Raw genomic sequence first — 72089 nt, forward strand, 5'->3', positions numbered from 1 at the left:
TATGTCAAATTTTAAGTGGTTTATTTCTTTGCCAAAAATCCTGCACTTGCAACCCTACAGGGAAGATCTGAATATTTGGCTCTGGCCAGATCTCTGATTCGGCACATCACTCCCGATCCCTCTCCCTCTCTTTGCTTTGTATCTCTCTTCGGCCAGCATGAAGAGCACCAGCACAATCTCAGCATGGGCCGACCCTAGAGTCGCACGTCGCCTGCTCGCGTGAAAGGCCGAACCACCCGACCCTGTCGCCTGTTCGCGTGAACGGTCGAACTCCACACCGGCTTGAGTCTATTTGCTTACAGGTTTATTCTTCCTCTTTATCATCTTCTTCTTCTCCTCATTCTTCTTCCTCTATTTCTTCCCATTCTTCTTCTTCTTTTCTTTCTTCCTTCCACTTTTACTTCACCTTCTTCTTCCTCCACTTCCCCTTCTTCTTTTCTTTGTTCCTCTAAGCCACTGTCTCAAGGCTCACCCCCTATATAAACCTTAGAGAACTTCATGATTATCTTGGCCTGTAGTGTAGGTCACTTACTTATGCCATGTACATTGATGTTTTTTCGTATGAAGTGGGTCTCGTTAAGATGATTTTCTTTGGAGATTTAAAATTTTTAAAAATCTCTAAAAATCATCTCTTAATAATTAAATGTGATTTCTCATAAATATGTCAATAACGTAAAAAATTTAATAAAAATTGAGTTCTAGTATGTTAAATAGATTTGCATGTTAGCACTGTGTTGTATGTCTCCTTGTAGGTAGCGTGCTTAGTTCTATTACGTGAACCTAGTGTAGAACCCATATTTTGAAGTTCAATTTCTATATAACATTAATTAATTGGTGAAACATAAGTAATCAAATCATGATCAATCTTAAAATTGGCAGTCGGGTATTTAAAAATAGTAATTATAAATTAAAATCTATTAAATAATAAAAAAGGTAATTAAATAACAAAATAATTATTAGGTACCCTGGCCTATGAGACTATTAAGTTAACCCAAAAAAGAATGAAATAAATTTTATGGCCTTGATTTAACGAATGCAATTATCATTCATCATAAATAATGAGTAACAGATCATTAGTAAGGTAAGTTTTTATAAGATTCATTATATTCAATTTGGAGAGTAAATTTATATCAACCCATATGATTTTAAAGGTTAAAAGATTAATGAATATAATAAATATGTATATCTTTTACATAACATATCCTATCAAAAAGGTTTATAGGCTGGACCACCTCAAGTTATGGGGCTACTTGTCCATATATATATGAAGCAAATTTGTATGAACTCCTAACATGATCATGAACCAAAATATCTATATTATTTAAGATAAAACCAAAATAAGCAATAAAATCTTCTCTTATAAACTCTCCAACAATTAAGTAAAATACTAAAACACTAAAATCTAAACTCAAATTAAATATCCCTCAACTTTAAATAGATAAATAAAGATGTTGGACGAGTAAACAAACTTTGAGTCAAGCCTTAGTGTTGTGACCAATGTTAGATTTTGTTAATCTTTGCATATTCTCCCTTAATACATGTAAGATATATAAACTGGACTACCTTGAGCTATAGAGTTGTGTATCTTAAGGAGGCATTGATCCTCATGCCCGTTGTGAAAATGCCATGTACCTCATGAATTAAGGGAGATGGGTCTAAAAATCTACATAAATTGTCCATTTCAAAAAAAAAATCTAAAGCCTCCCATAGGAACCCAATCCAACTTCTTAACTATTCAAACGTTAAGCTTTAAGTCATGTAGAACCCTCATGTATATGTAAATAACGAGTTTTTCATTCTTATGTCAACCTTTAAAATTATTCAACCTTAGATATAGGAAGCCTTGGATTTTTACGGTGAATGACAGGACCTCTTAGTGTGTCACCCATTAGCCTTACCTCGAGTTTTAGAAAATCAAGGGAGAAATAACCAACCCTACCACCTTATTCAGGTATAATTAGATGTAGGATTAAGGATTGACCATTTGTCCCTCAATTCTTCACAACTCTAGCATAGGTTAGGACCCATATATTTGGGCTCTTTACTACCTAATAATCTAAACTATAACTCTAAAGTTAAGTCATAATTAATTAATGCTAAATAACTAATCACTTAAAGAAAAATCATTGGGCTAATAAATTAAATATTACGAACTTGACCTTATAACTTGAACCTTTCACCTAAATTGGAGTAGTTAGGTAACACTAATTTTGCATACAGTTAGGTGCTGGATATGACATTTTTCTATAGGCATCCTAGGGCTGGGTCTAGTTATGATAACATTTTTAAATTTTTTTTTTCACTTTACATTTATGATGATATGGTGTTGTGTTTATGATTTGGATTATTTATGATTCTTTTCTTTTCTATTTTATATATTGATGAGTGAGCACTTGCCCTTAAGTGGTTAAATTTTTATAAAGATATTTTTTTTGTAGGTGGCCACATTCCTAAGAGGCTAATAAAAATGCTCAAATAATAATTGTAAATGCACTTTTTAATAGGTACTATGAGGGTTGCTAAGCATCTTCATTTTTTTTTTTAAGTTGAGGGATATTTAATTTGAGCTTAGATTTTAATGTTTTAACATTTTGGTTAAGTGTTGAAGAGTTTGTAAAAGAGGATTTTATTCTTTGTTTTGGTTTTATCGTAATTAATGTAAATATTTTGGTTCATGATCATGTTAAGAGTTCATAGAAACCCATTTCATATTTTTCTTATTTTATTTGATTTTTTATAATTTTTTTAAGTTCTTGTTTGATTAACGGGTTTTAATTAATTTGAAGTTAGAATTAAGTTATTAATCAAATATTCATTTTTAGTTTATGGTTCATGAAAGTTTTATGGGTTAATAAAAATTTATTTAGAATTTTTCTTGGATTATTAATGGATTTTACTATCAATCAGTTCATGGCGTTGTCACAATGGGCATGAGGGTCAGGATCTCTTTAGGACATGTAGTCCCACTGCTCGAGATAGTCTAGTTTATAAACGTCATTGACGTGATAGATTATGTAGAAGATATACATATAAATTACATTTTGTTAGCCATCTCAATCTTTAAAGTTTTATAATCTTGATATGCATTTATTCTCCAAGTTGAACATGATAGAGGTTATGAAAGCTTTCATTTGGTAATAGCTTATTATTGATTATTTATGTTGGGCAATGATTGTCTTTGTTAAAGCAGAACCATGAGGTTTATTTCACCATATTTGACATTAACTTAATAGCCTCATAGGTTTGAATAATCCAAAAATAATCTTCTTTAATTTATTTTATTTATTATTTAATTGATACTTTATTTCATGATTATTATTTTTTAGTTGATTTATTATAAATTTTAGGATTAGTTATGAGTTCATTAATTATATTTCATTAGTTGATTACTTTAATTTGGCTTTTAATAGTTCTCTTTATTATTGTTTGCAGTAAATGAATTTCACTCACGAATTCAATATTAGGTTCAAATAATAGAACTAAACATATTACCTATAAGGAGATATACAACACAATGCTAACATACAAATCCATCTAACATACAAAAGCTCATCTTAAATCCAAGATATACAACATTGAAAGGCTTAAAAATCATTAAGTGGTAATTTTTAGAGTTATCTAAATATTTTAAAACTCCAAAGAAAGTCGTCCTAACGAGGCATGCTTCAGGTGAGAAAATAATGATGCACATGACACAAGTAGGTGGCGTACACTATAGGACTAGGTGACCATGAATGTTTTGGGTGATAAGCCTTAGCCAATAAAGCCAAGAATTCATGGGTGCACTATCCTATGGTCAATGACTAATACATCCTACCATGAATCATTGGGTGGAAATTAAAATAGCAGCCATGTGTGTGCAAGGGTTACCATTCATCATATAAAGGGGAGGTCTTTACAAGGTTACAAAAATATATACTTGAATGTGGCATATGGATGTGTATTAATACACCCCGACAAAATATAGGAGCCTTTCTATAAGGCCTAGGGAGACCTGACCCACCAAACAACGACAAATGTAAGACATGAGTACCTGGAAAGTAATAGAGAAAGAATAGGCCTCAGAGTTATGATACAACCAAAGTGTCAAAAAACTAAGACATTGGTATGTTCTCAATGCACCTATACTATTCAACATTCAATGTTATACAAAAGATGTATAAAACACATTGCATATGCTACATGCATATTTTTTATTATCAAAACAAAATATAGAAAACTCACATGTATACATTCCTAGCCAACATGAACAAAGCATCTTTGCATTGAATCTATATACATTAATGATTGAAGCATAAAGAAAACTATATTATATAACATGGTCATCAAACTTTACATAACATTAAGATACTATTTGATGTTGAGATTTATAAGTGTACATAAACAGCTTGTTGTAACATAATTGCTTTCGTTTAGGATTAAGCATGCTTCTAATTAATCATGAACTATATGAGCATATGAATGAACTAACTAAGCATGCTTCATGACAATAGTTGTAGCCACATGTAAAGATAAAGTATATGTATATATAACTATTATTCTAGTTCAATTGTACCTTGTGAAACATGACATCATTTTTTAATGATAAATAACAATGCTACTTTATAACTTAGTTTAACAAGGGTTATAACAAGTTGTTGCCAAATGCGTTAATTATGCTCATGAACCATATGTTGCAACTAGGATGTAACATACAACCTTAACACAACCACGATAATTGAATTAAATACATTGGCATTGCTAAAGCTTAAACATGAATACACATCTTACATCATAATTATGTTGTTTATAACAAATTAAATCTAAACATAATTTGAAGCTTGAATGCATGAATTCAATTTACAAATTGGTATGAAGTAGTCTGAAGCATAAATAATGATATGAATTTCACCAAAATCGATAGATGAAGTAAACTTTAAATACATGCTTATATTTGATGTTGATCGTCAATCATACAAGAGTATCTTTGGATTGCATTCTATATGGGCTAGGTCACGAACCAAATTCAATTTTCATAAAATTTGTACATATGTATACAATCTCAAACAATACATAGCAGGTTATAACATTTATTAATGATTCAAGAAGCTCTCAAATTATGATTTTATGCTATACATAGGTAAGAAATGATTCAAGATTTCAACAATAATAAAAGCAAATCGACCTTATTTCTTTTCTAAACAAACAATATCATCATTCAACCTTCTCTTAGTTATTAAAATTCATTGGCATATCTTTAATTAGTAGGCAAGAGATCTTTCAAACTTGCTTTCCATTGAATATGATTGTATATTTTTTTAAGCAAGTCTATAGATAAATTCTTAACACCAAAATCTATTTGAAGTATTGAGGCATAAGAATACAGGTATAGAATGAATCATGAAATTCTATGCTTACTCTTTCATGCTTTACATTAGGCTTGACTTACAATGACAAAACATAGAACATGTGAAACTCATTCATGATAGCAAGATAAATTTCAAGTTCGAAGATTGGGCTGAAATTTGGCCCGAATCAAACTTGATTTAGCTCCATTCAAGTCAATATGGGTTCAATTCGATTTGGTTGAACTAATTTAATGAAATTAAACCGAAAGAAACGCTGATTTGAGTCTTATTGGGTTGGACGAGGCTCAATTAAATTGCTCGAGCACGCTCGAGAAGAAATGCTTGAAACACAAGTTTAACAACACCTTCAAGATTAAGATTTATATGAAAAAAAAAATACTGAATAAATATTAAAGATAATAGTGGATAATTCAACGGAGAAGAAATCTTTATAGCTCATCAGATTATTGAATTGTGATTTAAGCTTCATTTGAGACAGCTTTATCATTATTTTTCAAAGCAGATTTCTAGTAAAAAAAAATTAGGAAAAAAAAGTATATTAAAAAGCTATTTTAAAAAGCACTAAAAAAGTTGTTCCATTCAAAATTTTAATGTTGCATTTTTCATTCCATCCTATGCTGAAAAAATCATAGAAAGCTGATGCAAAAGGGTTTCAAAAGTAGAGAATAATTTCCTTAGAAAGTATAGATAGTTCCATTAAAGAAGACGTATCTTTCTTTGCTAGATCTCAAATGAAGGGTGATGAAGAGGACAGGTTACCCATCCACAAATCAATTGCATGTTTTTATTGAGTATTTATATATAATAATTGAGCTTGTAAGAGGGTTATTATTATTAATACTAGAAAACTGTTTTAAAAATAGTAAGAAAGTCGTCCCAAATGAAACCTATCGAAAAATATAGATATGTAGAAAAAATATAAAATGATTTTGAGGAGAGCCAATCTACCTACCTCTTGAATAGAAGTTACAAGGGCCAACTTATTTTTCACCTTTTCAATTATATAACACCAAACAATTTATTATTATTTTTTAAATGGAAAGAAAATCAATATGTTCGAAAGAGACATTCTCAATGTTGCATTCAAGTACAAAGTTAAAAGCAAAACAAAGACAAAAAGGACCCATATTAAGATCGAATTGAGCTTGTGATAGATAACCTCGAGTCCTAAAGCACCTTCAAGTACAAGGATACTTTTGAGATACTGGGGTATCATCAACAAACACGATGCTGCTTTTCGAGGGGGAGGAAGAACTAAATTGAAAACCATCAATCCAGATGTTGATGGAAGCATATTGAAGTATTTTGTGTTAATTAGATGTCCTTGATTAATTTGAAGATATAAGGATAGGAAGAGCAACTTGTATAAGCCTACAAGAAAATTTCTTGTTGGGGTGATAATCCCAAAGATGGATTTGACATATATGTTAGCCTATTTAACCCTAAAGACAAATTCAAGAAGAAAAAATCTATAGATGAGAAGGTCAAAGTTGAAGTTTCAATTGTAATAATCAATAGTCTTTTCAATATTGATGATTAAGAAGTATTTACGCGTGTTTTGTATGATGAAGATAAGAAGAGCTTCATAAAATAGAATATATGGGCTCATAATAATATTTGACGAAAGCACATTGAGCTATAGAGAGGAAATATACAAATTGGTTGCTAATAGTTTTAGTGAAATTTTAAAACAATGATTAACAAGGTTAATGAAATAAAAATAGCAAAGTGTGGGTGATTTTACATGAGGCAAATAACAACTTATGCCCTTGGAGCCATTGTCTTCATGATATGAAATATATAGTGAATCTACTAACTAAATAAATATATTTAAATTTTATTCTTAGGCTCACCATAAATCATGCATGATAAATCAACATTGATATCTTTTAGGGCTTATCAATTTGTGCTGGTGAGTTGGGTTCGAGTTTATTCAGATCTAAATAAGCTTGACCTAAATTTAACCATTTTATCATATTGATCAAAATGTTTAATCCAAATTTGACTCGACCTGAACAAAACTAACCTAAACCCAACCCATTTGACCTACTTCATATATATCTTGTATTTTTTTGTAGTGATAAGAGCCGTTTAATCTTAATATGACTCCTATAACTTAAAATAACCTATTTAATATGAACTCAACTCGTTTAATCCAAACCTAAATAATAATCAGATCAAATCGATTTCATGCTTCAGGTTAACCCGAGCATAACCCAAATTTGCTTTTTTAATCGTATTCATATCAGATTGTTGGATTGAGACATTATTGAGGCCTTTAATAGCTCTATAGAAGTATGCCTTGAAATTTAAAATTTGCCAACTCAGAATATATATATATATATCAAGCACAAATCTTGAGGCAAAATCAAGATAGAAATTTCAAAAATTAAATCGAAGACCATCTGAATTCCGATTTTAGCAAACTTACAGTCAAACTGAACATTTTAAAAATACGAACCCAATAACACCAAATTTGACTCAATCTGAGCATAAATGAGCCCAAATCAAAGACCCAAAATGTATTTGGAAGGTTCAAACCATAATTGGAATTACCAAACGTGACATGATTATAATCAAATCGAGTGTCTTCATGAGACGAATCCAACGAGCCCAAGATCACTAAAATTTGATATCATTAAGGCATTCAAATTACCATTAGCCGGTCCACGATCAAGGGGATCAATATCAGCCATCCATTCAATGCACTCCCATTTTGACCTTGATCCTCCCCATATTTATAATTAATGTCACTATCAAAAAACTATAAATAGTCTCCACTCTTCTCATGAGAGGGGGGAGAAGAAGGAAAGGAAGGGAGGAGTTTGAGAGCTCTCTTTCCACCGGCCACCGCGAGAGTTCTTGCTGACCACCATCGAAGTTCCTCCCGACCATCGTCGAAGTTCCTCCCGACCGCAGCCGGAGTTCTTGACGACCATCGTCAGAGTTCCTCCCAATCTCCGTCAGAGTTCTAGCCTTTTCTAACCACCGTCGGAGTTTCTCCCAATCTTAGTCAGAGTTTCTTCCTGATTGTCACAGGAGTTTTCTTCCCGACTATCACCGGAGTTTCTTCCCGACCATTGTCGAAGTTTCTTCCCAACCGTAGCCAGAGTTTCCCCCGATGGTCGCTAGAGTTTCTTCTCAACCATTGCTAAAGTTCTTCTCGACTCGACAAAATTTCTTCCCGACCATCGCCAAAGTTTCCTCCCAACCATAGCTGGAGTTCTCTTCCCGATCACTGCTAGGGTTTTCTTCTGGACTGTCGTTGAGGCTCTTCCCAACCACTGCATTATTTCTATTGGTTCATCAATTATTTCCAAATTTTTGTTTGGTTATTAAGCTGTAATTTAGCATCTCAAAATAAAGGAGTGAATCAATTTTTGTAACCAACCCAGATATAGTGGAATTCTCTCCTCTAGGTCAGGCCCTGTTGTTTTTTCCTTTTTGGGTTTTCCATGCAAAAAAGTTTCATCTATTGGTGTGTTGAATATATGTACATTTCCAAGATGTTATATTTTTTACTCTACCGCCACATATATTCTAGCTTGCAACAGTTTGGCGCCGTCTGTCGGAAAAGATTCCTAACTGGGGAGTAAACTTATGCAATTTTTTATCGCCCCTCAGGTATCAACTAATGATGCATCAATGTCATTGGAATTATATATAGACTGGGCGGCAACCTTGGCTACAACCATGGCAAGAAAATTCCTCCAAATCTTCCGACATTCAAGATTGTATCTTTGGAAACAATTTTTCATAAAGCTTCTAACAAATACTAGGAAGCTTCCAATAAATTGCAAGCTATTTAAAGTCTCTTGCTAAATTTTTCCTCCTTTGGTAATGTCTTAATCTTGACCTAAAAAAGACAATAACGGTCTAAAGATAGACTATTCATCACATTTGATTTGGGATACACGTGGTATTACCTCATCCCAGTCAGGGCATAATTGATTACAGGTGGATTTGATTCGACTTCTTTCATAAAGGTTAATGTCATCGATCAACGCTTTGAAAAACAATCTTGAATAGGTCATAAAATCTTTGGTGGATTCTCTCGACCTCTTCCACACAAGTTAACTTCATCGAGCAACTCTTTGAAAAACAACCTCGGATAGTTCATACATCCTTGGTGGATTCTATCGACCATTTTCTCACAGGTTAACATAATCAAGCAACACTCTGATAAACAACCTCGGATAAGTCATACATCATTGATGGATTCTCTTGACTCTTTGACACAAGTTAACGTCATCAAGCAACGCTCTGACAAACAACCTCGAATAGATCATACATCATTGATGGGTTCTCTTGGTCTTTTTCACACTAGTTAATGTCATCAAATGAGCCCAAAAGAACAACCTAATATAGGTTAAATATCCTTAGATAAGTATTCTTGGCGAATCCCATCGATTTCTTGCATATAGCATTTTGAAGCATCTATCTCAACTTTTTTAAACAAGGAATTGAAACCACCGAGCCTCCACTCTATTGATATCGTTAGAGTGTCACTAGATAGCTACATTCGACAAATTATTTGACCCTCAAATTATTAGTTATCTTCCCCTGTTAGAATGCATTCCTTCTATCTTTAACAAAATATAGCCCGATTGTTGTCATTAGTTCAACGCCTGATCACCAAAGTCAATATATCACCTAATCACCTTCAATAGGCTTTCATCGAGCATACTACCTAACTCCATACATCAAAGGATTGACTTATAATCATCATATCTCTTCTTGACTACCCATCATCATCAAACCTCCATCCAACCGTCAACACCACTGTTCCTCAAGGTGCAAATTTAGAGGAAAGGTTGACTCATATGGTACAAAAGGGTTCGGGCCTTTAATGAAGATTGACGATCTTGTGACTCCTTTAGGACGGTCTTCAGATGAAGACCGTCCTAGAGGAGGACCGAGCCTTTACCGACTTTTGACGGTCTTGCGGCTCCTTCAGGACAGCCTTCAGATGAAGACTGGAACCCACACCGGAGGACCGAACCTTTACCGAATTTTGACGGTTTTGCAACTCCTTTAGGACGGTCTTCAGATGAAAATCGGTGTCCACACTAGAGAACCAAGCCTTTCCGACAACTAAAACATTTTTATTTCTTGTCGGTCTGTCTTATCAAATATTTGAGAAAAATTGTACCAACTTTTTCTTTGGATTTCCTAAGCCTCCAAGGGGAAGGGGAGTATTTATAGGATTGGGGAGGGGAGCAAAAAAAGGCAATTTAGAATATTCTAGAATTTTTTTTGAATTTTTTAATAAAGTTTTTTAGAATTTTAAAAGTCCTTAATTAATTATTTCCATATAAAATTATATAAAAAGGAAATATATTTATTATAAAAAACCGGAATTCTAGGCACAATGGTGGACTTCTTAAACTACCATTTAGTAGAATTACCACAATTAATATTAATATTAATTAGACAAAATGAAGGCGCTTTTAATATATTTTAATTTAATTTAAGAGCATTACTATATCAATATTACAATAACGTATAACCATTATAACCATTATACTATGGTATTATTAAATATAAATTAGAATAAGTCTAATTTATATGTTATAAATTCGTATATAAACATATATTTATTATTATATAACATGTTATATAATAGATTATACCTTATAACATGAATTACGTCCATACATTAACTCTTAATACTAATATTAATATATTCCTGGTATATAATTATATTGATAAATTCCTTCTTAAACTTAGCGGACCTTCCTTGTATATCAATATAATTATGCTTAAAAGTTCATATGCACAGGAGCTTAATTCTTAAACTTCTAATATTAAGCTTAACCAGACATACATTCCATGTTGATTTTAACCAACCTTTCTCTTTTCAGATTCTTTGGACGATCAATTATGGTCAACCATAATTAGTGATTGGCTAATAGGATTAAATTTTGTGACTATTTATGTAACTAAATTTTTAATTAATATAAAACTATAATTTAAACTTTTGCATTGCACATAAAATTCATAAATTTTATATAATTAATATTGGTGTGAGACAGCGTAACTGCCACCTCTAATCAGAAGATGTGTGCATGAAGCACGCGTATGTGGGCATGTCTGTCGATGGTGGGCGGAGCCAGCTGGTTGGTTTGGCCGTCAAACTTCGTCCAGGCATAATTTTGGCCCGGACGAGCCAATTTGGAAATTTTGGGTTCTGGGAACCATTTTTCAACATTCTGAACTCAATTTTGATATTTTTGAAGATATTCGGGACCTCTGTGCCCAAGATCAGAATATTCTTTTTTTTTTTTTTTTTTTTTTTTTTTTTTTTTTTTTTTTTTTTTTTTTTGAGAAGATGCCAAAGCAATTTATTAGAAACACATTACAAACAACTAATATACTCCTTTAACAAAGTAAAAACGGAAGGAGGAATATTATTACAAATGAGGGAATCCAAAAAAAAAAATCACCAGAAATTGCTATCTTAGCACACAAATCAGCAACTCTATTACCTTCTCTATGCACATGCTGAAAAATAACATGGCTGAAATCTTTAAGATAGAGGAAATCCTTCGGATTCAAGCTCCCCACCTTAACATCTACCTTATTCACTGAATTCTGAAACAATTTGATAACATTTAAGTTATCACCCTCAATTAAAATGCCTTTCCAATCATACATCCAATTATGTATGAACTTGCCCAGATACGAAACAACAAGAATATCCAAATGAGAGCAGTCCCAATGAACCAAATTGATCCCGAAAGCACTTATAAACCTTCCTTTGTTGTCACGCAGAACACCACCAACTCTTGCCATATCAGAATTAGCTAAAGAGGCATCCAAGTTTACTTTGAGCCATCCTGGAGGAGGGGGATACCAAGATTTATGAGACAACTTTAGAAGCTGATTAGTATCCCATCTCTCCTTGATGTGATCAAAACAAAAAGATGCATAAGCAAAATTAACTGCAGATGCAGCTATATAAGCATCACAATCCTCGACGCTGCCATGAATTGCCTTATTCCTGCTCTGCCAACATAAAAAAACAACAGAGCAATACAAATTGCCCAAGAATGGATTCTAATGAGAACACTGTTGTATGAACAACAAACATTTCTCAAAAGAATTAATCTTAGGGAATAAATAACCCCACTTATCCAGTACAGCAAAAACCTTAATCAATTTCTCACATTTAACAGCCACATGATAACCATCTTCAACAGCTGGACATCCTCTCGGACTGTTCTCAGAAATTGCCAATGTTCTGTAAAATAAAAAAGTCTTGGAAGGAATGGCATCAATTTTCAGCCTCCGCCAAAAAAATTCAACTCTAGGCCTTAGTTTTACCTTTTACAACCAACTTAGAAAGTCGTCATCTACCGCCTACACATATAATTTTTCTATAGCCAGAGCAGTTATAGTTTTGCCGGGAAAACTATACAACAGTTCTACACTGTCTCCATTCAATTCGTCATTAATAGGAATTTGAAGGATGAGCTCAACCAGCATATCACCAAATTTACATTTCAGTGACTCTTCATCCCAAGCTCCCTCTTTGATAAGATCAGATACTTTATCTTCCTCCAAAATAGAGCAATTCACATACGTTGGCCAGCTTTCAATCCTCCTGTCCAGGATCCAAATATCCTTCAGAATTCTGATTTTGATCCAGTTCCAATGCTCCATATGATTATTGGAAGTAATGCTTTAGCACCTTGTAAAATAATTTTCCAAGAAGGAGAATAACATTTCATGCTGTCCACATTCCAAGGATCATTCCCATATCTGACAATCAAAGATCTGTTAAGCATAGAAGTCAAATTTGAGATGAGATTCCAAGCAAACTTGGCTCTCAGAGGTCCAATCTTATCAACAGCCGAATATAAACCCCATCCACCCTTCAATTTAGGCAAACACATCACATTCCAAGCTACATAGTGAAGGCCGAATTTTCCATTATTGTTGTGCCACAAATAATTTCTACACATTCTATCAAAATCATTTAAAATCCTTAAAGGAATGAGTGAGTGTGCTACTAAAAAAAGTGGAAGAGTAAGAAACGAAGATTTAATCAAAGTTAGCTTTCCACCTTGAGAGATAAATCTATTTACCCACATATTCAGCTTATTACTAGCTTTGGCCATAAGATTCTAGAAATCTGAAAGAACCTTTCTTCTTAAAACCAATTTCACCCCAAGGTAATCCATCTCATTTACCTTCCTGAAGCCCATTTTATTTGCCAATTTACAACCTCTACTGTTCCTCACACCTTTACCAAACAAGATAGAAGACTTCAACAAGTTAATTTTCTGTCCAGTCCACTTGCAATAATCAAAGAGGAATCTCTTAGTTAATATTAAATTATACCAGGTAGCATCAGAAAAAACTATCACATCGTCTGCATACATTAAGTGAGAAATCAAAGGAGCAGTCGAAGCCACGTTAACTCCCACACCTATTCCAAACTGATCAAAAGCATCAGATAAGAGTTGAGTACACAAAATGAAAAGAAAAGGAGAGAGTGGACAGCCTTGTCGGAATCCACTGCTGTCAACAATCCACTCTGAATTACTGCCATTTATCATAATAGAGAATTTAGTAAACTTTACACACTCCAAAATGAGATTTGAAAAAACCTCAGGAAAACCAACCCTCTCAAGCACTTTTCTTAGTATCCCAACGCATACTATCATAGGCTTGCTCCATATCGACTTTCAAAGCCACCATGCCTTTTTTTGCTCTAGAGAATCTCATTTTATGGAAGATATCTTGAGCAAGCATGATTTTATCAGACATCGATCTGTTTTTAATTCGACATCAAAAATAGGGGAGGAACTGATATATCAATAAAAATTATATTGATCGGGCACCAATCTCAAGTCCAAATCAAGATAGAAACTTCAAAACTTAAACTGGAGACCATCTGAATTTCGATTTTGCAAACTTACAGTTGAACTGGATATTTCAAAAATATGAACACCATGACACCAAATTCGACTCAATACAAGCCTAAATGAGTCGAAATCAAAGACCCAAATCGCATTTGGAAGGTTCAAACAATAATTGGAATTACCAAATGGTTTCCAAACGTGACATTCTTATAGTCGAATCGAGCGTCTTGACAGGGCAAATCTAATGAGTCCAAGATCACTAAATTTAAATATCATTAAGGCATTCAAATTACCATTAAACGATCAACGATCAAGGGGATCAATATTAACCATCCATTCAAATCACTCCCATTTAAACCTTGATCATCCATATATTTACAAGTAATGCCACTCTCAAAAAACTATAAATAGCCCCCACTCTTCTCATTGGGGGGTGGGGAAAGAAGGAAAGGAAGGGAGGAGTTTGGAGCTCTCTTGCCACCGACCACCACCGAAGTTTTTGCCGACCAACGTCGGAGTTCCTCCCGATCTCAGTCGGAGTTTCTTCCTGACTACCACCGGAGTTTCTTTTCGAACACCACCAAAGTTTCTTTCCAACTGTCAACAAAGTTTCCCTCGATCGCTGCCGGAGTATCTTCCTAACTATTGCCAAGGATCTTCCAGAGTGTCACCTAAATTTCTTCATGAATGTTGCCAAAGTTTCCTCCCAACCATAGCTGGAGTTCTCTTTCCAATCACTACCGAGGTTTTCTTCTAGACAGTCATTGAAGCTCTTCTCAACCACTTCCTTATTTCTGCCAGTTTATCAATCATCGTCAGATTTCTATCTCATTATTAACGTGTTGTAATTAATTTAGCATCTCTGAGTAAAAGAGGGAATCAAACTTTGTTACTAACCTAGACTTAGTGGAATTTTCCCATCTAGGTCAGGCCCCATGATTTTTCCTTTTCGGGTTTTCCACGTAAAAAAGTTTTTGGTGTTTCTCTCCCATAATTATCTTTTGGTGTGTTGGATATACGTATATTCTAAGGCAATGTATTTTTCACCCTACCGACGCATATATTCTAGTCTACAGCAGTCTAGTCTATTGACTACCGCTGGACATCTGCTCGTATGCTGACCACCACTGGAGTCCTTCTGACCACTGTTATTTGACTACGATCCTTCTGACCTCCGTCACCTGCCGACAATAGTTCTTCCGACCTTCGTCGCCCACAGACTATGGTTCGTATGACCTCTATTGCAAGACAACAAACTTTATGACCTCCGTCACCCACCGACTACTATCCTTTCGACCTCCGTCGCCCACCGATTATCATCCTTCTGACTTTCATCACCATATAACGATCATTCCGACCTCCGTTGCCCCCCAACTATGGTCATTCTAACCACCATCGCCCAATTACGGTCCTCTCGACCTCCATTGCCCGTCGAACACGGTTCTTCTGACCTCCATTGCTCGCCAACTACGATCCTTCTGAACTCCATCACCCACCAACTACGATCCTTCCGACCATCGTCGCCTTTAGATTACAGTCATTCCGACCACTGTTGCTAACCTCCAGTCCTCCCGACCCCAGTCACCCCCCGACTATGATTCTTCCAACGACCATTGCCAACTACGGTCCTCCCGAATTTGCCAATTTACAACCTCTACTCTTCCTCATAGCTTTACCAAACAAGATAGAAGACTTCAACAAGTTAATTTTCTGTCATGTCCACTTGTAATAATCAAAGAGGATTCTCTTGGTTAATTTGAAACTAGACCAGCTAGCATCAGAAGAAACCATCATATCGTCTGCATACATTAAGTGAGAAATCAAAGGAGCAGCCAAAGCCACTTTAACTCCCACACCTATTCCAAACTGATCAAAAGCATCAGATAAGAGTTGAGCACACAAAATGAAAAGATAAGGAGAGAGTGGACAGCCTTGTCGAAATCTACTGCTGCCAACAATCCACTCCGAATTAGTGTCATTTATCATAATAGAGAATTTAGGAAACTTTACACACTCCAAAATGAGATTTGAAAAAACCTCAGGAAAACCAGCCCTCTCAAGCACTTTTCCTAAAGTATCTCAACACATACTATCGTAGGCTTGCTCCATATCGACTTTCAAAGCCACCATGCCTTTTTTTGCTCTAGAGAATCTCATTTTATGGAAGATCTCTTGAGCAAGCATGATTTGATCACACATCGATCTATTTTTAATTCATGCAAAAAATTTGCCAAAAGCGACGATACGTATTTTTGAACTTCAGGAGCTTCGACATCCAAAAATAAGGGAGAAACTGATATATCAGTAAAAAATATATTTATCGGGCACGAATCTCAAGGCCAAATCAAGATAGAAACTTCAAAAATTAAACTGGAGACCATCTGAATTCTGATTTTACAAACTTACTGTTGAACTGGATATTTCAAAAATATGAACCTGTCGACACCAAATTCGACTTAATCCAAGCCCAAATGAGTCGAAATCAAAGACCCAAATCGCATTTGGAAGGTTCAAACAATAATTGGAATTACCAAATGGTTTCCTAACATGACATTCTTATAGTCGAATTGAGCGTCTCGACAGGGAGAATCGAATGATTCCAAGATCACTAAATTTAAATATCATTAAGGCATTCAAATTACCATTAAACGGTCAACGATCAAGGCGATCAATATCAGTCGTCCATTCAAACCACTCCCATTTTAACCTTGATCCTCCATATATTTACAAGTAATGCCACTCTCAAAAAACTATAAATAGCCCCCACTCTTCTCATTGCGGGGGGGAGAAGGAAAGGAAGGGAGGAGTTTGGAGCTCTCTTGCCACCGACCACCATCGGAGTTTTTGCCGACCAACGCTGGAGTTCCTCCCGATCTCTGTCGGAGTTTCTTCCTGACTGCCATCGGAGTTTCTTCTCGACCACAGCCGAAGTTTCTTTCCAACTGTCATCTAAGTTTCCTCCAACCGTTGCCGGAGTATCTTCCCAACTATTACCAAGGATCTTCTAGACTGTCACCTGAATTTCTTCATGAACATTGCCAAAGTTTCCTCCCAACCATAGCTGGAGTTCTCTTCCCGATCACTACTGAGGTTTTCTTCCGAACAGTCGTTGAAGATCTTCTCAACCACTTCCTTATTTTTGTCGGTTCATCAATCATTTCCAGATTTCTATCTCATTATTAACGTGTTGTAATTAATTTAGCATCTCCGAGTAAAAGTGGGAATCAAACTTTGTTACCGACCTAGACTTAGTGGAATATTCCCATCTAGGTCAGGCCCCATGATTTTTCCTTTTCGGGTTTTCCACTTAAAAAAGTTTTTGGTGTTTCTCTCCCATAATTATCTTTTGGTGTGCTGGATATATGTACATTGCTAAGGCAATGTATTTTTCACCCTACTGACGCATATATTCTATTTTGCAACAGTCTAGTCTGTTGACTACCGCTGGACACCCGCTCGTATGCTGACCACCACTGGAGTCCTTCTAACCACTGTTATTTGACTAAGGTCTTTCCGACCTCTGTCACCTGCCAACAATGATCCTTCCGGCCTCCGTCGCCCACAGACTATGGTTCGTATGACATATATTGCAAGACAACAGACTTTATGACCTCCGTCACCCACCGATTACTATCCTTTCGACCTCTGTCGTCCACCGATTATGGTCCTTTCGACTTTCATTGCCATATAACGATCATTCCGACCTCCGTCGCCCCCTGACTATGGTCATTCTAATCGCCATCGCCCAATTACGGTCCTCTCGACCTCCATCGCCTGTCGAACACAGTCCTTCTGACCTCTATCGCTCGCCAACTACGATCCTTCTGAACTCCATAACCCATCAACTATGATCCTTTCGACCATCGTCGCCTTTAGATTACAGTCATTCCGACCACTATTGCCAACCTACGGTCTTCCTGACCCCAGTCACCCCCCTCGCCTATGATCCTTCCAACAACCATTGCCAACTACGGTCCATCCAACCCTAGTCTCCCACCGACTACGGTCCTTCCATGTCAACTACAATCCTTCCGACCACTGTTGCCCACCGATTACGATCCTTCCACCGGCTACGGTCCTTCCTACCACCTTCACCTTATTACGATTTTTTTGACCTCCGTCACTCGACTACGGTCCTTCCAACCACCGTCATCCCACTACGATCATTCCGACCTACATCGCTCGCAGATTATGATCCTGCCGCCCAAATGAACATACCAACACTAATTCTTCCAACTACTACCATATTATGCACTATATATGATGTATATTTGCTACTTCAAGCTTAAGACCTTTATTAGGAAAGTCCTCATTTGTAATCAATTGCAAGCACTAGTGGATTCATTCATACTGGGCCAGACTCTGTGATTTTTCTTCTTTTTAGGGGTTTTTACATAAAAATTATGATGTCTCTTATAAATGCTATAACCATATTCTTTTACCTTTTTGTGTACTCGATATTCGTACAAAGCTAAGACACTAAATTATATTACTCTCTATCATCGCGAATTTTCCATGACGCAATAATATATATATGAGAGAGAAAAGGAGAGATTACCAATACAATTTTGTAAGGAATGAGATGATGATGGACATATAAAATTACACATCAAATATAAAAAATTTATGACACAGTCAAAAAATAAAGATTTTTTTCTACTAAATCAACCTTGATCATGTAGCTCTTTATTCTATGAGTGATCACATTATGATTTATTGGTTAGAAACTTTAACTATCAATCAAATAATTTTGAATTCCAGATAAAGATGTCAAATAATTATCTTAATTGGTCTAAATGTAATATATAAAAAAATTAAATGCACGCCTGCCTAATTGACCTGATAAATATGCCAAACAATTACCAGTTACCAAAAGCTGCAGATTTCTTATTGCGCCAAACAATGCTGATTAATCCAATCCGCAAGCATGCAACTGAGGGCCCCACAACTGCATTACCATTTATAAAACTATGAAAAATATTAGATATGTATTACTAAAGAGGGAAATTGATAACATTGAATGAAATTGAAAATAAATTTGAGCTATTAATTTGTTTATTTGGTTGAAATTAAAATAAATTTAAATTTAAAAAAAAACATTACCAAGAATAATTTTAAAATACAAATTTAGGCATGACATCAATAATAGAGAGGGCTGATACTACAAGAAAGAGAGAATATTGCAACTCCATAAGATTCTTGTGCCATTTGTAGTTTCAATGAGGTGCGAGGCTGCTATGGGCTGCAATCAAGCTCATGAAGTAGACAAATTATTGCGTCCGGTGTCTGGATTCGTCCGGTCACCAATCCGGTGTCACCACATCACCGAAATGCACTGGGACCCAGTGTATTTGAGTGACATGGCATCACCGGATTGGATGTCCGAACATCTGGTGATCGGACGCAATAATTCGCCCATGAAGTATGGGCTCATTAAGCGGGGATGTTGTGGTCTCTCGGAGACATTGTGTTCATCAAAAATTGATTATCATGAACCTATACATATATAATGAAAATTTTAACATTATACCTCTTTTTTGGATATTTACGTACATATCATTTTATTTCATGCTATTTATATATTTAATATCTAAAATTTTGATATTTCATTCCTACTACTCAATTTAAAATTTTAATATCAAATATATCACTTATATATTTCATTCTTATCAATCATTCAGCCCTATAAATTTTAGTATTTTATTTTATACACGTATATTTATTTTATGAGTGATAGATATATAATTTTAAATTTTTAGATATTAAATATATAGATAATATGAAATAAAATAATATTCCCTTTTTCTTAACTTTAATGTGTGGATAAGCACCAGAGCAATAATATCCATGGTGGAATGATGACGTCAGAATAAACTTTCCTATTTAATATAAAGTTGATTGGGAGCTGGTCCCACCTGTCCAATTAATAGTTGAAACTATAAATATTAAATTAGAAAAAAACGAATTAATTTGAACAATTAAAAACAGTCGATCGTTGACCATGGGTAGGACTCCTTAAGAAAGAGGAAATGGGAAATAGGAAAATGCGAACAAAAGGAGTTGTCCCTTTGGATTATGTCAACAAATAGCTATTTTTTTATTTAATTTTGTTTTATTTTTTGCATTAATGGCTTTGGATTGTGTCAGCATGATACTTGATTGCTAGTTGTGAAAAAAAAAATTATAATTTAAATATTTATCTTTAACAAATAATCTCTCAGAGTTATGAAGAGTATATTTGTGAAATATTGACTCATATTTGATGCGATGATGACGGCAGCCTTATTTTGTGCAACAAATATCATGCAATAATATTGAAGTTGTATTAAATATAGAGACAGATATTGATATTTTGATCAATGTAAACTTACACAGTTCACCTGAATTTATTTGTTGGGAGTTTTCACTATCAATATAAGAGGTCTTGAATTTGAAGCTTGCGGATATAATATGTATGTGAGTTTATCTTAACTGGCTCAAAAGTCCAAAAAAAAAAAAATCAGCGTAAACTTAGTTAGACAAATGAGCTATCTTTGTAATGCATGATGTATTTTTTTTTTTTTAACAAGAAAACATTTTATTTCATAATAAAAAGAAATACAATACAGAGCGACCAACCAATAGCAAAAACCCAAAAGTACAGTCAGAACGAAAAAACAAACAAAGGGGAGAAAGACCAACCTAGACTTAGGAGAAGCCCCAGCACCAACTATGGGCCAGCTAGGGACCATCCATGAAAAATAGCTACAGAGCACCAACACAACCATAAGTACAAATAACCAGCAAAAGCATCCAGGTTGCCAACCAAGCGAGCCAACAAGAGGGAAGCTAGGGGCTTCATCATCATAGTCTAAAAAGCTCACAAAAAGCCACTGTCGAAGTAGTAAAAGGAAAAGTGAAAGCCTATTTCTTTTTTCCTTTACTTTTGCCCTTTTTAGCACCAACATTGGGACAAACTTGATCAATAATACGAGAAGCCGAAACCCTTCATCAAATTCCACATCCTCTCCCTCAAAATGAGAAGAAGATAAATCATCCAAAATCATCCAATCCATTTGCAATCGAATAGAATTATTCCTAGACTTAGCCGCATGAGTCTTTAAACCATCATTAGACATCGCAGAGATATGCACATTAATAAAAGTAAAAAACACCCTCAGACTTAGAAGTGGGACAAGCTGGGGATTGTGAATTATTAATGGAAGACATAGCATCTCGAGCCATAGGACTAACGGGAGAGGAAACACCACAACCCACCAACTCTACACAAGGAGAAGCAGGTCCAGAAGGCATCACCTCCCCATAATTAACCTCCAAGGACAACATTTTACTCGTCTCAGCCATATCATTAACACCAGACATACTAAATTTAAGATTATTACCACATATTAAATTTCCCAATTCACTATCAACTAACCGAGGAGAAGGGAACCCAGGTTCCAACCCAACCGCGACAGCCAGATTAGGGACAATATGAGAAAGGTCCCCCCAGACCAACAGCATCCCCCGAGACAGGCCCATCAGGAAAAACCTCAACACACATAGGGGGATGACTAACAAGAAAAGAAGCCGAGGGAATAAGACCCTCCAAAATAAGATGATTAATATCCGCAGAGCCGGGCAACACAGCTAAATTATCAACATTGGAAACAATAGTCATATAAACGTCAAGATAGCCAACCCTGAGGGAAACAGGAGACACAACAGGACTAGCAACCGAATGGACTAAACCAAGGTTCAGCTCAAGTTTCACAACAATTCCAGATTCCACATTTTTAACAGGCTCAGGGACAATAGGATTAAACTACTAAGATGAAATATCTTTCGCCAAATTAGGGTGCAAGATCAAATATTCTGCTTTGGAGTGACACAAATATCTGCAATGAAAATAATACAACAAAATATCTTCCAAAAAAATTGACTGGACATACCCCAAATTATCTCGGCAAACCCAAACCTTATCTGAAAAATATTTGGAAACATCCAATTCGATCAGAACTCGAGCAACAGAGGGTCTAGAACCAAAAGAGGTTGCATGATCAATTTTAAGAGGGTGGCCAAAAATGGAAACGAGGCCATGAAGGATCCTCAGAGAGAACATATGAGGTCTCAAATTTGGGAAAGACACCTAAATAGGAACAATAGGGGATTCGACATCCACATCAAACGAAGGTGACCACTTAATCAACCGCATATAATAATTGTTAATAAAAAATGAATAATGTGATAATATACGACAGTAATCTAAATCGTTTGCTAATTTTATCAAGACATTCTTTGAATTGAGCACCATAATAGAGAAACCACCATTAAGTTTAAGATTGAAAAAAAAAATTGAATAGCTTCAAGGGATGACCGGTGAGACAGAAACTTCCCAACCAACGTGAAATCAAATGGTGCGGCAAGTGAAAGAATCTCAGCCTTAGAAATCCAAAAAGAAGGAATCCCACGATGAGCAGAGATATTCAAATCAGGGAAGGAAGAAATGTTACCCCAAAGAGCATCACGAAAAGACTTATAAGATGATTTTCCCTCAATAAAATTGGCATATACTAACTTAGAACCAGCCATCGAAAGCAGAAGACATCAGAAAGCCCAAAAAAAAAAAGACAAGGAAGGCATAAAATGAGACCAAAAATCACTTCCTTGACCAAAGAGGCATTATCGAAAGGCACGAGCAAGGCAGGAAAACAGGGATCATCACGGAGGGAAAAACCCTAGTAGAGCGCATGACATAAAGCCTTTTGTATTTATTGTTTATATATTACAAGTGCATTTAATTTATTAGGTTGTGGTGATGGCATGGTATTATGTCACACTAATAATATGATATGGTAGTTAAAGTTCTATATGAGTATTATTATAGAGTGAGCCATATAATGAAGCTTTATAATGGTTTAAGGGAACAATTTTAGTGTTATATAATTAAATTTAAGTATATAGATTGTGTTACAATTCAACACGACTAAGGCAGGTCCTATCGTATTGAGCTGTGACAGGAAAAACCCAGGATTTAGTTTAGAAATATTTCAAATTCTATTCCAATATTCATTTTAAGTAAACTACAGACTATGGAGCTAATAAAACATCTAAATATTATAAATAAACTTATCCACAAGATTTATTTTTTGATGCATCATATTAAGATCAATGATGATGTTTAATAGCTATAGTGAAGATTCCAAGGTCAAAATTCCATAATATGGTATGTTTAGTGGCATGAGCTATAAATATTTGAAGATTTCATAGTCTATGAAAATGATTTCTATTTATGGGGCTTGGGATCTTGGAATAGCCTTAAATTGATGTGGTTGACCCTAGGGACATACCTATTTATATGCAAGTGATAGATTAGGAATCCAAGGTCATTTGGTTAAGTTTCAGAGCAATAAAAATTTCTCTAAAAATAGTTTATGGACCAAGGAGTTTTGGGTTTGGTTCTAACACTAGATTTTGGAGTTTTGAGTTTGCAATGGGCTTAGTCACTGGATTGGATTTATATTTGATTTAGATAATGACTTCGTAGGATTTAGGTTTTAAAATGCTCGTATTATTAATAATCATGGATGATCATCAATGATTTAATAGGTGATCAGTTGATTATCATACAGTATATTCAACTAATGGGTTTAGGGCTTAATTTAAATTTAAATTCTGAATTGATCAATAAAAATTAATAATTAAAAAATTTTTGCTTTGTAATAATCATATCACTGAAAATCAATTGGTAATTTTCAAGTGATAGATTAGATGATCAAATGACAGTCGGGAGTAATTTCCAAGTGATGATTTTATATATCAATGATCAAGTCACTATGTCAATGCACATTATAGAGTTTGAAGTATGGTTCAATGATTGATGCTTAGAGATTGAATTTTTATTTAGATCATTGGACTCATCCAAAAATATGATCAACATCAAGTACTGAAAGCTATTTTCATCACATTAACTTCTCTCACATTCACTTGATAGTAGTCAGATTACAGATTAATCTTCAAGAATATAGAAAATCTAGCAAGCTGATCAAATAGGTTATCAATCCATGGTAGATGATACTTATTCTTGATAGTGACTTTATTCAACTCCTTATATTCAATACACATATACATTGTATCATCATTTTTCTTCACAAATAGAATAGGTGCTCCCCATGGAGACACACCAGGACGAGCAAATCTCTTGTCAACTAACTTCTGAAGCTTAACCTTTAACTCCTGAAGCTCTTTAGGCGCCATCTTATATGGAGATTTAGAAATTAAGGTCCAACCCAAAAATATATCAATACAGAACTCTATATCCCTATGTGGAGGTAAACTTACAAAATTCTTAGGAAATACATCTAAAAATTCTCGTACTACTAGGATATCAAAAAAAAAAAAAATACTAGAATCTATACTCCTATCTCAAACTGATGCTAGAAATAACATGCAACCTTTTTTCCATAATAGAAATAAGATAAGACAAAACACTTATAACCCTAGAATACACAACTCTCGCTACTCAGAAATGATGTAACTCATTTCTTCAAGCAATTAATCTAAGCCTTGTACCAACTCAACCAGTCCTACCCAATATAATATCATATGAAGAAATGGATAATAAAATCAAATTGAGTTTCCACCTTTTTTTTTTATCAAAAATCTCAATATCACAGAAATAAAATCTATTGGTTATTATATAATCTCCAGTTGATAAAATAACATAAAGAGAAACATGTAGTACAACTGATGATAAGTGTAGTAAATAAAAAATAATAATTAAAAATAAATGAATAACTAGCTCCAAAATTGAATAAAATATAACATGGATACTCATAAATATAAATTGTATATGTCATAACATTTAGAGCATCATGACCCTCTTGTTGAGTCTAATCATATACACATGGCTGAATTGGAGCTAGATGGCCTTCTTGCTACGGAACCAGAACCATCGTCTCTACCAGATGGTCCCTTAGAAAAAGTATAGAGTATAACTTCCCTTGGTCTCCTTACAGGTTTGACGAAGATTTTAGATATGGGCTCAAAATGTTTGTCAAATCTTGCATGTGGACACTCTACCACCCTATATTCAATATATCCACACCAAAAATACTATCCAATCATATTGTAATACTGACTATAATGATGATTACCATAACTCTGGAACACAGGTGCCTCACTAAAAGAACCAAAACTAGCTATGCTTCCACTGCGATAGATTGTTATATATAATGACTATCCACCTCTCTTGGAATCTTTAGGCGTAAATATGTTATTGTTCCAGAAAAGCCACTAGGAGAAGTCTCTCCACTAAATATCTTTCTACTAGTAGTCCGATCCACCAATGATGAGTAGCCATTATATCGTTATTTATCAGATGAGCTATCCCACCAGCTTGGAAAAATTAAAAATGTGAAATGGCACTAGAGCCAATCTCAAACTATCATGTAGTCCTCTCAAAAACCTGTAGCACTTCACCACGAGAGTGTTAACCAACTATGGAGCATATCTAGCCAAAGTAGTGAACTCTGTCTCATACTGTATAAATTCCTTGTTACCCTAAACCAACCTCAGAAAAGTCTTATATATTTGTTGTCATGTAGAAGATTATACAGACCAAGCTCGAAATATACCAAAGACCTCCTCCCATATAATCAGAGAATTTAACATCCCTTGAAATTTCTCCTTATACTAGCCCATCCACTAGCGCTCTACCTCATTATCTAATAAAAATACTAATAATTGTACTTACCTCTTAGGAGGATAATACATATCATCAAATATCTTTTCTAGCCTTCTTAACCAGTCTTTTACTTCCCTGGGATTAATAGCACCCTCAAACCTCATAGGCTTCAATCTCAGAAATATTTGTAGATGCCAGTATACCTCATCAGATCTCATAGCAGGAACCTTACTCTATGCCTCACTTATCATCTAGGCTATCAAAGTAGCAAACTATAAAACTATATCCAAACCTACTTTCAGAGCAGTATTATAGACAAGAGCTTTCTGACTAGTACTCTATCCATTTATCATGTCTGAGTTTGGCTAATCTATACTCACACAAACTATGTAGTTAAACATACATGTATATGAAATAAATAATAAATGAATACCTAGACAGACTCAAAACTATCCTACCAGACCTATAGATTAATTCATATAACTCTATTTTATGATATGATTCAAAAACTATTACTCTGATATCACAATAGCTTGTGACAACCCAACTCGATCAGGAAAGATCCTATAGTGACCTATGATAGATAAATCCAAAGATCTAATTTCTAAATATTTCATATTCTCTTCTAATATTTATTTTAAATAAACTACAGACTGCGAAGCTACTAATACATTGAATTACTAAAAATAAACTCATCCATGAGATTTCTTTCAATTGATCAAAATATATCTACACTATAGTATATGGCTATACATAGAAGCTACATAATTGAATAATAAACTTGTCATGACTATACAAAAATTAAATTAAAATAGGAAAATACCTATAAACTTGGATATGATCCTAAACTGCTAATCAATAAGCTCATTCCCTTTCATAGAGCCTGAAAATTAAAAGTAAAATTACAGTGAGCTACAAAAACTCAGCATGCAACACAAACGAATCTAAATTTCTAAATTCCTTTTATTGAAAGTTTTACTGAATATTTAAAATTAGATAAACGCAATATAATAAATTACTGTACTAAGAAATGTAATACAAACATAACAATTATCTAATTAAAAAAATAATAATAAAATTGAGCACATGAAATAAAATTATAATTCATATCATACAATAGTTTATATTATATTTCCCGGATCAAGATAGAATCTCAAAAAATTCTTTTCTCTTATGACTCTTTTTTGTGTTTATAACATCATAACAGTTCTTAGGCAAAAGAACATAGCTTATATCCATCAGAACATGACTTATAGACACTAGAATATTCCCTGATATGTCCAAAACACTCTAGTCAAATCGGTTTGTAAACCAACACTTAACGGTCCTCCCACTTGTACTGAAAAAGGGTCAATTTCTTAAGGAATTTCACGTAAGCCCAAAAATTATGAAATAATTAGAGTAATTAAAGCACTACACTATATATATTATGACGAAGACGGTTTATGATTTAGATTTATAATGACTCTTGAAATAAATTTTAACTATTATAAGTAAAAAAAATTAAAAAAATTAAGAATTTTCGCCGATTGCTACTTAATGTGTTTCTTGTTAGGTGATGCCAAAGCAAAATGAGTACTTAGAAGGAGGAAACATGAAAAAGCACGTAGCTATTTTAGGTCATAAGGCACCTTTTTTCAATGAGTTGTAGTATAACAAGCAACGACTCAAAAATTGTTGTTGCTTTCGTTAAAAAAAAAATTCAATAGCATAAAAGGGCCCTAAAGATTATAAGATTCCACAAACAATATTTTCAGTTGAAGCCTAAATAAAGCATTATTTGTTAGGTAGTAGAAGGGGATTTTTTCAAAGGGGAATGAACTTTATAATCTTTTGAAATGAGTTTATATGATAATTTGTTTATCTAAAATCATATTAAGCTGGTCAAATTAAAGTTCGACACTTTAATTCGAATTTAAAAATAATTCACTTAATTTATTTTTTTTTTAATTTAACAATCAAAATTAATTAATTTAACTAATTTATGATCAAACCATCCAATCTGATCTACCATATACATCTAATCGTGAGTGAAATTAATCTAACATGCAATTAAGAAGGTAAACTTCTTACATACTCATCATTAGGGGTACAAGTGAGCCGAGTCAACTCTAGCTCAACTCGTTAATAAGCTCACGAGTCGAACTTATCAAGCTACCAATTTGAGCTCGAGCCTATGTATTAAATGAGCTCGAGCTCGAGCTTAATATAGCTCATCTCATAAGCTCATTGAATCACTCAACTAACATAGAAAATATACTTAAAAATTTATTTAAATTTGTATTATATAAAATTGAAGGCATTCTACCAACATAAATAAAAAATATAGTTGCTTTATCGTGAACTATATTATACACAAAGAAGCAATATAGTCCCCTTTTTTTGGAACTGGGGTATCTACCCACTGCCACCCCCTTAAGAGGTGCTTGTTGGCATAATTAATCGCTCGACGATCCTACCAATAACTAGCCTCACATGAGAACTTATTTTGTGTGGACGCCAAATGCCGTCTGGAGACCAACCAAAATGAGCGAACCGCGGCTCGGTACCGCGCTTAGTATTGCTGACGTGACTCATTCTGATTGGCCTCTAGATATAGAGCTGCATTCGACGTTTGAACAGAATAATTTTTATCACCACGTATGCAATATGGTCCCTTGAAGCAAGCCTTTATGTCTATGCTGACACATTCTCAGGTACAAGATGATGCGAATGGCGCCAACGACAACAGGCTGATATTATAATGCTCGGCTTGAAAAGGAGGCATTAGAGAAGCAGTTGCGCACTTTGCCACGCGATGGCCTTACCCATTCAGTAAAGCGCTTCGCCACTTGTACCCGGAAAGAAATGATTCTCCTTGGCCTTCCACCTTCTCCAATGTTTGGCTTGGACCGGTCAGGCTCAGTCACAAATCACTCAATTCACAAAAGTAAGCCAAAGCTCTCATCTCACCGTCCACATAATCGCATCCCAGCCGTAGAATCCATGATGTTGGTCGCACGGTCCTACCGCCACCGAAAGCCATGCGAGCTGCTTATTCTGCCTTTTTTCCTTGGCCGGGCCTTCATCCACTTATAATAAACTTTTGATTTATTAAAGAGCAATTGGAGTATAATTGAGCCGAGTAGCCGACTCGAATTCATCTGGTTAATGATTCAGGCTTATTGAGCCATCATCACTTCAAGTTTAAGCTTATATTTGAACTCAGTCTGATTCATCTCGTAAGCTTATTGGGCTGCTCAATTAACATAAAATTTATTTAAATAGTAAACTTGTTGAGCTGCTCATTAACATAAAATCTATTTAAATATTAATCTTTTAAATGCATCACTCATTTATTTATTAATTAAGAGGTTTTAGGTTTAAATCTGTATATGTGTTGTGTGTGTTTAGGCGTTGCCACTAATTTTTTGGAAAAAAAATAAAAAATTTAAAACTAGCTTAATTTTATATTTTTCAATTTTTTTTATTATTTTATTTATATATTAGTCGTAGTTCAATAAAAATTAAATAAGCTATTTTTTGGTCATAATAATTTTTTTAATAGTTATATAAATTATTATCAAATAAATATAATATTTAATTATAATAACAATATATTTTTTTGAAATATTTAGATCAACATGCTCAAAGTGAATAAACCAAAAAGGGTTACGTGTATAATAAAATATAATCATATTCAATATTAAAAAAAAAAAAAAAGTTTTAAATGGCCACATAGATGACCTGTTGGGGTGCTGTGGTGGGGCCAATCGACCGCCTCTGTATTTTTGTTCTGAGTTTCCGGCTTGGGCTTTCTCCATTGCCCGTGTTCCACTCGACGACGATAACCCTTATAGAAGCAGCCACGAATCTCTCTGCGACCAAAAGACAAATCCGTAGTATGAAGGGACTTCTTCATAAGGTAATGTCGCAAGGCCTGAGGGCGGTGAGAGCGAGGTTTGGGCTGGAATCTCTGCAGTAGAGACCTTTGGCTGTTCTTCTTCATCTTGGCCATTATATTTTGTGTATTGCTGTCGGGTTCGGTATTGAAATCGTTGAGGGAGCAAGGATGGCGTCATCGGCGACAGTTCGTGTGGATAAGGCAACAAGCGATCTGTTGCTGGGGCCGGATTGGACTATGAATATGGAAATCTGCGACTCCATCAATTCGGATCCCGGGTGAATGCTCTTTAACTTTTGGCGTGCGGTTCTGTTACTCTTGTTCTCGGCGGGAAAGGATTCATTGCATATTTTACAGATAATTTTGTTTGAATTTGCCTGACGCTTTGCTTGCTTTGTTGCTCGCTGTAATTTTTGAAGCTGTCTTGATTTGTTTGATATTAGTGAAAGTTTTCTCCAGCAGCGCTTTTTCTTTTTGTTTGAGATGGTAGTTGTGGAAAGGATTGTCTTTCGATGCTTTACATGTTTTTTTAAGAGTATCACGGCTAATTTTGCTCTTCAAAGTTCGATTTGTGGAGATGCACCACTATTTCCGCTTTATTTTATGGATGAAATTTGATTGGTGTGGTACAAGCTTTGAGATAGACAGTGGAGCTAATAAAAAACGAATTTGAGCTAATTTGGAATAAACATTCTACTTTGTATCTCTCTGTGCTTATTATTTGCTTTGCTAATTTAAATATTCTAGAGTCTAGATATGTGTCAGTTTTTGAGTGATCTATATCAGAACCTTCTCAGCTTTTTTTTTTTTTCGGAGGAACAACCTTCCTGCTTTAATCTTGATGTTGGCATTAAAATACTGGCCTGTATTTTGTTTCTGTTGTACGCTGAAAATTCCTTTTGCCGGTAAAAAATTGTCGGACTTGATAGCTCGGAAACATTACTGAACACAATTACTTCAAAATAAATTACTAAATCGATGGTTAATCGAGATTTTTTTTTCCTACCGGAAGATCCTTAAGCTTGTGCTTGAGCAATGAAGTTCAACCTGAATCGGGTTGACGTACTTCATTGGGATTCCTTTGATTAAAAAAATGAAGATGAATAATAAAATGCATAAAATTAATATTAAAACTCATAGCGGGCGGAGTGCTCGATTAAATGTTGAAGTTGTGCCATATATGCTCAGTGCTTTCCCCGAACCAAAAAATCTGGAGCTTTTGACGGACAAGATCAAGCTAATTTGGGCTTAAAAATTTATTAGAGGCAGCAGCAGCACACAACTGGATAATTGATATTGTCCTGCCTTGCTTGTTTAAGATTGGCCTATATGAGCAACTAAATGGAAAACACAGCTCGATTCAATCCCCTTTTTTGCATGGATGATTCTTCTTATTCTCGCCCTTGCATGAGTTCATGTTATGCCAAAATTTTGCCTACAATCTTTAGAAATAAAATCTAATTATATAGTTTTTCGATATGCTTCTGTTTTACCATAACCATATTAATGTCGCCAATTCTATGTTAGGGTAGCTAACCAGAAGCTTTATAAGTAAAGAAAAGCTCTTCATTTGCATTGGCTGCCAAAATTTCAGTTCTTTGAGCAAAGTGCTCCAAACTTATAATTCAGTCCTGTAGGATATTTCTTTATCATAGAAGTTCTATTTCTTTACATTGGAACTTTTAATTTTGTTTTTTATTCATGGTGACTTAGATTGGCCTACTTTGTGCATAGTTCCGCTGTTATTTCACTAGGTGATTGATTGTAATTGTCTTATTAATTATGTTTTAGAAATTAACTAGTAAATTAAGTTATATTTAGTAAATCAATTATTCCAAGTCTTTGTTACTTGAATAATTAGTAGCCTAATTATATGATTAATTAATGGAGTGTAATTTTAATTAAATTTAAAATAACTTTAAATGAACGTTTTGGGAAAAACGATGGGGGTCGGCTCTATGGTTCAGGCCTACACTTCATGTATCCATCTTGGGGAATCCCAGATACAACATATTTGATTGGATTTGCATGACTTCCTCTTGACAAGAACGACCACAACTGTTTGCTCTTCTCTATTTGTCAATTCTATCACAAGGACAAGACCGTAAACCTAGTCTCACTGCCTCTTTAACCATCCTTCCTTCTATAAAATGCCTTACAAGTCCTTTCTCATAATTAGTTGGTTGCAGATGCTTCTGATCACCTAGTATTTGAATTCAGGGAGAGAAGGAACAAATGAAAAATGAGAATTCATGATGTTGACCCCAGTAGTTGGGATATGGTTGATACCGATTCTGATGTTGATGATGTTTGTATCTATGGAGTCCCTTTAATGGCATGTCCAGATATTTTGGAAACCATACATAATTTCCATACCACAATGTTTAGCTTCACTTTGGCAACACTTTGGATTGCATATCCATGTATAAGAACCTTGAATGTGCATGACATCCAATGATCAGTCAAAGCTTGAAGAAAGTTCTAGTTCCCTATGTACATTTAAAGTTTTCTTGGATAGTATTAAATTATAAATTTTTGCACACGATGATATACAATGTTTCACATTCATTTATGGAGAATCTAATCAAAAGATGTCAAATTTGCATATCCATGAACGTTCTTTGTTCTATGTAGATAACATTGTATTTACAAATAATCAATGGTGACATCTAGCTTCTATATTACACAGTTATTAGACCTGCTACATCGACAGGTTTAACTTTGCCGGTGTATTTTTCTTGCTGCGATCTTGCTGATAAACTGTCTACTTCATATACTTCACTTTTTTCCATTTCACTGCTTAAACCATAATTTGCAGAACACACACTTGCACTGTATTGTTTTGTAGCTTGTACCATGGCATGGCATGTAATAGATGACAAAATTTGACATTAGTTCTAGCGCCTAGCCATGGTTGGACCAAAGCTTCTAAGCAGACAATTACTATCTTCTATGTGATGTATCTGTCTTAATTAAGGAGAAGCCAATTTATGCCGTAACTTAAATCATATTTTAGGAATTGTATGAAGGATCTTTGGCACATAAGAAATTCCTCTAAATTGCTTAGTAAATTAATGGAGATGTGTTTGATTTATGTGAATAGGAAAATTCAAATGCATTTACCCCAGGTTTGTGATCTACATTGTATGGTTGTGATAAAATGTGATTTGCTTACTTAATCGCTGTGAGTGACTGATCTACCAAAATGTGGGATTTTAACTCTATCTATAAGTTTGTATGCTACTTAATGCATTTACATCTTGAAACAAGTGTTCGGCCTCAATATCTTAGTGCTTCTTTTGTACATTTATTTTATAATTTTAGTCACAAATGTGATAATTTGTTGTCCAATATTTTATTTGTTTTACTATGCTGGCTACTGCACGTTTAAGTATATTTTTCAAATTACCCACAATTGCTAAATGCTAATAGTTAACTTCCTTCAGTTGCCCATCCTTCTTAACACCGGACTATTTTTTTTAATTCGTATTTCTTATAAAGAAGAAGAGTTTGATATACTATGTTTAGTTTCCCTTGTAAATACAGATGGATTATTATAAAATTCTAAACTAATATTTCAAATGTAATAGGCTGGCAAAAGAGGTAGTCAAAGCTGTGAAGAAAAGACTGCAACACAAAAGCCCCAGGGTTCAATTTCTTGCGTTAACAGTATGATTTCTTTCATTCCTTCGCTAAGCATCTTGCATTAGGTTTAAGAGGACACCAAGTCATTAGTTAATGATAACTAGGGTTCTCTCCTGCCGAGAGCCTTCTGTTTGTATGTTGTCATTTTTTATGATATTTTTGATCGGTTAAGCACCCACTGCAGCTACTAGAAACGATGATCAAGAATTGTGGTGATTTTATTCATTTCCAAGTTGCTGAGAGAGATATACTACAGGAGATGGTTAAAATTGTTAGGAAAAAGGTAATCTTTTTCTTTTCTAGTTCTGGAAATGCCGTGAGAATATGCTTTTGATATAAACAAGAGAATGTATTCAGTTTCTTTTTACGCCATTTAAGAATCGTTTCCTTTGAATTGAGGTTACTCAATCTTCATTTCACTTTATTGCCTACAACCATGTTTTAAGCTGTTGTTATGTTTTGAACATTTCTTTTCTTTGTTAGACAGTGTAGCTTTGTGCAGTACAGAGGTAATAACATATGTTAATATCTGGTAATGTTATGTTTGCTTTATAATAGAAGTGCATTCTCACGCTTTCTAAATTAAGAATGTTATCTTTTTGGGGTACAACGACAGTCACTATACTTATCATTAGTCTTATTCTAATTATTTGGGGTTGCCCTTCTGAATTTTTATTCTCTATTCATACTTATTGAATGCTATATGGTGATAATTGTAGAAGACATTGTGCGCAACTTCTAGTCATGTTAAGATTGGTTTCTATGTTATATTTTTTATCGATTCACGTTAATCTTTTTCTACTCTCCATTGTATATGCCCGAATCATTTATGTTTATCTTTTATTATCTTATTCACTAGGTATTACTTCCTTTTGTCTCTTTAATATATTAATTTTTCATTCTAACTAATTTCATAACACATTAAACTCAACAATTTTCATTTTAGCTACATTCTGATTGACCAACACTTGATTTATATTGCAAATGCTAATGACAATCCCATATCCTCTAAACAAGATATGCCTTCTAACTCAACCTAAATGTATTTAAAGCCATGCTGTCAAATCTCAATGCAATGCAAGTTATACTAACCAATAGGAAGGAAAAATGGATCTTGTAATCTTGCCCTTCAAGCAAGACAACCCGAATATATGTATAAATGTATATAGTTTGATTTAGTAATTAAATAAGCTTGAATATATTTTTTTAAATATTTGATGTTTAAATAAACAAACTTGAATAACTATATGCTTGTCTCATTTGTGTTCACGAAAAATATCACTTAAAGCTCGAGAAGTAGCTCGATGCCAAGCTTAATAGGATGCTTGTTAGGAAGCTTGATTCATATTCGATACAGAGGTCATGAACAAAATTTTTTATAAGTAATTTTTTGTACTAAATACGTTTCTTAAGATTATCCTAAGCCTTTATTTGGTATATTTTCATATAATTAATAGTTTTATTATAATAAATGATTCTTATTTAGGATAAATTAATGTCATTTTTTATGTTATACTCTTTCATTAGAATGAATTTATTCATGAACAAGAGATATTTGTTCATGTTTGTGTTAGACTAGACGAGGAGGGGCCGGTCTAGGAGGGATCAGCCTATGCCTATACCAGGTGGAAGCCTGGTTCCACCCAGGCTTAGCCCCCCTCCCCCTTGGGGGTGGGGTCCACACATTAAAGAAGAGAGAGAGAGAGAGAGAGAGAGGGGCGAGTGAGAGGGAAATTTGAATTGGAGGGGCTATTTTGATTTTTTATTTTGTATTGTTCGCTTTTAATAGTTATTTCATCTTAGGGTTAGGATTTATGTTATGTTTTGGCTGAATTTGTATTTCTCTTAGGGTTTGTTTGTTCTCTAGTCGCTGGCTAGGGATTAGGAGAGCCGGATCTTTCTCTCGAATTAAAGATCCATTGTATATTGTTTGTTTTCTTCCATCTTTCATTAATTATCAAGTTTTATCTAGTGTTTTGACACCAATTTTCTATTTTATCTTGCTGAAATTCTAAATTTCAGCAAAGATTCTGATACGGAGGCAGAGGCAGCAACCCTAGTGGCTGATTTGGTGGGGTTCAGCAAAGATCTAATTATTTATGTTAGGAGGGGATTAATTAGGAAAGGAGTTTCCTAATTTAAATTCAAATAAAAGAAGGAATTAATTAAGATATGATGGTTGAATTAGGAGTAAAATATATTAGGAAAGGGAGCTAAGGAGGTGGAAATTAGGAGGGAAATATATTAGCAAAGGGAGCTAAGTAGGTGGGAGAGCTTATTTAAGGGGAAATTTAGGGTTATTTTGTTTTACGCATAATTTGAGTTGTGTTGTTGTATTTTTTTTATTAGGGCTTCCTATCACAATCTAGGGTAAGAAGAAGAGATCTACTTCTCTAATTATATATCGATTATATCTTTTATTTTTTGTTGTGTTATTAATAAAAATCAGCCACTATTCCCCATAAATCTATTATTTTTGGCTTATTTTCTATGGATTTCCTACTGTGGTTTGTTGTTTTTGTATCCAAGTCGCATCAAATTGATATCAGAGCAGTGTCATGGGCTGAAATTTAAGTCATCATCACTAATTTCTGCTACATTTTTCTGACCGCCTTGCTAATTTGTTGTGTGAAGGCTATTGTCATTGTTTTTTTTGTTGTTTTTAGAGGATTTAAACCTAAATTAGTTAAATGGCAGCAAAGAAGATACAGGCTTTGGAAGGAGAGTTGGAACAAGGGCTAGGAGCAGTCTAAGCAACACCATGGGAGGGGCCTATAGGAGTACTTGTACGACCTTGGCATTGAGGGCCCAAATGATGTCATTTCAGAGGGACGCCCCTAAGGAGAAAGGCACTAGAGCCCATCCTAGAGGCAATTTCAAATGCCTCACAAAAGCAAAAGTTAAGGATAGGCCGGCAAAAGGGCTATGCTTCAGATGTGATGAGAGATTCACAACCGGGCATAGGTGCAGGAATCGAGCCCTTCAGGTCTTACTAGTTTGTGAAGGGGAAGAGGAGAGGGGGTACGAGTTGGAGGATGTTTTAGAGGAGGCTAAGTAGTTACACTTGGATGTGGCGAAGGTGTGCTTGAGCTCAGTGGTGGAATTTACTCCCAATCACACCATGAAGACGAGGGGGAAAATTGGAGAGTAATCTATGGTAGTTTTGGTGGACAATGAGGCTACACATAACTGCATCTCAAACTGGTTGGTGGATCGGTTGGGGTTGAAGTTAGGATGACTGAAGGATGTGGGGTGATAATGGGAACATGCAAGATAGAGAGGAGCAGGGGGATATGTAAACGGATGGTAATGACCTTGCAGGGTATTTAGGTGATGGAAACTTCATTCCCTAGGATTTGGGAAGTACGAATGTGATTCTAGGGATGAAGTGACTACAGACTCTAGGAGATATGAGGGTGAATTGGAAAACTTTGACCATGGAGATACAGATTGAAGGGAAACAAGTAGTGCTTTAAAGGGATATTTGGTCTCTTTAAAAATCATGCTTAGAACAATTCAGGATGCAGGCTGGGGATATTTGGTAGAGTTCCAAAGCATAGAAATGGTCCATGAACTCCATGCAAGGGAAATTCCATTGGGGGCCCAACAGGTTCTACAACAATATCATGATGTATTTTAGCTATCAGTTGGGTTACCATCGCCTTGAGTGCACGATCTTGCCATCAACTTGAAAGAAGATACTTCTCCCATCAATGTCAGACCATATCGTTATCCCCAGATCTAGAAAAATAAGATAGTGAGATTGATCAGGGAGATGATGGAAGAAGAGATCATCAAACCTAGTGTGAGTCCCTTCTCTAGTCCTATTGTTGGTGAAGAAGAAAGATGACAGTTGGAATTTCTATGTAGATAACAGAGTTCTAAACAAGGAAACAGTGTTAGATGAGTTTCCAATTTCAGTGATATATGAACACTTGGATGAGTTATTTGGAGTTGTGATATTCTTCAAAATAGATTTGAAGTCAGGATACTCTCAAATCAGAATGAAGACAATAGATGTGCATAAGAGGGCCTTCAGGACACATGAAGGGCACTGCGAGTTCTTGGTGATGCCTTTTGGCCTCACTAACAACCCAGCCACATTCTAGTCACTTATGAACCTAGTGTTCCAGCCATATCTCTGAATGTTTGTCTAGTATTTTTTTTTTTATGAAATTTTGATATATAGCAAGACATCAACAGAATACTGGAAACACTTGAAGGCTGTCATGGAGACATTGAGGGAGCATCAGTTGTTTGTCGAAAGAAAAAAGTGCACATTTGGGCAATCATAGGTGGAGTATTTAGGGCATGTGGCGTCTTGAGAGAAGGTGTTAGCCATAGTTTAGAATTGCGTAATTTGAGGCGCGCCTTTGCACAATTTGCTCCAAAATAGCCTCAAAGCCTAGGCAATTCTCAGGCATCATAAGGCATACGCCTCAGGTGGAGTGAGGCGTGCCTCACTATCGTTATTGCGCAATTTTCTTTGAGGCATACGCCTCTAATATGGGGACCCACTTACTTAAAAAAACCTCTTAAATTCTTCCTTATACCCACTTACCCGATCGAAGACCCACTTACCCGACCGAAGACGTCAACCGAAGCCGTGCAGGAAGCACGCAGACGCCCTGCTCTCCCGCACGTTTCCGTCGACTCTCCCGCCGGCGCCACCTCTTGCCGGTGAGTCCTTTGTTTCTTGCCGCCCCTCTACATCACTTCTTCAAGTGTTCTTATGATTTTCTTTTTAAGTTTAGGGTTTGATTTTTCAACTTATAGGAAAGCTAGGGTCATAGTTCTCGATACCGTTAGGTACATGCTCGATATCGATATGTACATGCTCGGTACCGTTAGGTACATGCTCGGTACCGCTAGGTACATGCTCGGTACCGCTAGGTAAATGCTCGGTACCACTAGGCATCTTTCTGTACAAAGGACTTACGAAGTTTAAAAATAAGTAGAACTTCAAAATTACTCTTACAAATAAAATTTTTTCCGGGGCCGTTGCCCCCGGAAACCCTCACAAGGGCGATGCCCCTTGACTCCGCGACCTGACCGGTCAGGTCGAACCCCACCAGGGGGCACGCCCCCTTAGACCTCCGACAACTCGACATATTGTTGTATTCATCATCTTTAGTAATAGTTGTTAGTGTTAGTCTGTTTCTTCATGAGTGTATGTTTTGATTGGGAGACATTGGACCAGAGCCCTACATGGGGTCCTGGTTGGGTACCCATTGGGTGCCCACGCTCTGCGCTAACGGACTTTGCCCACCCACACCCACCTATGGTGACTTTCCAGATGTCATACCCATCCACACCCACCCACTTTCCAAGCTTATTGAATGCAGTCTACCATAGAATAATGGCCTTGAGATTTTTTTATCATTTTCTCTGACTGCAAACTTTCAAGCCACATATCAAAATTTATCATGGTCGTGACGCGGTTCAGTGTTGCGCACTGTGTAGTAAGGATTATTATAATATACTTCATGTTTATGATGATTAGTAATGTAAATTGGTTCTCCTCTGATGTTGAGTACCCACCCATACCCATCCACGAGGCTATGGGCGTACCCATACCCACCCATGCCCATTGGGTATGGGTGGGTACGTGCGTGGGTGTGGGTATGGGTACCCAATGCAGGGCTCTGCATTGGACTCTATAGGAGAGTAGGAAGGGGTGAGGACTTTAATGTGAATTCCTGTCTCTTGGACAATATTATTTTATATTCATGCTTATTATTTTATACTTTTGTGTTTTATTTTGCATTTGTGCTTTAGGAAACATGGTTAGGGGCAAGGAAACGATAAATACGTCATTGCGGTGTGACCCTTCTTGAAAATACAATGTGCAAGTTGATGTAGGAGGCGGCGAGAAGACATATATATTTAAAATATAATTTTTGTGATAAGGCGGTGAAGGGAGGAGTAAGTTGCATGAAGGAACACTTATCCGGCTCACATAAGAATGTAGCACCTTGTGCGAATGTTCTAGATAAGGTAAAGGAGAAAATTACAACTTATATGAAAAAGAGTACCATGACTAAACATCTATAACAGGAGCAATTTGATGAAAGGGTCGAACATGGTGCTTACTTCGAGAACGATAGTGAAAAGGGCTCTTTCACCACTATATATAATAGAGGTGCATGGGGTCCTATGAACCAGTATATGACTAATCCAAGAGAGGATAGAGGACAAACACATATGATACTTGCGGCTGGTACCAAAGAGGGTCGACGACAGATTTGCATGGATATTGGCAGATTTTTTTTTGAGAATGGCATACCATTTAATGTTGCGACATTGCCGGACTATTTTAATATGTTGCGGTCTGTAGGGTTGTATGGGAGAGGGTTGAAGGCACCTTTCATGTACGAGTTATGAACATGAATTTTGAAGGAGCTGCAGAACATAGAGCAGAGCATTGATGAGACTAAACGAACATGTTTTTATTGTATGATAGAATCTTACTATTATTTACCTGCTAAAACTCTTAAATTCTCATTCACGCAATTCTTCGTCTGTGAGGCTTACGCCACACACCGCCTCGAGGCTTACGCCTCGCCTCACAGACGAAAAATGCCTCGAGGCTTATTTACGCAATTTTAAACCTTGGTGTTAGCTGACCAGTCTAAAATTCAGGCCATGGTGGACTGTCCTCTCCCTAAGAACTTGATGGAGCTGCGGGGGTTCTTGGGGCTCACCGATTACTACTAAAAGTTTGTGAATATATATAGTACCATAGCAAAACCTTTAATGGAACAATTGAAAGAAGATAATTTAAAGTGGGGGGAGGAGGCGACCCGAGCCTTCCAGGAGTTGGAGGCAGTGATAATCGGTGTACTTGTGCTAGCACTTCCATATTTTAGGAAACCCTTTGTGGTGGAGACGGATGCATCAGGTTATGGGCTAGGAGCAGTACTCATGCAAGATTAGAGACCTATTACATACTTCAGCCAGGTGCTCACAATTAGGGCAAGACTCAAGTTGGTGTACGAGAGGGAGATGATGATTATTATCTTGGCCATTCGAAAGTGGAGGCCCTACTTATTGGGGAGATATTTTCTAGTCAGAATAGATCAGAGAATCCTGAAGTATTTTGTGGGCTCCGAAAATTGGGCCCCGGCCTCCGCCTGCTCGTTTGCTTTTTCTTTTGCGAGGGGGAGTTTTAACGGATTTAGTTTCGGGGTAAATTTTGGAAGGCAGATGGGTTTGTAGATAAGACACTACCCAGAGATTTAGCCCTCATATTGCGAGGACTTTATGATATGGGTTCTGGTTTCCTATAGGCGCAAGCCCCTATAGTTAATTATCCCTCCCGATAACGAGAGAGAACTTTTGATTAAGGCTAGTCGTCAATTAGATACGTAGAGATACGCGTTATCTGGCATATAGTTGCAGCAATGGGCTTAGGATTTGGAAGTTTGAAGGTTTAGATATTTGGAAATTTGAAGGTTTGGATATTTGGAAATTTGAAGATTAATATTTAAAATTGAAAATTTCACCATCGTGCACTTAAAGCTGATGGTGGGGGAATGGATGATAGACTCACTTAAGATCCCATAGTTCTGTCATCCTGGGCCATCGTGGTCCCTAGTCTACTTACTCAGAGGAGGTAGTCGACCCAACCTGACAGAAGGATCCTTGTCAGCAGCTATGGGTTGCTTCGTCCAAGGGGACCTTGTAGACCTGGGGTGAATGTTTGTCTAAGGGGACAAATTTGAATCCACCTTAGCTAACAAAGGGCTTTGTGCCCTATCGATCATATCCTATTGATTCATATCTCAGGGATTTGATGTCAGTAAGGATCGTATTGGCTCTGGCCATAAACTAGTATTTCGTGGTGCCATTTGGCGGCAAAATCACTTGGTTCAGAGGGCCCCGGCTCATAACTGTTTATCCTGAGGTGTCATTTGGCGGTAAAATCGTCAGTTATATGACACGTACCACGTCCTTATTAGCAGGAGATTGTTTGAGAATGAATCCTAGTGATATTTTCGACTAGGCATTTGTTCTTTGTGGGCTGAAATAAATTTTGATTTGTCCACCCCGGCAAACTGTCGCCGATGGTGGATGGATTTTGCTTTAAGTATTCAGATGAATTTATTTCAATTTTAAATATTTTTGGACTATGTTTTTCGAATTTTTGGACTTTGTGGGTATTTGAGGTGACATTTGAAAATGCCTGAAATTAACCCCTCCGGTTGAGATCTTCAATCAACGCGGCCATCATCGGGGTGAAATGGGTTATTTCTCTTTGTTGATTGAACCCTGTTGACCCTATCAACTTGCCGATAGGGGATCGGATTTCGTAAGCTTTATGCCCTTATGAGTGAATTCTCTTAATTATAGACCTTGAAGGCTTAATATGAATGTATTAAAATAAATACACCGGTCCCCACAATCGTATGTTTGTTTGAAGGTTCGAACCCTGTCGACTCCTATTGATCCGTATAGAATGATCAGGTTCGAACCTGAATTCACATATCGACCCACGCAACATCCCTAGGCGTCACATGTGTATCAGTAATACGCTCGCTGGGACCCATGCGGGTCGGGATTGTATATTCCCCTTTAGTGTACCTATGTGCATACAAATTATGGTGCACATGCAGGCGTATTTTGAAATAATTGTAGTTGTGCAGGCAATTGCCATTTGAATACACAATATTTCATTTGAGAGCTTATACATGCCTTCTGTCTTCTAGTACGAGTGTTGCAGATCCGGTGGAGACTTTATCTGCATATCATGAGGCTTCCCCTCATCATCTTGATGTTGACTCCCCTTTCTCGTTCACCTGGGAGGTCTTTCTGGACTTTGAAATCAATAACCGCTGCCTTGAAAAGAACTCTTTTTAGGGTCTTTAAAATAATAGACTTGTTATTTCTGATATTTGCGAATGCCAAAATTGTTTTCTCCTTAAGGATATGATCGAGGAGAAATTTTGGAACACCAGAAAGTTTGGTTCGAATTTGCTCCAACATCTCCTCCCTTCTGCTAAGGGGTGTCCTTTTTCATACATCGAGTTCCCCTTATACTCGACGTACTCGTAGATCTTAATCACCATTGTCGTAGGTGATATCTGTACTTGTGCCCACAGTGGTTCATTATACCTATGATATATCCACTGTTATTATCCACAAGTGGCTTGTGTTTGTTTGTAGGGACCCGTTGTATCCATTACGATCCCTTGGAAGTGTTCGTAGAAGACCCATCATTCCTACATCATATCCACCTTTCACCAATCTCAGGTGGTTTGATGTTTGTATTTGCTTGTAGAGACGGATCCTCTATTATTGGTCTCCAGTGTTTCCTTCTTCAATCAACAGACATTTGTTTGTATTGGAGATCATATTAACACATATGGCAATCGCATATGAACTCCGCAACTTGTTACTGTTGTTTGCCATTATAGTTCATTTGACCTCGTAGGGATTGTCGTTGGAGTCTATTACATCCGCATCATGTCCACTTTCACCAATCTCAGGTGGTTTGTTGATTGTATTTGTTTGTAGGGACGAGTATTCCACTATCAAATGCCGGCATTGCCATCTCAATCTACAGGCATTGTTGTTTGTGGCAGGGGCTGATTGCAGGGGTGATGTAATATCTATTACAAAGTTCCCATGTTATGAGTGGCAGCTCGCATCCTGTTCATCATAACTCCTGGATCAGTGAGGATTTCCACCTTATAACTTGTAAGTGTATTGTCACCCTCCTTGCAACTCTTATCCAACATTGCAAGTGAGCTATCATGGTCCAAGACATTCACATCATAGCTTTGAGATCAATCCCTGTCCTTCACGATTCTCTTGTTGCTTGCAAATAAGTTATACTTACATGTTCTTCATCCTTAAAGTGGTTTACAATACACATGGTGAGCTTGACATCATTATTCATTGATGTATGCATATGTATCTCCACCTTGCTTAGTACTTATGAATGAGATGTAGTAGGGATTCTCCTTGTCCACTATACATCTTCATCTGCTCATCTGTATCCGCTTGAATGATCAATATTTGGTTATTGAACCTCTGTATTTTGATTGTGCATTTGTCAGAATCAAAATAATCAAAATTTAGCTCAACTCAGATGCTTCATTCAGCTCCAAGTTCTTTAGAGTTCATGTTGCTCAACTCTCTTGCGATCAAATTCAAGTTCATTTGAATCTGAGTCCTCTTGCACTTATCTCATTTGGATTCATGTTGAGTCTGATATATTTTTTTTGTTCAAATCTTCTTATCACCTTGAATTCAATTCCTTGAGTTTAGCTCAAGTTCAAGTTCTACTTGATGTTGTACAGTTCGAGCTCAAAGTTCAAGTTCAAGCTCAATGTCCACAGTCTTTTGAAGTCTTGTTCGGCTCAAGTTCTAGTTTGCAAGTCTTCTATGCATTTAATTATGATCTTCTCCAATTCAAAGTAATTTAAATTAGGATTCAATACTTGCAACATTGATTAATGTTCAATTTAAATTAAGGTCCTTTGCTTTGTTCAAATTAGTGTCCAAATTTGAGTTAGGTTCATTTGTGTTCAAGTCTTGCTTAATGATTTAAATTTCGTTCAAGTAAAGGTCCTTGTGTTTCGTGCTCAAGTCCACTAGTTCGTGTTCATTTGAGTCCAAGTTCTTGCATGTCCTTTTTGAGTTCAAACAGGTCCGAGTACGGCCATATTTTCACCCGAAATTTTGGCATACTCCCAGCGTCTCCCCTGTTTAGGTGGAAACTATGAGAAATTGAGCCTTCCCACCACGCGCAATAAAGGCATGTATGGTAGGTGTCCTCAGACGAGGACACCACAGCCGTGAACTTCACTCCCACCACGCGCAATAAAGGCATGTATAGGTCTTTGACGGTATATGTTCAAAAAGATAGTTTGCTTTCCCCTCGCTCGAGTATACTTATGAGTGACCTCACATTGCCATAGGTGCCACACCGGGGTCCTATCCCACCACGCACAATAAAGGCTTGTATGGGTCGTTTTTCGGTGCGCCACGAACTTTGAAATGGGGCTTTTAGGTGATTACCCGCCTCGTCGTAGGCGTCGCATCGGGGTCCCATCCCACCAAGAGCAATAAAGGCGTGTATAGGCGGTTTTCCGGTGCGCCACGAACTCCGAGAAAGGGCTTTTGTGTTTAAGGTGATTACCCGCCTCGTTGTAGGCGCCGCACCGGTGTCCCATCCCACCACGCGCAATAAAGGCTTGTATGGGCGGTTTTCCGGTCCGCCGAAAACTTCGAGAGCGAGAATATGAGTTTAGGAAAATTTATACCTTAGCGGGGTTGTCGGTGGCGTTGGCACGTATGTCGAGGCACAAGGGAGGAGAACATTTTCTCTTTTTCTTTTTAAAATTAATTAAAAAAGGATTAATTATAATTAAATTTAATTATAACTAATCATAACTATTATTATTTAATTGAGGAAGAGCAGTTGGAGGAGGTGGAGTCGGCGGGTCTAGGGCGTTAAGAGGTCGGCCTTCTCCTCTCTCTGTGTGGACCAAACGAAGGTGAAGGTGAGGGCTTGGAAGCTTGCGGTATGGAGGGAGGAGGAAGGGAGCTGAGTGGAGTTTGGGTTGTGGATTTGGCTTAGAGAAATGAGAAGGTCGGTCGATTTGCTGTTGCGGCTTGGAGGCGTCGGGGTGTGCGAAGGAGAGAGTTCGGCAGTGGGAGAGGAATCGGGATCCAGGAGAGCTGAAGCTCTCATTTTGCCTCCTTTTAAATACCACAGATGCGGACAATCGAGGCAAGTTGTCATAGGATTCCCGCGAGGAGACGCGAACGACGCCGTTTGAACAGTGTTTTTTCAGCGGGATTTCGGGCAGATTTTGTGGGTTTAGCGACAAAGGTATACATACATATTTTTTGTATCATACAGATGTTAACATATTTATTGGAATAAGGGATGGTCACAGAAGAGCATCAGCGGTGGTTATCTAAGTTGTTGGAATATAATTTCAAAATACAGTATCGACCTGGCCTAGAAATCAAGTCAACAAACACCCTATCTAGGAGAGTGGAGGAGCCTCTGTTGACAACCTTGTCAATACCTATGAGCCTAAATTGGGAACCTTTAAAACAAGAGAATGAATAGGTTGAAGGATTGAAGAAGATCAGTGCCTATTTATTGCCATCGGACCCGATTAGTCACTCTGGTTACATTTTAAGGAGAGTCCAACTACTAGACCAAGGGAGATTTGTTCTACCAAGAGGATCAAATTACATTCACAAGCTGCTACAGGAGTTTCATGGAAGTACAATTGGAGGGCATTCCGAAGTTCAGAAAACCTACAGTCGATTATCTACAGAACTATATTGGTGAGGATTCATCACAATGTAGAGGACTGCATAGTTTGATGTGATGTATACCAAAGCTACAAGTACTTGGCCATGACATTGGCAATATTACTATGACCCCTAGCTCTACCAGTGAGGGTATGGGAGGAGATGAAGATGGATTTCATCGAGGGGTTACCACAATTAGAGGGGTTCTCAGTGATATTAGTAGTAGTGGATCGCCTAAGCGCATATGCCCATTTCATCCCTCTAAAGCACCCTTATATCGCGGTTACTGTGGCTACTATTTTCATACAAGTGGTGCGCTTGCATGGATTCCCTGAAGCTATTGTGTCAGATAAGGACAAGATGTTCCTTAGCTACTTTTGAAAAGAGTTATTTCGTTTACATGGGATAGTCATGAAGAAAAATATAGCCTACCAACTCCAGACAAATGGCCAGATAGAGGTGGTCAAAAGAAGCGTAGAAACCTATTTTAGATGCTTCGCATCATACACGTCGAAGAAGTGGGAAAGGTTGATTGTGTGGGTTGTGTATTGGTACAACACTTCATACCATTCAACAACAAAGACTGATCCGTTTAGGATTCTCTATAGGAGAGATCTACACTACACTAGAATATGATGTAGAGTAGTACTTAGAAGAGAGGGACAATATATTATTTGAGCTCAAGGGACATTTGTTGAGAGCCCAACAGATCATAAAAAGGAAGGCTAATTAGCACAGAAGAGAAGTAAACTTCTGCCAGGAGAGATTTTTTACTTAAAATTGAGACCCTACAGACAAAAAATACTAGCAAGGAGGAAGAATGAAAACTTATCTCCATGAAATTTTGGTCCTTATGAGGTCTTTGAGCGCATTGGAGCAATAGCCTATCAATTGTGGTTACAACCCACATCAGCATTACACCCTGTCTTTTATGTCTCCTTACTGAGGATAGAAGTCTTCCTCACTGATTATTGTTGTGTTTCCTCTCCGATCATACTTTTTTTTTGCTTTTTAGAGGCCAAATTTGTATCAAAGTTGTTTTTTTTTTTGCTATTGGAGCCTAAATCTAGGTACTTATGGCAGGAAAAAAAGGTAGAGGTGTTGGAAGGGAAGATCAAACAATTGAAATCTGAAACTTCAGATCTCCAAACTCAATTTTTCATATTTTTAAAGTCAAATCTCAGCTTTCCACGAGAAGATGGATGGGAAATTTTCATCCTTGAGGAAATGTTGAAGAAGTTGCTTGAGGGCCAATCCAAAATAACGTCATTGGAGGAGAGGGAAGCCATTGACAACCAAGGAAATGGGGGAAACCTAATCTGATAAGTCAAAGGGAAGATTAAGATGGGGAGATTATGGAGGGAGAAGAGAGACTGCCTCCCCTAGAACCCATTCTTAGGGAGGAGCCGGGTAGAGGGTATTCGGAGAGGTGTGTGGAGATCAGACATGAACGAAGGAGTGCTGAATTTGAGAGGAGATGGGTAAAATTGAAAGGGGAGGGGCTAATTATTACTGAAGAGATGTTGCACTTGGAAGGAGAGGAGAAAATTATGATCAAATGGGTGTAGAATTTGAAGGGGCTGGGTTGAATTTGAAAGGAGAGGGGATGATTATGATCTAAAGGGGCGCTGAATTTTGGAAAGAGAATATGGGAATTTGATGAAAGGTTTGGGTAAGAGCATAGAAAGGATGATTGGGACACTTGGGGGGAGCCACCACCTTTGGGAATGGGAAATTATGGAGGAAACAGGGGGAATGGAATAGATTCGAGGGTGAGGAAGCTGAAGATGCCTATTTTTTAGGGAGATGATGCCCATGGGTGGATTTATAAGGTGGAAAGGTAATTTACTGTCAATAGGTTGATAGAGGAGGAAAGATTGATGGTAGTCGGGATGTGCTTAGAGGGGAAAGCATTGAAATGATACTAGTGGAGGGATACGAGGCGACACATACGAACCTGTAGGGAGTTTAAGGATTACTTATTGGAATGTTTTTAAACCAGAAGGGGAGAGGACTTCTATGAGCAGTTATTTTTCCTATTGCAAGAGGGGACCATGGTGGATTATCGTGAGAAGTTTGACCACCTGACCAACAGACTAAAATGACTTCTAGAGATTGTACTGGATGAGAACTTTATGAAATGGCTCAAACCAAAAATTTGGGTGACAGTTAGAGTAATGAGACCTCGTGATTTGAGAGAGGCTATGAAGCTAGCCCAGTTAGTGGAGGATCCGAGGCACCTGGAGGGATGGATTGGAGGTAGCAGCTCAGGAGGTTCGTATAGAATGATCATCATCTTTTTGGCATCCAAGGAGTCAACATTGGGTACTCTTAGGGAGACCTCAAAGGAGAAGACTATAGGAGGGAGATATGGGAAAAACTTCAAGAAGCTCACATAAATGTAGTTATAGGAGAAGAGGGCGAAAGGGCTATGTTTCAAATGTCACGAGAAGTATACACTGAGGCATATACGCCGAGGCACAAATCTAAGGAGCAAACTATTCAGGTTCTCACCGTTTGTGATGATAAAGAAATTGAGGGAGTCGGCTTTTCACCTTACAGATAAGGTGAGCCTTTGGGAGGGGGTATTGTTAGACGGGTCCTGGTATAGGAGGTGAACAAAATCCGCCTCAAACTCCCATCCCCCTTTTGGGGTGGGGTCCAACAGCAATTAGACAAGAAACTAAGGGGAGTTATGAGGGAAAAACTCAAAAGAGGAGATGTTTTGAGATTTGCATTATTTTTGTATGCTTTAAGTATGCTATTTTCTTAGGGTTAGGGTCGTAGATGTTTTTACCGAAATTAGAATTTTTTAGGAGGTTTGGGCTCTTGCCGGTGGCTAGGGATTTGGGAGAGACATCTTTCTCTCCAATTGAAGATTTATTGTATCTTGTTCTTTTTCTTTCATATTATTATCAATTAAAAAGCTTTAATCCTAGTTTTCCACATCGTTCATCTCAATTACAATTTGGACTTTGCTGAAATTAAATTTCAGCCTGAGTTTTTTCCAATTTTATCTGTTTTTGAGATTATCTTTTTTTTTAGATAACTTAAAAATAGGTTTGTAAGTTTGTTTTTCTAAATGGCACATATGTTAGTAACTGAATATTGTGAATTGTCTGTATTTGCACACAAACTTTCGAACCTGCAGATATGTGCAGATTTGTTTGGTCTTGCTTCGTGTATATATATATGGAAGTGTATGGCTTTTTTTTTTTGGCTTTGTTTCTTCTTAATTTTTTGTGAAATCAGGGTTGTTATGTTGATCATGGTCTTGTTTACCAAGATAAAGCCATTATCTTTCTAGAGAGGCACCCCTCCTAATTTCCTCGTCGGTTAACCCTTAGGGCATTGGGCACACCATTATATGTGACAAACAGGAGTACCCGAGCATCCATGCTTTTATTTATTTCTCACGCATTCTCACACACATGGATTAACAAATATGTACATATACACAAGAAGGTACTTTTAAATAATCTTATAGATTGGTAGGAACGGTTTCTGATAATTTTCTTCATTAGGTATTGTACATTTCTTTTTTTTTTTAACTATTAATATATGTTTAAATATTTCTCCACTGTAGACTGATATGGAAGTGAGAGAGAAAATTTTAGTGCTGCTAGATGCTTGGCAAGAGGCTTTTGGTGGTTCTGGAGGGAAGTATCCACAATACTTCTGGGCATATACTGATCTAAAGGTACTATTTGTGTTCCTAGCTTGTGCTTTCCTCTACCATTTGGCAACGTTTAGCTTTCAGCTAAAACTGGCTCGATCTGACTCATCATTATCATTTATCCTTATTACAATAATTTTTCTGTCCAATCGGATCACTGGTAAAAGGATTGTATTTTTGACTTGTTCTGCGCTCAGACCTACTAATACATGTGCGATTGTCTGCTGTCTTCTGTGCACCGTTTTAGTTTGATAGTGGGAGCTAGCAAGGAGGAAATTGAAGAAAATTTATTGGAAATGAACTCCATTAACAACTTGGAACTGAAAATGCTGATTTTTAAAACCTGTCTGTTTAACTACTGTTCTTGGACTTCTCAAGTCATCTTCACGAGCAATCATCCGTTTTACTGTGATACTTTTATTTTGTTGGCATGCTGATATCTAATTGTCTTTTAATCACCATTGTAATTTCAGTAGTGTTTATTTTGTTGACGTGTCCATATCTAATTGTTCTTTTAACGCTGAATTTCAAGTATATGCTACTTCTTTATCTCCAGGATATGGTCCATTACTCGTGCTATTTGCTACTGTTTTGTGCTTGCATACTTGTATGACACATGCTATATGTGAATTGCGAAGACCCAAAATCTATATTGGAATCTAAGGTCTCATTTGATTTCTTTTAAAAGTACTTTTTATGAAATAATAAATTTTGTAGATTCTGCAATCTGAGTGTGGGGTGCAAGAGGACATTAATTTGAATTTGAAAAACTAAATTCTGCAAATGGATGCCAATCTCAAATAAGAATAAGTGAAAATCAATCACAATGAGGTTGACTTAGCACCAACGTGCTCCCACTAGTGGTTGTAGTGAAGTTTGTTGGTCATTTAGATGGTCTTTGGCGGCTGCAAGCAGCACACAGGCAAGCTCCATCACGAAGAATCAAAGAATTCTAAGAATCATGGTTTTGAAGTGTATCCGTCCTAGTGATGATTTTAAGTATATTATCCTGCACTTTCAATTGAACAAAAGAGTTTGATTCTCTATTTCATCATTTGGAAATATAGCCTTTCAAAATTCTCAAATATTTTAGATTTCATCTAACCAAATGAGACCAAAAAATTCCATCTATCATGCATTTAATTTGTGATATATATATATTGCATTTGATTGAAATAGGTGTGCAATAAAAAGTGTATGAAGGAGAGTGACAAGCTCTTGTTCGTAATAACTATTATATATAGACCAACCTCAACTCACTACCTTGATAGGTTTAGGGGGCCCTCAAAGAGTTAGTGTCCCAAGTGTAATGCCCCTATTGCAGCAGCTGTCATCATAGTTGTTAGCGATTGTCCTTGCAGCTGTCGTTGGCCATTAAAGAAATATCACTAGCGATCGTTGTTGCTCCTGATTTAGTTATGGCTAAAGATAATGGATCAAACACCACCAATATTTGAGGTGAAGAACAAGGGTTGGATAAATCTCTAAGTTGCTGGTGGTGGACATTGCAGTGAACTAGCCATGGCTTAGGAAGTTAGGGTTTGTGTTATCAGCTGTTGATGAAATTTAGTGCCCCACTATTAAATTTATTATTATAGAGGTAGTAAGGATTTTAATATAAGTGGTTTTGGATGTTGTTGTAGTAAGGATTTTAATATAAGTGGTTTTGGATGTTGTTGTCAATCATTAAGGATTTTACTTTCCATGGCTATGATCCCAAGCTACAAGAAATGGTTGAAAAGTTAATAGTTAAAATTTGACATGATTTATATAATTAATATGTATAAAAAAAGAAGTTATTTAAAATAACTAATTCAATTGGTAAGAGATCTAAATAATTTGACTTTCTTGGATGCATTAAAAAATGTCAATAACAAGAACTTTTTGTATTATTATGAAAATGCATAGAAAGAATATTTAAATTAAGCTATATTTATCTATGGTTTAACAAATGAAATAGTTTCAATCAGCGAGATCATTATTGAAATAATCAGAATGATAAAGTGATAGAGAACATATTTAGAAGATAAAGAAGTCTAATTAACATAACAAATGCTTTGGGGTGACTATGTTATAATATAGTATAGTACTATGTAGACTTGTAGGTAACATTTATAAAACAGTAGTTATGAAACCTATTTTATATGGATTTGAGTATTTAGCAGTACAAAAATTATTGACAAACAAGTTGTGGTGTCGTAAATGAAAATGGTAATTTGGATGTGTGGCAAAACTAAAAGAATAAATTGATAAATAATTATATTAGAGAAATTATGAGAGCGGCATTTATTGAATTTTGGATAGTGAAAATAGATTTAGGTATTTTAGGTGCACACAACGAAGGATAGAAGATGTAATAATAATTTGGGATGAGGATGATGATACTGTTGATCTCAGTGCTTGTACTCAATTTTTTTTTAAATGTCATACACATTCAAATCGCTGTAAGCTTGTTTTAACTGAGTTTCATTCTGTCGTGGGAAAACCATTTATGTAACTCATGAAGCATTTATTTTGCAGAGATCTGGAGTTGACTTTCCAAAGCGCCCTAGCGATGCTACTTTGATATTTACTCCACCTACTCATCAAGCGGCCACCACTAGGACTCCTCATTTAGGGCATGGTATGCCTAGTGATTCACCAATGAGACTTGATCAAGCAATGTCATCAGAAAATGCTAATTTGAGGTGTCGATTTTCATTGCTTTCTATTTCGTCTGTTAATTGAACTGTGTTTTTAATGCTTTTCATTTAACTGAGATTTTCTTAGATTTTGGTTAAAATGATGCTTTTATGGCTATTATTCTCATGCTATCTGAGATGAAAGCTTTTTTTTTGCTATGTTCAGTTTGTCAGACTTGGATAGAATGAGGAGTGTCATGGAGCTGTTAAATGACATGTTAAAAGCTGTGAATCCACATGATCGTGAGGTGTGTTTCTTTGTCAAAATTTATGCACTAACTTTATATTGCATAGCGCTTTTTTGGTATTTGTACCTTTTGTGGTTCAAAAAATTATTGCTTAAGATCCCAAGCCTCATTTGTACTCTTTTTATCATAATGTTCTTAATGTTTCAATCCTGAAATGTCATGTGTTTGATTTTGTTTTGCCATTGAAATAAAAGTTGTAATCCAAGTCCATCATATTTTCTTTATTTTAGGCTGTTAAGGATGAAGTTATCAAAGATCTCGTTGACCAGTGTCGCTCCAACCAGAAGAAGATCTTGCAATTGATTGACTCCACTGGGTAAGTTCTGCGGTAGTCATATTGCTATCTTTCATTTCCGTTCAAAGCTTGAAAGTTGCATTTGTCACTTGATTGTGGGCTTTTTATTAGTATACCGCATGAAATAGGCCATATTACTGATGGCACACTTAACTATTGATGGAACATTTAACTGTACTATTACTAGTGTATCACTCAACAATTTTTTCTTTTTTCTTAAATTATCTCACTTATCTGCGAGTTAATAATCATCGTTTCACCAAGGAAAACCTTTAGTTCTCCTTCCCTCGTTACATGTACTGCAGCCTTCGCCTGTCATGTCTAACACCACAACACTGTTGCTATCTGGAATGGCAGATAAGGGCCAAGATTAGCATTTTTTTCATGGTTGTTAACCTCTAAAGTTAATCGGATGTCTAGAGAATCTTTTACAAGCACAACTCATTGTGGTACGTTTCAAAAGCTAGAAGTTTTAGAAAGATACCTGTAATAGTGAAGTTCTGCTGTTAAATGATACTAAAGCTTGAGGCGTCTTTCAGAATTCAGATAGGATAGTATTATTAATGCACTCTTAAATCTGGCGAGTTTTCTTGTAATACAAAACCCTATTGAAATAACATTTTCCCCTTTTCTTTTCCAGTTTCATCTGTTCTGTGAATAATTGTGGGTTCTTATTTTATTGAGTGCAAAACCCCTTTACTCTCTGAAACTTGTTTGCGTTGTTCCTTTCTTCAATCCATCTCAATTAGTTTGAATATTTTGTGAAATGTATTACTTCCGTTGTCGCTATAACTTGGTTTCTACTATAAACCTTATAGTGATGAGGAGCTCCTAGGACAAGGGCTTGCATTAAATGATAATTTGCAAAGCTCGCTTGCAAAACATGATGCAATTGCTTCTGGTTCTCCATTTCCAGAAGAAGCATCTGAATCTGTTCCCGTGCCACCTGTTCCTGCTGCACTGCCAACCATTGCAGCTAACAGCTTTGAAGAGGATGAAGAAGAGGACGATGAATTTTCTCAGTTAGCTCGCAGGTCTCGAATCTCACATTAGTCACTATTAATTTCAGAACTTCCTACGTTTTAATCCCTTTATTTTGTCTCTTTTCAGGAATTCAAAAGTTAACCCAACTTCTACTGAAAGTAGTGTAGCCATTTCCACAAACGATACCAATGTGGCGACTGTAATTAAACAGAGTTCCAATGAAGTTTCATGCTCCAATGGAGTCCATCCATTAGCCTTGCCCAATCCTCCAGCACCTGTCAAAACCACTGCAAAAGAACAAAACATTATTGATCTCTTAAGCATCACAATGTCTTCACCATCTCATACTCCTATTACTCCATCTACTCCACCTACTTCTTTTCAGCAAAATGGATCAACAGATTCTGTTACCACAAGTGGTCTGGGGAACCCCCAGAGTCCCCAAACTTTCCCTGCAAACCAAGGTTACATGCCTTATGATTTTTCAATTGCTCCTTGGGCTCAAACACAGCCACCATCTTCACCTCAATCTCAACATTCTCCAGCTCAGCTGCAGCCTCAATTTCACTTCAGGCCTGAACAGCAATCACAATCTCATTCACAATCTCAATATCTGCTTCAATCAGGGCCTCAACAACAGCCACAGTATGCTAGTTACCCACCCCCTCCATGGGAGGATGCTCCGAGCACAAACCCTAATCCCTTCACACAAGCTACTTATACGATGCAGTATAATTCACTTGGAATGAATGCTGCCACAGGGGAAACTCCAGCAAAGACAAATTTCAGGCCTGCAGTTTCTCACAAGCCTTTTGTACCTTCCTACAGATTGTTTGAAGATCTTGTTGATACTAGTAATCACAATGGAGTTCTCAAGGCCAGTGGTTCCTCCGGCCAAAGTATGGCCTATACTAGGAAATGAAGCCCTTTTCTTGTAAAATTCCAGATCAATTAAACACTTTATATGAATGGAGATTTATATAGAACACTGTGGATGCAAGATTGAATTTTTCTTCACTTAAGGCTTATTTGATTACTTGTGGATATTAAAAAAAAAGGATCTTGTTGTTGATACCTGTTCAAAAATATTTACCATTTAATTGATATTTCTAGGTAGGCTAGTCTATATAATCCTCTTCTTTCAAATGATCATATATAATAACCACCACATCTTTTGCAGAGCTCCTTGTCCTATGAGATTGTTACAATAAAATCTAATTTCTGAAGTTTCTACTTTTGGGTTTCAGTGCTTGTTTTTTATTTTGTTAAAACTTCATCTGTGGACCTCATGGAATCACTTGTGAGTTTTTCTCTGCTCAAGTCACATTCTTTACAGATTGTTTGCTTAGTGAAAATAACATATTAGTGTGTGAACTCATTAAAGACTTGAAGATGGTTATGAAAAAAAAAAAAATGTAAAAATTGATGTCTAAGCTTTTAACTGCAGTTTTAAAAACTGGATCGGACTAGCTGGTTTAAGCTTGTACCCATCAGATGGTCAGTTTGATCCATTAGAAAATTGGCTTTACTTCAAAGCTAATTGAATTGAGAAGAATTGCTTGTTTAACCAGTGAAGTAGTACCAATTTTTTAAAACTAGATAGTTTAATTTTTTTAAAAGTTATTAAATAAATTAATTTGATAAATATAGTATTAAATATAATATTAAACTTTTATAAATTTAATATATTATAACTTTTAAATGAGTATTAAGTATATATGATTATGATTTAACAAAAAATATCATTTAAATTTTAAACATTCTTATATGACTTTAGCACTCCATGTAAGTTTTTATCATATGTAAAAGTAAAAAGTTACATAAAACATTCGAAGTTAAACTTTGTTGACCCCTAAAAAGGGGCAAAATCGGCTAAATAAGTGATGCGAGTGTCGATGCAGCACATCACTTGATGGGTAAAAGGACTTCTGATTATCAAACGGATGGTGTCGTTGTGATCAGACTGTCAAATTCGCTTGAGTGGGAGCACATCGCAGTCAAATCGGGTGAAAACGGTCAAAATTGGTGGCCGACACTCAAAATTGATGAGCAATGTTATCCAAATGACGACTGATCACAAAACGAGCTCCGTCATTGGGTTCGGAACGTCATCAATACCCAAAATTAATTGTAAATTTGCCCCATGAAATTCACGCATGAAAATCAATGCGAATCCTGAGGAGACAACACCTGAATTTCAAGAAAATGCACGAATTAAGGCGCATCAAATGATTGTTTCGTTGTTATCATTTTCAAGGGATTTTTACATACATAACACTTGAAACTATTCAAAATACATATTCAACACTCAAACTATTATATTTACTCATTTACCACCTCAAACTCTCATTTTCTTCAATTCTACTACTCCGTCTAAACGCCGTCAGAAATTCGCCTCGCATCGTCTTCCTTTCGTTCCCAGCCAGATGACGACGAGAAGTTACCGAAAATTATTATCGGTCCGGGGAGATGCTGGTGGAGGACATCGAGATTGACCTATCACCTTCATCGCCGAAGCTCCATCGCCGGTTGCGGTTCAAGGAGATGTCCAATCTCATTATGAGCCATGTATGGCTCCTGATAAGCCGAACTGAAAAGCTGCTATTACTGCTCTGTCTCGTAGCCTGCTTCAGCACTAAGTGCCTCCACCACACCATTTTGCAGTTGTAGCAAGAAGTCTAATGAGAAAATCATATAGTATTCCAAAACTCTTCTCTCAGCTATTCTCTGCTTTGCTCTAACGTTTATGCTACAGGTTTCAATCTACAGCTTATTGTAGCTTCCCGAATATGTTGAAGCTGGGATCTTTATGCCCGAGATGGGTTCGTTGGATCACACATGCACATTGATTGCTTGCTCCCGCTCACTCCACGACCACATGACTCCCATTTTTCCAAAACTCCCCGGAGATGGGTTCATTGGCTCCTTCAGGGGCAATGGAGCACATGCTCCTGCTCACTCTACGAACACATGGGTTCGTGCCTCCTTCTAGCACCATTGTAAGGCACAGAACCTTGCAAGTAATTATCCACATAATTAAAAGTAGAAATAAGGATTGCAAATTAAGAAGAAATGGAACTATACAGGAGATAATGCAAAGCATTAAATGAACCACCGTTGGAGCCATTGGCCTTGATCGCTGAAATCTCCGGCAGACTGACCATAAAGTTGTTACAGGAGACATCAAGAATTGCCGCAAAGCTCCTATCTCCAAAGCCAATGGCTTCAGCGACATCAAGAACTGACGCATAGCTGGAGCCATCGTCGTCATGGCAATCGCTGACAAAGAAGCGGCAGGCTGAGAATTTGGTTGGGCAATTCCACCGCTAGAGCCTTTGCCGTCATGGAAATCGCTGACGAGGGAAGAAGCGGCAGTGAGTGAGGAACAACGGAGTGTTAGAATAGTTAAAAAAAGAGGTTTTAGGTGGTATATTAGTAAATACAAATGTTTAGATGTTGAATATGTATTTTGTATTTACAATAGTATGTAAAAATCCCTTTTAAGTAATAATAATAATAATAATATAGTATTATTTTTATTTTTATTAAAAAAATACAAAAGTACATTGAATACTTGCAAATCGGCGTTGACGCTGCTCACCACGATCTCGGCCCAAATCACTCCTCGATTGCTTGCCTGCGGTCATTGTTAAAACGACAACGAACGAAGCTTTGCCTTTTTTTTGTTCTTGGACGCATGAAAGTCTCTTATTCGCAAGCCAAATCTCGATCAAACCCACGCCCTGAGACCAAACTACCGTCTCTTTGCCAATCTGCGGTTACGGTAGGTCGAACGACCTTCAAAATCCCGACTTCCCTCCTTGTTTCATGCAAAGCTTCCGTCGTCCCTGTACCGACCCATCCGCCTCCAGCTAGCCGACGCCGACAACCAACAGTCCAGCATCCCAACCTGCAATCCCCTCAGCTGCAGTCGCAGGAACTTTGATTCACACAGCCCTATCTTCCTCATGCACCGTTTAGGCCATCAGACCAAATTTCCTCCTGCTAACTCGTGATTGAACCTTCTCCAGCCGAATCCAATCCCGCCTCTTCTGATCTCGTTCAAGGATTTTGACTCCGACCTCCCAGCCATTCAAAGCTCCCAAATTCGCATCCTGACCTCATGGCAGCTCTGACTTCAGCCGTCGCCTCACCCGACTCCCCTCACATAGCCGAACCTTTTTCCAGCAAAACTTCATTGAACCTCCACCCTCTCTTCATCCAACTACTTAGCTATTCCCTCCAACCACAGAAATTTATGAGCACACACCTGTAGCCCTACTCACATATCACTTTAACAGTAAACCCAAGCAGCCCAACAACTTCACTCACTTAAATTTCACTCTAAAAACAAGTTCTACTATTGCATCCAACTCCTCAACAGCATCCATTACATTTTCCCTCTACTATTATTATTAATTATTGTAATTAATTATTATTATTATTATTATTATTATTACTTTAAAAAGGAAGAAGAAGAAAACAAAAAAGTAAAAGAAAAAAAGATTAAAAACTAGAGAGAAAATTAAAAAAGGGAGAGAGAGATCTTTGTGTTTTTGACATCGTCTTCGTCGTCTCTTGATATTGTCATTGTTGCTACTCTTACGAAGGTATAAATGTCTTCAAGCTTAAAAACCCTTGAATCTTATTATCGGCTTACGGCACGCTGGAGGACCACTCATACACGCTCTTCATAGCATGGTGAGAGGAAGATGTTTGATAGACTGTTTAATTGAAGGTTTTAGATAACTCTGGTAAATTGTTTGAGAAATTGATTGACATTCTTTCCAAGTTAGATCTTGGGGCATCACAGGGTAGGCCTCATACATACTCTTCGTAGCGTGTCAAGGACAACATGAAGTACCAGAGTATATGCTTCAGTTCCTGTGAGGAAAAATTGTGTTTTCAAACTGGTGCCTTAAATACCCACACACACTTTTCGTAGCATGGCGAGATTGAAGAAAATATGGTCGCGTTGTCACTCGACACATACCATATACACTCTTCGTAGCGTGGTGGGAAGGCGCAGACTCCAGGGTTTTCCCAAACAGAGGGAAGGGGAGATACCAGGATGTTGCCAAAATTTGAGCTAAATAGATGACCTGACTTAAATAAAATGACAACGAATTGAGCTTGCAAATTGGACAAGAAGTAACTAAACATTAAATTGATAAATCTACAATCACATTGAAACGACAAATGTTAAACAATAAACCAGGCTATTGACTTGAACATCAATGAACAAGCATAATATAAGTGACAAACGATTATGTTAAACTTGCTAACAAACAACGATGATCAATATATAATGAGTGTAGCTGTTTTCCTACGCTCAACAATCAACCAGCTTACAAATGAACATCCTAATTGGCTTACAAGCGAAGACAGTGGACAAACTATGAATGTGATAGGTTCCCTACAACCATACACAATTCAACATGCAACGAAAGCAAGCACCTATGAATAATAATAACCGATATGCAATAAGCGTGAACTCCTCATGAATATGATGTGTTGTCTACAAACAAAAGTGATGAACTTATAGTGAATGCAAACATCAACAAGATAACAATAGCAAGTTTATTGTGCATACAACAACTCGCCAACAAGTAATGTTAGCAGAATAACAGGCAACTACAAGAAATCTATGAGTGCTTATGTGAAACAACAAAAGATGCACAAATGAATATAACAACTTGCCAAACAGCATGCATAGAGAAATCAATAAAGAATGCATCTCACTCGACATCCTATATTAACATATAAATGAATGCATCAACTTGCATGCAAACACTAATGCTTCCCACAAACACCAACAAGCAGTGATGATAGATGTGCTACAAGTATGATAGATCCCCTATGAACACTGAAGGTTAAAACACAATGAATGTAGCAACTTGCTAATTAATGTGTATAGAAAAACCAACAATGGATGTGACACCTCTGGCAATCCACATTAGCATACAAATGAACACACTATACTTGACTCCAAACAGTGGTATTCCCTACAAACATATACATGAAGCGTGCGAAAAATGCTAGGGCATTCGTAAAATCAATATCAATTAAGCTTTCAGCAAATACATTAATCCCTTGTAAGCAAAGGCATGTAATATGCAGTGAATGCAAGTACATGTGAGTTGCTGTAGAAGATTCTTCATGTGCACTATGTGTCATTTGCAGTCAAATATAGAATTTCTTTAGCAAATGTAGACACATGTAAGTCATTATAGGAGACTCGTCATGTACATGACATGTTATCTATAAGCATGATGCAAAAGAAATATAGTAAATGAAAATGTTTATAAGTGACATTAGAAGATTTACATTCATTGCAGCTTGCCCGTGGGTAGCAGTAGGAAGCTAGTGATGCATATAATGACCCGCCTATAAATAGTGATAGCAAAACAACAGAGAATACAACAGCTTACTCAAAAGCAACTATAGGAAACTCGTCATACACACTATATATTATCCATAAGCAAATACATAAGAGTTGTGATAAATACAAGCACCTACAAGTAATGCAGGAAGAGTCACACTAGATATATGTGGGCTCGAAAAATTTGGCCCCGGCCTCCCGGCCCCCTCTGCTTTTCGAGGAGTTTTAGCGGATTAAGTTCCGAGATAAATTTTGGGAAGGAAGATGTGTTTGTAGATTAGACACTACCCAAAGATTTTGCCCTCATTTTGCGAGGACTTTATGATCTGAGTCTATATTTCTTATAGGCGCAAGCCCCTATAGTAATTACCCCTCCTAATAATAAGAGAGAACTTTCGATTAAGGCTAGTCGTCAATTAGATACGTAGAGATATATTGTATATGACATTTAATAGCAACATGAGTATTAGTATTTGGAAATGTGATATTTAAAATTGAGAATTTCAACATGTTGCACTTAAATAGATGGTAGGAAAATGAATGATTGACCCGATCAAGATCCCATGGTTTCGTCGTCTCAGGCCATCGTGATCCCTAGTCTACTTAGACAAATAAGGTAGTCAATCTAACCTGATAGAAGGATCCTTGTTGAAAATCATGGGTTACTTCATCTAAGGGTACCTTGTAGACCTTGGGTGAATAATTATCTAAAGAGAAAAATTTGAATCCACCTTAACAGAAAGATGGCTTTGTGCTCTATCGATTATATCCTATTGATTCATATCTCAAGAATTTCATATCACTAATAAATGTATTGGCTCTAGAAATAACTATAATTTAGTTGTGCCATTTGGCGACAAAACTACTCGGTTCAGAGGGCCCCAGGTTCTAATCATTTATCTTGCGGTGCCATTTGGTGGCAAAATCATCGGCTAGAGGACATATACTACGTCCTTTCTAGTAGGAAATTTTTTGAGAATGGATTATAGTGCTATTTTTGACTAGTTATTAGCTCTATATGAGCTGAAGTAAATTTTAATTTATCTACCCCGACAAACTGTTGTAGAGGATGGATGGATTTTTCTTTAAGCATTGATATGTTATTTTAATTTTAAACATCTTTAGATTTTTTGAATTTTGGATTCTTGAGCTTTTATGGGTTTTTGGTAGGCATTTGAAAATATAGGAGATATTTGAAATATTTAGAAACCTTTATAGTTGAGATCTTGTGTCAACACGGCCATCATCAAAATATTTGAAGTCATTTGTATTTTCATATTTTGTTGGAATTGAAGAGCATTTAAAAAGGTAGGATCCCCTCGGATTGAGATAAACATTTATCATGATCATCATCGGGGTGTGTGGGTCATTACATTTACTTGTATTTTGTGGTAGTTTGAAGATATTTGAAAATATATGGGAACCCCTTTGGTTGAGATTTTATATCAATAAGGTCATCATCGGGGTGTTAATGAGGAACTTCAAAATATTTGTATTTTGTACGAATTTAAATTTTTTGAAAGTTTGAAGGCATTTGAAATGGTTGGAGTTAACCACTCCAATTGAGATCTACGTTCAACACAGCCATCATCGGGGTGTTTGGGGCATTGTATTTTATTGATTGGACCTTGTCGAATATATCTATTGGTCGACAGAGGATCGGGTCCATATGCTTTATATTTTTATTGATGAATTTCTTTTATCATAGATCTTGAAGACCTTATATGAATATATAAAATAGATATTCTTATCGACACCTTTAATGTGTATCTTTTTGATAGTTCAAGCCTTGTTGACTTCTATCTATCTATATAGAAGGATCGGGCTCAAACTAAGGTCATTTATTGACCCACATAGCATCCCTAGAGATCACGTGTGTACCCATAACAAGCTCACTAGGGCCCATACTGGTGTATAGTTACACTTGCCCTTCTATGTATATATGTGTATACATATTACAGAGCAAGTGTAGGGGCATTTTTGGATATTTGATGGATGTACTATGATAGCCCACAGAAGCTCGTGCCTATCATAACACTTTTGTATTTTCCCATAGGTAGTATGTTGGATGCATAATCACTATTCATCAAGAAGCTTGCAAGCCTCAATAATCCTTTTGAACACAATCTTCAGAACCTGATTGAACTGAGACTCTCTCCATCTTTGAAAATGATGATTTAATCTGGCTTTATCTTCTTAGAACTTGTATAGGAATAAAGAAGCAGCTTTTTAATTATGCCATCAATATCATTTCCTGTTGTTGGCTTAAATAAAGAATAAATCATTTCAATCTTGGAAGACTTTGTCCTTATTAGTGCCTTGTGTATCAAAATCAGGGGCCATCTCTTTTAACTGACAACTGCAGTAGTTAGAGATACGTCAGACTGTCTAAGAGAGCTATATGAGACTTCTTTCTTTGTAACAACCTTTAAAAACATATTTGTTGAATATTGATCATTAGCTATAGTGAACATAATGCATCATGTGCTGATATTCGCTTGAATACATCTAAACATATCATTTTGTTATTTCCACTATATGTTGAATCCTTCTTGTTACAACTAAGATGTTGATTGTGGTATAGATCCCTTGCAGTGTCGTTGAACCCTTACACAAACTCCTGTACGATCAAGAGATTCCTTACATCGGCAATGTATCTCTCATTGCCTTTTTCATATGGGTCAGTGTGCTCATTTGAATATTGATGTTGATTGTTAGCTAGACTATATTCCCCGACAATCCCTTTATGTTTATTTGGACCCTACTTAGATCTCATTGAACATTTCTCCTTCATGGTGTTTGCAAATGAATGTAGCAAGGATTACTTCATCTTTTTACATGATTGTTATGAAGACTATCATCAACTTCAATTTTCTTACTCAAATGCATTTGTCATTCATAGGGTATTGCCACATTTGTTGTACATATTCTGTATTTACTTGTGGACAGTGTGTTGTACATATGATGAGCTTTTACAGTAGCTCGTAGGTGCTTGTCTTTACAGCCTATTCTCCACCTTCGCTTGTCTGAGGACAATATGCTTGTTTGAATTATATATATATATATATATATATATCATAATTCCTCATTATTGTCTTCCTATGATTTGCAATATTTGTTTATCTTTAATTATGATTAAACTATACATGCCCATATTGATCATTTCTTGGAAATGAATTAAGTCCAATGCTACTAGTCCGTCATCAAGCTACAAATAATTCATGCCATGACTTTATAACCAAATCATATACTTTACAATCCTCTCATTGCTTACAAATAAGTTCTACTTGTAAACTCCTAGCCTTCATAGAGGATTTTCCATATGTATGATGAGTTTGATATCATATTCCTCAGTATTCTCATTCTGATAGAGATGATTGTTACAAGTCCATTGATGTTGTCCAAAAAGAAATTCTACATTAAAGCTTGTAATCAATTTATACATGAGTCATTTCTTATTCATTTGTCTTTGATTGGATCATTCTTATGATTCATGGGTCTCATTTTAGATGTTAGGTTTTAGTTAAAGTTTAAGTCCAATATCATTTGTTCGATGTTCACTTGACTTCAAAATATGTCCCCTATTGTCCAAAAATTGATTCAAGTCCTTTGTTATGTTCAAGTCCTCTATGGTCCAAGTCGAATTCAAAAGTCCCCTGTTAATTTGTCCAAGTCCTTGTATCTTCAATCCAAATTTTGGTAGCCTCCTGGCATCTCCCCCATTTGGGGGAAACTACAGGAGTCTTAGCTTGCCTGCCACATCAAGAAAGACGTGCATGATCAGTGTCATGGGACACCGTGACCGTAGTCTTCGTCCTTCGCCATGCCAAGAAAGACATACATGAGTCCAAAAGTACCTATTTGAAAAATCAGTTTTTTCCTATTTACGGGTACTTATGTTTTGCCCCGCCATGCTAAGTAAAGTGTGCATAGGGATTGCCCGGCTCATTGCATCGAGTTCCCTCCCGTCACGCTAAGAAAAGAGTGCATATGGGGTCCCTTAATGTGCTACAAATATCATAAATAAGAATTTGGAGGATTACCCTCCTCGCCACGAGCACCGCATCGAATTTTCTCCCACCATGCTAAGAAAAAAGTGCATGAGTGGTTGTTCGCTACACTACAAGTGCTGAGGATAGGTTTTTGATGTTTGGACGACAATAACGATGTACGTGGAGGGCTAAAAATCGTGGAAACAAATTTTTTTACTCTTTTTTTATTTTTTTCTCTCTCTTTTTAAATCTCCCTCTTTTTTTCCTTTCTTTTTTTTTATAAATATTTCCTCCCTTTTTATCTCTTTTTCTTTCTCCCCTTCTCTTTTTTTTTTCTTTACAAATGTATATATGTATGCATTATAGTTAATAATGAATAAAAAAAATTATTTATTATTATTAATAGTAGCATTATATTAAAATTAATATTAATAATAATTAATATCAATATTTTGATATTAATAATAAATATATGAAATAAAAATGGAGAGATAGATAGAGAGAGAGAGAGAGAGAGAGAGAGATTTCCCTCTCTATTTTCTATAGAGATCGATTAGAATAGGTCTTGGGTTAAGTCTTGGCTTCTCTACAGGTAAATGCATTGGTCGAATGGGCATAGGTCGGGAGGTCTTGTGTCAGATCCTGGCTTCTCTACAGTTAAAGTCATTTGGGGTTAAGGGATACATGTCTGAGAGGAAAGTCGATCAAGGAGGGCTTGTGGGTTTCATCTCTGGCTTCTTGGGAGAGGCGAATGCAGTAGGAGATTAAGAAGGAAGAAAAAATGGGAAGTCTTGCGGGAGTTGAATGGGGAAGCCTAGAATCGAAAATGTCTTCATCTGTCCTCTCATTTTAACAACATTGGAAAACAATGATTGAGGCTCTGCAAAGGATTTGCGGGAAGCAACACGAGTCCAACAACTTCAGCAGGATTTTGGGCGGGATTCATGAATTTGACGAGTATGAGGTAAACAAATCTTCTCCAATAATTTATTTCTTATTTCATTCTTTATCTAGAGATCAACAACATAATACAATAACTATTAGGCTTAAATACACTGTGCTGAAACCACGAGTGATGTCAAATAAAGCTCACATAATTTTACGATTCACCAATAAGCAAAAGCATGAAATCAATAGTAAAAACTGCATGCCACTTATAAAATTGAAGCAATAGATTTGTGATGCAATGCTATTATATTGAATAAATCAACTGGCTTACAAGCAACAAGTGGAAGGCTCCTAATACAATATACAACTCATTTGCAAGATGAAGTACACTCTCGCAGATCAAAAAAGTGAGCTAAACTACACTAAGAAATAAATGAATGCAACGTCATGCCACCAGATCAGCAACACTTGTGCAAGCGGACATAAGGCATCTATAGGCTTTCAATTAGAACATTGTGCACAATCAAATGATAGTCGCCCACACAATTGATTAGCACCAAATATCTTGAAATGCCTCTATACATGCATTGCAATATGCATAATAATTCATGAAAATACATCACTCAGTGTTACAACATGTATTACGTTATAATAATGTGCCACATTTGCATGCTGACGTATTGCACATACACACATAATCATTATGCAAGCAACTATGCGAGGCATTGTTGCATTATGCATGCATATGATATGCCACCTCATTTAAGTTAGTACGCAAAATATAATATATCAATATATTACACACATACAAACATGATGCATACATCTATTATATTGTAAGCATACCACCACCGTGTAAATACATCATGCAAATGCATTACTCAAAATGCATGTAAATATCTATTATTACACAGGACCTTGAGAGTATGTTGTACATGCACATGTGAAGCCTAAGGATGCTTCGCAGGGCAAGAAATGAACCTAAGTTCAAACACGATCCTTCTAGGTGAATAGATAGGAGTCAACATGAATCGAACTATAAAAAAAATATACAATTGTGGTGTTGATCTGAATATTTAATTTATACATTCATATTAGGCCTTCAAGGTTTTTAATAACAAAAATTCACTAATAAAAGTATAAAGCTGACAACCAATCTAATCCTATGTTAATAAGTTGATAGAATTAACAAGGTTTAACCAATAAAATAGAAATGTCCATAAATATCCCGATGATGGCCATATTGACAAACAATTTCAACTAGAGATGACCACAAACATACAAAATAGCTCATAAACCCCTGAATTACCATAAAACTCAAAATTTTAAAAATATCAAAATTTAAAATATTTAAAATTAAAATAAACCATCAAACACTTAAAGTAATTTCCATCCATCCTCGCAATAATTTGCTGAGGTAGATAAATTTTAAAATTACATCAGCACACAAAGAGCTAATGTCTAGTTGAGAATATGACTAGGATTCATTCTAAAATAGTCTTGCTAGTAAGTACGTGGCACATGTCTTTTAACTGGTGATTTCATTGCCAAATGACACCGCAGGAAAATTTTTATGATTAGGACCCTCTAAACCGGGTGGTTTCGCCACTAAATGACACCACTAAATTACAGTCATGGCTAAAGTCTGCTTGTTCCCCAATGGTTTCAAATCATTGAGTAATGAGTTAATAGGATATAATCGATAAAGCACAAAGCCCTCTATTAGTTAAGGTGGATTCAAAGTTGTCCCTTTAGATAAATATTCATCATATGTCTATGAGGTACCCTTGGATGATGCAACTCATGGCTACCGATAGGGATCCTCTTATCAGGTTAGGTTGACTACCTCTTCTATCTTAGTAGACTAGGGACCATGATGACCCGAAACTACTAAACCATGGGATCTTGATCAGATTCATCATCATTCGCCCCACCATCATCTTTAAGTGCAAGATGGTGAAATTTCTAATTTTAAGTATCAAATTTTTAAATACCCAAACTATGCTACTACCATACACCAGATACTATACATCTCTACGTATATGTTTGACGACAAGCCTTAATCGAAAGTTCTCTCACTATCGGGAGGGATAATTTACCATAAGGGCTTGCAACTATAGGAAACCTAAACTCATATCATAAATTCCTCACAAAATAAGGGTGACATCTCTGGATAATATCTAATTTAAAACCCAATATGCCTTTTGAAAATTTATCCCAGAACTTAAGCATTAAAACTCTCTTCGACGATCCAAAAAAATGAGAAATTAGGGGTTTGTGGAGAGGCTGGGGCACAAGTTTTCAGAGCCCACTAACTTTTCAAGTGAGGTGGATTTAAATAGTTATGTTTAAGGTTTCATGTTGAAGCTTATGAAAATGGAATTAATAAATAGCAATTTTGTACATTATCAAGATGATGATCATAATATTGGATTCAAGTTTAAATATTCATGTTAGGATTATCAATTTATCATATTAATATTTATGAATATATTTTTATATAGATAAAATATTTTTTTCATATTTAAATTACAAAATGATGAAAAATGTATATGTTTCAAATATATTAAAGAAACATGCTACTTAATAGTAAATGAACTTGATCGATGTTAGAGTACACACAATCTATAATCCCGCATATTCCTGATGTTCAAAGTTCATTTTTTGGTTATTTTTTGTTTGTTTTTCGTAGAAAACAAATAATTATAATTACAATGATATGGCATCTGGGATAGAAGGGTAAATGATAAATCATCATACATCAATACTATATCTACAACCAAACATTATAAAAAATAAGGAGCTTGTCAGAGACCCTATTGTATTCTTTTAGGCACAAATATTTATACTATATTTTCTCTTAGATGCTAAATACTTGCTCTTGATGTTTATAGGCTGAAAGATTTAACCAATTAAAACCTTTATTTTTTTTCCAATTTGCATTCTCTTTCTAGTCTCCATAGACTAAATTTGGTGCCGTTCATTTCTCTCTTTCATACTCACAACATATGAAGTCCTATCATTCTCAAGAGAAGTGACTTTTTGCCATTCATAAATTTATTTCCATTTTTGGGAAACAAACAATTACCCCTCAAGAAGGAAAGGAGATATAGTTCATGATAATAACCATAAAAATGGTGTTTAATCGAACTCACATACTAAGGTGGCTCAAGTGCATGTAGAGCAAAAATCTCTAACAATGACATTCATTGTATTAGAGTATTTGAATGTTTACTTTGATCTCTATCAATAATTAGCTACTATTAATGAGAAAGTAAATGTTACATTCTTTGATTTTTGTGTTCCAATAGGCTTCTCGCATGATGGATAAAAGTAAATCTTCACTTATTTATCATACTTAGCCTCGCATAGTCAAATAACCATGCAAAATAATTCATTTATTGTGAAATTTTAGGAAGTATATGCCCCTTTTAAAATTCAAAGCTTTATAACTAGAAATGTACAAAATACTAATGACCAATCAGATAATCTAAACATAATCAATAATGTTCTATCTTGTACAATATCTTACAATATCTCAAATGCAATCAAATACCATATTTTTGTTGATACTTCTATGGGTTCAATAAGGAGTTTGTTCAATTCACATCCTTAAATCCATTTAGGAAGATTATGATGAATCTCTTATCTAAAGGGTGTGTCTTATTATATATCTTGGTGTAGATATTATATGAGGGTGATATTTAGCACTAGGTCCCTTCACTCAGGTTCTTACAACTACATATTTGGTTGTTAATGGAAACATAAGTCTCATCAGATGATCTATCCTCATTTTTTGAAATAATTCTATTAGGTCTATCCTCAAAATTGATATAAAATGTTTCCTACATCATCGGACAATCATCTCTTCATAGGCTATAATCCCTTTATTTCTTTGTTAAAATTGACATCACAACTCTCCTCAGTTGTAAATCTTTTTTACATAATATACTCATATGATAAAACTCAAGAAATGAATACCCATCCTTAATCAAGGATATTTCTTGAGCTCCATGATTATAACCATGGAGCTTATGCATGTAAAAAACTAGATCAGTCATAACCAGAATAAACCACATATACTAAATTTTTTATCATGATAACACATATTATTGCTTTTCGACTCTATAGTGAGAACCAACCACTCAACCTTCTAGATAGTACAGTCCCCTTAAGAATTTCAGTCCAAAGATAAAAACATGTGCAACTTAAGCTTCGTTTGGGACAGCTTTTTTGCTGCTTCCTAAAGCGGCTTTTTAGTAGTAAAAAGGAAAATTTTTATACTAAAAAGTTGCTTTGAGAAGTAATAAGAAAGCTATCCCAAACGAAGGCTTAGTCTACATTTTTTTTTTTTTTTTGAGAAAATGCATAAATTGCTTAGTCTACATTCTAATAATTTTTATGTTGAAGCATAAAGGCCTATGAGAGTTTGTGATATGATCCATTATTTTACAAACTCCCTATCGAAGGGTGCTCCCAAAAGCAATTTCAGGTGGCCAAGGATTGCTCCCTAAAAGAAGTTATCATATAGATTAACTTTAGGACGCATGAAAATGAACATATATTGCATCACGAATTTTACAAAATACATATATATATATATATATATATATATATATATAAAAAAGCACATAAAAGCCAGAAAAGCCATAAAAGCCAGAAAATATGCCCGGTTCAAATTTAGATTGTAGTCATCTCGGATAATTTTATTATTTAGTTATTGGACTTGAGAGAAAATTATTCTGTGCGGAATCCAAATGTGTTCGGAGGCGAATCCGGGCATGCCACATTACCGAGGCCCAGTGGATCCGGTGACGTGGTGTGTTCGGATTCGTCTCCGAATACATTCAGATTCCAACACATAATAATCTCTCCAAGGGAAGAGCGTTTAAAATACAACTGGGTACTAAAAAAATGCTAAAACCAAACAGGAATTATAAAATACAAAAATTTCTCAAAAATGATAAAATTTTATTAAATAAAAAAGTTGTTACAACATACCATCTCAGATAAAACTTCTAAAAGATTTTCGAAACTAGCATGTTTTCTGGCGAACCCTTCTCTCTTCATCATCAGAGCATTCTTCATTCCAATCCGATCTGCTACGTTTCAATCCCTGTTGATGACCGAATTGGCTAAAAGATTTTTGAAACAAGCAAGTTTTCTGGCGAACCCTTCTCCGTCCATCATCAAAGCATTCTTCATTCCAATCCGATCTGCTAAGTTTCAATGCCCGTTGATGAACGAATTGGCTGGTATCGAATTGTGACGGCCTTCTCCATTTTAAAGGCCTTATTAGATCACTATTTTTGTCCTTACATGAAGCGCATGAAATTCTTCTACACAATGCAGATCTACAATATGGCCTTCGAATCATATCCGCGCTTACTGCAGCATTCAAACCAGGAGTTGATGGGGGTTCTTTCGGAGGCTTAGAACAATCCAAATTGTCTTTTGAATTGGTATTTGAATCCCCATTTTTTTTCTCTTTACTTTGGTTGCCATCTAACAGTAAATAATTACCTGGTTCGACAATTCTTGACTGTATTAATCTGTCCAAGCAATCGATTTCCTCCTTTGTGAGACATTTCTGATGGATTAAATGTTCCAGTCCAAATATATCATCAAAGCGCGAAATTAACTCTTGCTCGGACATAATAACTCCATTATAGTGAAAATGAAGCGTTATATCTACAAAATCTTCACGTTGTTCTCTTATTTGAGGTGCGGAGTTTGCCTGTGGAATCTGTTGAATTGAATTAGTATTTTTGCCGAAGATTGAGGAAGTGAAGAGATGAGTGGCAGTGCTGACAATAAGCCTTGCAGCTGGATCAATGAACTTCGAAAACCACCCTCCATTCTTAATAGCTGATGGCGGCGTGTCGTTCACAGTGGTCGTCGCCATGGTGGTCAGAGAGAAGAGATCGATCGGAATGATGGAAGTGAATAGCTATACGTGTTAAGGAACTTTGAAGCGGGCAACGAGAATGGCCTGTTAAGGCTCGGACGCATGTGCCGGAAAGAATTTGCTGTTAGAAGAAGCTATGGAGAAGGCTAAGGCGGGAAGAGGCTTAACTGTAGGTACTTGAAGTGGCGGCGGCGAGGAGGCTGCGTAGAGTAGCGACGTGGAGAGCTCTCCACAAAAAGGGTGGAGTAGTGGACGTGGGGTAGTTTACATATTTTACCGGTTCTAATCTTTTTTTTTTTTTCTTTTAATTTTAAGATAAGAATTAAAAAAATATTCATTTTATTTGTTAAAAGAATTTTTACAAAAGTTAGCCCTTTATGAAATAAATAATTTAACTGACAGCAAATTTATTTAAATTGCCAATGAGCTCAAATTTAATCAATTATATTAAATTGCTAGTTAGAATGAATCAAATGAATATGATTTAGTTGAGAAACCTGCTTTTACTGAGATTACTCGAATTCGACTCATTTATGTGCTTGCGAGCTGAGCTTATTGAGCTCACGAGTCGAGTTCGAGCTTGATGAGCTTGCGAGCCGGCTAGTATAATTATTAATATTTTAAAAATAATTTTATTTTATTTATTAAATTTAAATATCAAAAAATTGTAATAAATGATTAAAATATTTAATAAAATAAAATTAAAGTAATATTTAATTTTTAAATTTAATAATAATGTTTAAAATATTTAATACAATTTAAAATACTTAAACATTTAAAATAATTAATAATATTTAAAAAATCCCATCGAGGCTGGCGAGCCGGCTCAGGCTCATTTACAGTGGGACGAGCTCGAGGTCGAGCCAACTTCTGACTGCCGAGCAAGCACAAAAAGGCAACTACTCAGACTCATTTACACCATACTAGAGATCAGACAGACTCTTCACACTTAGATGGAGACCATAATCGCGACAAGATGCACCTAATTAAAGGAGGATTGCGATCACGGTGGGGCCCGCTTCGATCGCATGAATAACATTGTCGTGGCAATTCACAACAATCCAATGGAGATTTCACTAGTCATCAATAAAGAGTTTCCCAACAATTCTATAATTTTATCTAAGAAGTCAAATTAGAAAGAAGAACATTTTATCATTTACCGCAAGCTTAATCTTTAAAATTCCCATGGACGGAGGAACATGCATGAGCAATAGTGTAACTAAGAAAGGTTCCCCATCATCAAGATATAGGAAAAGCCTTATTATTAGCAAGAAATTATTCTGTGCGAACAGTGGATCGTTCGGAGGCGAATCAAAGCACGCCATGTCACCTGATACACAGCGGG

General features: G+C 36.1%; 1 protein-coding gene and 1 long non-coding RNA gene across 5 annotated transcripts; one reads left to right on the forward strand and one right to left on the reverse strand.

Annotated features, from left to right (window-relative positions):
* The first annotated feature begins 29620 nt into the window (after positions 1-29620).
* Positions 29621-54702, forward strand: LOC110101492 (TOM1-like protein 6). The gene is made up of 9 exons (XM_020829408.2): positions 29621-30044; positions 33357-33435; positions 33596-33694; positions 49277-49390; positions 51887-52053; positions 52214-52295; positions 52526-52611; positions 53409-53624; positions 53701-54702. The coding sequence occupies exons 1-9, from the start codon at positions 29935-29937 to the stop codon at positions 54494-54496; spliced, it is 1749 nt and encodes a 582-aa protein (XP_020685067.1). The 5' UTR covers positions 29621-29934; the 3' UTR covers positions 54497-54702.
* A 1086-nt stretch (positions 54703-55788) lies between these two features.
* LOC110101496 lies at positions 55789-57668 on the reverse strand. 4 transcript variants are annotated; one of them, XR_003702426.1, is made up of 3 exons: positions 57176-57668; positions 56690-56927; positions 55789-56587 (listed from the first exon to the last, which is right to left on the reverse strand). It is a non-coding gene; the product is annotated as an uncharacterized LOC110101496 (long non-coding RNA). The 4 variants fall into 4 exon arrangements; XR_003702424.1 differs by having other exon boundaries at positions 56659-56927; XR_003702425.1 differs by having other exon boundaries at positions 56659-56927; positions 57149-57668.
* Positions 57669-72089: the final 14421 nt, after the last annotated feature.

This window comes from Dendrobium catenatum, unplaced genomic scaffold, assembly GCF_001605985.2.
Source record: "Dendrobium catenatum unplaced genomic scaffold, ASM160598v2 fragScaff_scaffold_1338, whole genome shotgun sequence".
NCBI lineage: Eukaryota > Viridiplantae > Streptophyta > Magnoliopsida > Asparagales > Orchidaceae > Dendrobium > Dendrobium catenatum.

Coding starts and splice junctions, on each gene's coding strand:
- LOC110101492 (XM_020829408.2), top strand. CDS start 29,935: ATGGCGTCATCGGCGACAGTTCGTGTGGATAAGGCAACAAGCGATCTG. Junction 33,436..33,595: donor TTCAATTTCTTGCGTTAACA/GTATGATTTCTT, acceptor CACCCACTGCAG/CTACTAGAAACGATGATCAA. Junction 53,625..53,700: donor TTTTCTCAGTTAGCTCGCAG/GTCTCGAATCTC, acceptor GTCTCTTTTCAG/GAATTCAAAAGTTAACCCAA.